Source organism: Myotis daubentonii, chromosome 2 (genome assembly GCF_963259705.1).
Source record: "Myotis daubentonii chromosome 2, mMyoDau2.1, whole genome shotgun sequence".
In the NCBI taxonomy this organism is placed as follows: Eukaryota; Metazoa; Chordata; class Mammalia; order Chiroptera; family Vespertilionidae; genus Myotis; species Myotis daubentonii.
This window is the reverse complement of record NC_081841.1, coordinates 222,295,192-222,366,314: the sequence shown is the minus strand read 5'-3', so window position 1 is coordinate 222,366,314 and position 71,123 is coordinate 222,295,192. Positions and strand designations below refer to the sequence as shown.

At 50.3% G+C, this 71,123-nt stretch overlaps 1 protein-coding gene and 2 long non-coding RNA genes across 3 annotated transcripts in view; 2 read left to right on the top strand and 1 right to left on the bottom strand.

Annotated features, from left to right (window-relative positions):
- LOC132228795 (alpha-defensin 1-like) overlaps positions 1-721 on the top strand; it is an 880-nt gene extending 159 nt beyond the window's left edge. Inside the window, exons 1-2 of the mRNA XM_059685855.1 lie at positions 1-88; positions 468-721. The exon at positions 1-88 is cut by the window's left edge and continues 159 nt beyond it. Coding sequence (XP_059541838.1) covers positions 1-88; positions 468-601 — 222 coding nt within the window. The 3' untranslated portion in view covers positions 602-721. The remainder of the gene's footprint in view (positions 89-467) is intronic.
- A 13,389-nt stretch (positions 722-14,110) lies between these two features.
- On the top strand, positions 14,111-63,954 carry LOC132228791 (uncharacterized). The gene is made up of 3 exons (XR_009451440.1): positions 14,111-14,206; positions 63,022-63,151; positions 63,839-63,954. It is a non-coding gene; the product is annotated as an uncharacterized LOC132228791 (long non-coding RNA).
- LOC132228792 (uncharacterized) lies at positions 17,373-20,157 on the bottom strand. The gene is made up of 2 exons (XR_009451441.1): positions 20,041-20,157; positions 17,373-19,701 (listed from the first exon to the last, which is right to left on the bottom strand). It is a non-coding gene; the product is annotated as an uncharacterized LOC132228792 (long non-coding RNA).
- Positions 63,955-71,123: the final 7,169 nt, after the last annotated feature.

The window sequence follows — 71,123 nt, the reverse complement described above, 5'->3', positions numbered from 1 at the left end:
TGGTCTGAGGACGAGGACCAGGCTGAGGATGGTGAGCAGGACGTGGCCATCTCCTTCACAGGAGCGGAACGCCTCGCTCGAGCTGCAGGTGAGACACCAGCCTGCTGGGGTCTGTGCAATTAGGGTCTGTGGCCCATTAGGGGGGCTTGTTGCAAGGGACCAGGAATCTGGGCTCTAAATTGGGTGTGAGGATGACTGGGGGTGAGGAGTAATTGCCCTGAGTTGGAGACGAAGGTTGTTGGGAAGGGGCAGGACATAAGCATGTACATCATTGACTAGGATCAGAGAAAACTGATGATCCTGCATGATCGCACAGAGCCAGTAAGATTCCTTGTGATTTATGAGAAACATGTGAATCCTTTCAGCCTGACCTGGCAGGTGTTGCCATGGTGACTAGAGAGTTCCTCTCTCAGAAGATCTCCTCCCAGTCTCCTCCCCAGTGCCTGACCCTCCTCCTCCCTCCACAGAACCTGGGAAAATAAAAATAAAACGCTGCCGCTGCAGACGCAACTGCCAAGTTAACATCTTGGGTAAGGTGCTAGAGCGTGTCAGTGGGGTGTGTAAAATCCTTGGCCGTCGACGCAAGCTGTGCTGTCAATGAGCTTTGTGGACCGAGACCTGAAGCACCTCGAGATGCCCCTGAAGACCTGGAAAAGCGTTTAGTTGTTGCACCTGTGCCTTTTCTTCTCTCACCTAAATAAACCTCAAGCATCAAACTCACCGTCTGGCTCTTTTGTGTGTTTGGTTTTATTTTGCGTTTTGCACGGCATATTCTTTCGGGTCCCTTGTGTGGAGAATTGTGTCCTTATGTCCTGGGAGACCTGCACCCTCTCCAGGTTTCACCGGCCCCTCTGCTCCACTGAGTGTGGGGGCAAGGGAGCCCTCAATCTCCTCTGAAGACCCTCAAGGAGCTGCTGTCGCTCCTCATACTTTGTTCCGGTTTCTTGTTCATCCCAAGTGCAGTCTTGGTGGCCAGTTCTCTGTGTTTGTGCTTTTCTGATGGTTGCCATGTCAGGACCCCTCTGATGCAAGTCATGACAACCCACGTCTTACTTCCAAATACAGCCTCCCACGTGTGAGTGGGCACAGGAATCACCCTAAACTCAGCCTCTGTGAGTCCACAGCTGGAAGGAGACTTCCACCTCCTCTCTGTCTGCAGCTCCAGGGTGAGCGCGCCTGTGTCCAGGCCCATCTCTGGTGTGGCCGCGTGCCCCCGGGGCTGGCTGGCGTTTTGGGGCTCGCATCGGTCTAACAGCTTCTCATTGCAGAGAGCAGGCCTTTCTGTGAATTTCATCCGAATCCCGAGGCGGGCCCAGTATGGCCAGGACCTGGGCCCACCCGAGTGCAGGACGTCTGAGTGCAGGCTCGAGGTCCCACTGGGTGGGCACATGGGTGGGCACAGCCCATTTCAAAACTGTGTGGGAAAGCAGGCTCCTCCCCATGTCAGGATGGAAGACGAGGGCCTTCCTCGGCTGCCTACCGCTGCTTCTCCTCCCCACACTCCACACTCCAGCTGCAAAGCACCCCAGACTTCTGTTTGCCACCCAGGCGATGCCTCCGCCCCGGCTCACTCCCTCCCAGAGGTGACATGCCTACTCACGCAGCCTCCTTTGCTCCCCGAGGGGCCTCTTGGGTGATGGATTCAACAAAAGTTCCTCAGTCCCTGCTCTGGGCCAGACTAGGTCCCGGGCCTTGTTCCCCTCACCCTTGAGCTTCAAGAGGAAAGCACTCTGACCTCCAGGGGCCTGGTGCCCACTGTTCAGCTGAAGATCCAGAGGAAGCATCGCTTCATTTTTCTTTTAAGTGTATTTTCACTAATGTCAGCGAGGAAGGGAGAGAAAGAGAGGTAGAAACATCAATGATGAAGACAGTCATGGATCGGCTGCCTCCTGCACACCCCACACTGGAGATCAAACCTGCAACCGGGCATGTGCCCTGACCAGGAATCAAACTGTGACCTCCTGGTTCATAGGTCGATGTTCAACCACTGAGCCACACCAGCTGGGCAGAAGCATCACCTTAAAATCAACCACAATAACAGGCTGTGTGCATTGAACTGTCAGCACACAGAGCCGGGGTCCCACCCCGGCAGGAACTGGTCCTGACCGCATTGCCCAGATTCTGAGCCAAGTAGTGCCAGGTGGGGAAGAGCTGGGGGCAGCGGGGAGGGAACAGGGAGCCTGGGGGCAGGAGGAAGCACCCCCTATCTTGGTGGGGACGCATTTGTCAGAAGTCCTGGGACTGGACACTCAGGACTATGCTTCTCACACCGTCTCACTACATGCGCTTCAATGAGAACTTGCCGAATACCAAGTGTCAGCTTCGTAAAAGCCGAAATCAGGTCTAGAAATTGAACATGAATAAATAACGAGGCCAAATGGGGGAGGAGGAGTTGAGACGACCTCTGTGTGACTTCTCACCTGATGCTTTTGGGAATCGCAAGACGTTCTAGCGGGCCCTGTACATGGGAAGGTCATGGCGCTCTGCTCACAGCCACAGAGCTGCTCAGCTGGGGCTAGGCCCATCCTGGCGTCTCTGCTCAGCCTCTCATCTGGGTCTCGCCTGAGAGGGAGGAGCATCCAGTGAGTGCCACTTCCTGCTCACCTGGGCATGAACTCAGGTCACTGATGGAGACAGGTGTCGACTCCCAAACCCCAGGAACACCCCGAGAACAGGGATGGAGTAGAACACAGCGACATTTGTCTCAACCTGCCTGCCAGAGGTGGCCAGCGTGGAGTTTGCCCCCAGAGGCCAGGACAGAGTGCGTGGAGCAGAGGTCACCTCAAAGCCAGGGCTGCAGTCTGTCCTAGAACTCCCCACCCTCTCGGATGCCGATACCCCTGAACAAACACAGGTGTGCACACAGCGCTTCGCCACTTACAAAGCTCTCTCCTGTGTGGTATCTCATTACCTCCTCCGCACAAGCCCAGAGAGATGCCCCTACTCCTCGTTTCCAAACAGGCTTGGGAGAGGGAAGTGCTGTCCCTAGGTGGCCAAACCTCTGTGTGCCCAGGGCCTGGAGTCTAGGCGTGAGGCCAGGGCCCCAGTGTGAGAGACATTTCCAGTTCAGGGCTTGGAATGGCTGGCAAACCACACTTCAGGGAAAAGAGAGTGTAGCTGTGGGGGTCAGACAAGGAACCTGTAAGCCCAAGGAACATCCTGTGATGATTAATTGTAGGTATCAACATGGCTGGGCTGCATGCGCAGGTATTTCATCAAACGCCACTCCAGATGTTTCTGTGAGGGTATGTTCTGAGAGAGCTGGGCATTTATATCTGTGAACTTTGAGTAAATCAGATCTCCCTGATCCAATCAGTTGAAGGCCCAACCAGAACAAAGATGGACTTCCCAGAGCCAAGAGGGACCTGCCAGCAGTTGGCCTTTGGACTTGAACTACAACATCGACTCTTCCTTAGATCTCCAGCCTACGGCTCTAGCCCCTCGGGGTTTTTTGTTTTGGGGGGTTTCTTACTTGCCAAGCCTTCAGTCACATGAGCCAGTTCCTGACAATGAAGAACTCAGTTTCGTTTCTCTGGAGAATGCTAACTGATACATCCCCAAACCTAAGTGATGGGGAGGAGGCTGACGTCCACCCCATCCCCATGGGGATGGACCCAGAGACATGGAGGACCTCTGCCTGGGCTCCTGAACCACCCAGGGGAGAGTGATTGTTCACATAGGCATATTCAAGGCGGTTCTGACAAACGGAAAAACAACACCTTTCTTTACAAGCTTCAAGCAAAAGACTGGACCAAGCCTGAGCTGGTGTGGCTCGGTTGGCTGGAGTGTCACCCCATGTGCAGGAAGGTCACGGGTTCTGGTCAGGGTACATGAGGAGGTTGCATGTTCGACTCCGGGTCAAGGCACATACAGGAGGCAACTGATCAATCAGTGTTCTCTCTTCTCTCTCTCTCTCTCTCTCTCTCTCTCTCTCTCTCTCTCTCTCTCTCCTCTAAAAAGAAAACACACAATTTTTTTAAAAAGACAAAGAAAATCTACAGCAGATTCAGGCACCCCTAAGAATATCTGGGTAGAAGAGGGGAGGATGTCACTGTGGGATTTCCATGTTCATTAAAGGGACAGGAGGTTTTCACTTCTGGAGAACAATGAGAGCCATTCCAACCACCTGGTGGAGGAGCATGGGCAGCTCTCTGTCCAGCCACCAGAGGGTGACAGTGAGCCCCAGCTGGTGCCCAGGCCCTGTCCAGCAAGGACAACTTTGTTTGCTGTGGAAATGGCCCTTCTATGCACCATGCTAGGAATTCTGAGGTGTTTGGTTTATTTTTTACCACTGTCCCCACTCAAGAGAAAGCAGTTTAGAAGAAAACAGGGGAACGCAAGTCCTTGTTACCGGTGAGACAAGACGATGGTCCTTGTCTTCATGAAGGAAAGACCTCAATCAAGAGCCAATGTGCAGCAAAGCGAGCAAGAATGTACTGGCTGCACCAGAAACATACTTGGGACAAGGCAACAAGGAGGCTTAGAAGGAACAACAAGAGAGCCAGGCTGGGCTGCTCTGGCTCACTGGGAAGTCAGAGAAAAAGGGGCCTTGGGGACAGGGTCAGAGGTGAGCCCAGGATGAGCTGCCACTGCCCGCTGCTCCCTGTTGCATGTCTCACATGGTCCCTTAGAGGAAGGAGGGAGGGAATGGTGTGTGTGGGCTCCCCTGGTCCTTAGTGCTGAGGGTACTTATTTCTTCTGCAGGTGGGATTCTTAGGGGAGGTCTCAGGGGAGGGTCACAATAGGATATTCACCTGCTTCCCAGGGGTGCTCTTTCAGGGTCATTTCTCCACTGACTGGTCGGCGCCAGCATCAGGGACCGTCAGTCAAGGCAGCTGATCTTGAAGCAGCCATGGCATCAATTGTCTGGTTTTGCTGCTTCTCTGGGCCTGGAGCTGACATACAACTGAGGCCCGGGTGTTATTTTCAGGGAGGAAAGGTCAGGGGTTCAAACCCCATGACCCTCGGTGTGCTACGGGAGGAAAGGTCACCCTGGGGTGAGGTTCTTGTCCTAGTTTTGCCCCTTGCTGGACATCAGGCTCCTGCCCAGTGAGCTTCTGTCCCTGGCCCTGGTCCTTGCTCGGCTCACGTCAAATCAGGCCATTTCCCTGCTGCTTACTCTGCTGACTTGTCCTGGAACTTAGCTGACTAGAGGAATTGCTCCAGGCACCACCCCTCTCACCGGATCACTAGAACCTGGACCGCGGGTGGGGGCTGAGGTCTTCAGACACAGTGACAGTGAGTGCTTGGATGTGTGTGTGCACATGTGTGTGTACCCATATGCCGTGTGTGCCTGCAGGTGCCTGTGCATGCTTGTGAGATTGATGACTAGTAATCAGACAGACAGCTCTCTCCCTCCTCCTGCTCTGTCCCTCCAGAGACACACCAGCCCTGACTGGGCCTCTGAACTACCTCCTCTGCCAACTCCTTGTGTTGCTTAATTTTCCTCAGAAGCTGCTTCTTGCCTGCATGTCACACACACACACACACACACACACACACACACACACACACACACGTGTAGAGTTTGTAGGGTTGTTGTCTTCCCTTCCCATGAGGTCAATCTCACCAATGGCACTTAAATTCTGGGAGGCAAGGGACCCTCCGATTTGTCTGAGGTGAATCAGAAAGACACAGACACTAACATCTGTGGAATTCACTGGGACCCAGGTGGTGGGAATAGGGAGGCAGGGAGGCATGTCCCCCACCTGGCTCACCCCAGATGACAGCCAGGTCTCTGATGGTGGGGAGACCTGAAGGCCCAAATGGAGGCAGAGAGGCCTCTCATCTCCCCAGAGATATGGCCTCCACATGACTACCACCTCCCCAACCTCACAAGGGCTCCCCACAGACCCACATGTGAAGGCACAGGCATGTGGTGAGGGGGCCATGGACAGCCACCCCCTCCCCTCCTGCTCACCAGATCCCCACAGGGAGGGTCTCTACACATCCAATGAGCATCTTGGGATGAAGGGGCCAATGAAGGAGGAGCTGGCGATACTCAGACAATCCCAAGGCACTGGCACCTTAAAGAATACGCTTCCCAGCCCTAACCTGTTTGGCTCAGTGGATAGAGCGTTGGCCTCCAGACTGAGGGTCCCAGGTTCGATTCCGGTCAAGGGCTTGTACCTTGGTTGCAGGCACATCCCCAGTAGGGAGTGTGCAGGAGGCAGCTGAATCAATGTTTCTCTCTCATTGATGTTTCTAACTCTCTATACCTCTCCCTTTCTCTCGGTAAAAAAATAAAAAGATATATTAAAAAAAAAAAGAATACGCTTTCCAGCAACTCAAAGGTGTGTCTGGCTATTTAAGAGCAACGTGGGGCATGTTCGTTAGAACAGAGAAGCTCCCCGTGAACACCCTCTGCCCTGTGTCCAGCAGGTCCTCTGTCTCACTCTGTGTCACCAGGTGGGTTGATTGGTGACATCTGGTTGTTGACCTCACTCAGCAGCAGAGGGAACCCTGTGCAGCACCTCCTGGCCCCATCTCTCCTGGGGGCCAGGCCTTGTTACCGCTCAGGCCACCAGCAGGTTTTGGCTCTCAGGGCTGACTGCCCTGCACAGCGCAGCCCAGCCCACACTGGGCTCTGGGACGTGTGCTGAGTGAGACAGAGGAACAAATCCGAGAGCATTAGGCTCCCGGGGAGTCTCTCTGATGAGAGCAAGCCCACAGTACGCCCAGGGCTGCGGACTGTGAGGTGCATGTGGCCCTGATCCCAAGGCATGCACCATGGACAGCAGGTGGTGAGGTGACACAATGGCACAGGGGACAGGTAGAGAAAGTACTGAACAGACAGGCCTGTCTTCTCTCCAAGGACTGCTCAAACTCAGCATCATGGACACTGGGTCCAAGGGAGGATCCTGGTCATGGGACCGGACTGGGCACTGCAGGCCCTGGAGTCTCTGAGTCCTCCTGCCAGCAACATCCCCACAGGTGGTGACAGAAACCTGCCTGGGAACGGCCAAGCATTTGCTGTGCAGAGAGAGTCAGGGAGAAGATTCTCATGCTGCCTCTAACCTACAGGTTCCTGGTCAACTTCTCAATTATTCCATTGAACTGGGTGGGGATTTGTAGAACTAAGGGAAATGGGATCCATAAGTCCCAGGATCCAGCTGGGCTGACAAACAGGCCAAGACCAGCGAGAAGTAACAACATGAAACTGGATGAGCTGAGCAGGTTGATTGCAATGTTAATGACACTCTGGAATATTGCTGGTCCTTTCATTCCTTTTGGAAACCTTTCTCCTTAGCTACCTAAGATGTAGAGCAATCTGGCAAATCGCACTACTGTGAGCAGAATGAAAACATTTACCTTTTTATCCCCACGTGATCCCTCCGGAATTCAGAAAGTCTTCGTGAGTGTGTTTATTTTCATGGCAATATTATGATTTGCATAAGTTCAATAAGAACCTGTTCTCCTGGCAGCACCTGCGTCACCGCCTCCCAAACTGAGAAACGACATCTAACTGGACGGGAGTGAGACTGCATCTGACACGGATACAGAACTATCACGCCTGAGCTGGTCCTGTCCTAAGACTTCTGCCCAGAGGTTTGCACAAATATTGAGCTGGTTCTAGAAACCCTGGATGGAGAGGGTGTCTCTAGCATGTATCTCCCCTCGGAGGGACACATGGGCCCAGGTCAGGTGTTACCACCCCTGCAACCAGAGACATTAAAATGTTCGGCTGGCATGGCTCAGTGGTTGAACGTCAACCTATGAACCAGGAGGTCACGGTTCAATTCCTGGTCAGGGCACATGCCCGGGTTTCGGGCTCAATCCCCAGTTTGGAGCATGCAGGAGGCAACTTATCAATAACTCTCTCTCATCGTTGACATTTCTATCTCTCCCTCTCCCTTCCTCTCTGAGATCAATGTATATATTTTAAGTGTTTTGTTTGACCTATGATTTTTTTGAAAGAAACTTCCTGCTCAAAGGGGGAGATGAGGAAGGAGTGAAGATAGAGAATGTACAAATGGACACAAGAACAAGCTACTAAACTTATGGACGCGATGGAGGTCGTAGCAGGAGGCCATGGTTCTGCGCTTCCTGTAACCAGCCTGGGAGCGTGGAGGCTTGAACTTTCCAGCCCTGAGTCAGTGCCTGATTCTCATCAGTTCCCGCAGCTGCACCTTATCTCCAGATGGCCCCGTGATTGCCCCCGAAGGACTCCCCTCTCCAGACCGCCTGCTGCTCATTATGCAGGTCATCAAGCACGACCAGACCTCCTGGCGCCCACTTTCTAGCCCTGCCCCCCTCACCTGGACTCCTCTCAGGGTCGCTCCACAGTCCCAGATGTGAAAAGTGCTGAGGGTGGAATCTCTGCCTCAGAGCAAATGGTGCTAACTCTCCCATCAGCCCTAGAACCTGCCTCTGGACATGTCAATCCCCTCAACTGAAGAACCTACACAGGTGTGGGCTGGCCTGGAAGGTGGGCTTGGCTTGGCTGGAGGTGGCCAGACCAGGTGTAGGAAGGGGTGACACAGGAAGGGGGTACAACCAGTCTGTCTAGCTTTTTCTGGAAGCACAGACTCTGAGAGCTAAAAGAAAGCCAGAGGGCTGTCTGGAAGAAGGCGCGGCCGACTCTGCTCCCCTTAACCAGGGAAAATGGCCTAGACTGGCTCCTCGTGTGGGTGGGAGTCCCTCCAGCCCCTGCCGATGTGTTTCTTCATTTCGACTGGAGATTGTCTGCAGTAAGAGATTAACTAAAGAACTTACATGGGTACATGCAAAGCCCATGGATATACAATAGGGCAGGGAAGGCTGGGAAGGGGAGATTGGGGGTGGGAGAGCTCAATGGGAACAGAAAGGGATGACCTGCCCCCACCTGGTCCTGATTCCCCATGTAAATTGAGAGTGAACCCCGCCTTCACAGCCAACCTGGCAGGACCTCCAGAAGCCACCTGTCCTATACAAAGGTACCCCTTAAGCTACTGCATCCCATCAGTGGTTGTATCCATGAGCAAGCCAGAACGGGGAGGGAGGAGGATGCATTTCAAATAAACAAGCGGCTACTGGGCTTCCATGATGTCCCAACTATGATCAAGGGCTCGTCTAATCTCAAGGACTAACCGCTCTAATACGAACGAGATAAAAAGATGAGTAACTCTCATTCTAGGCAGAGAGACGGAAGCACTGAGAGGTAAAAACTACAGTAAAGGCCCCCAGGGAGGAAAATGTCACTGGGAGGTCAAGACAGGTTCAGAGGCCTGGGCGAATGCACAGAACTTCACCCTGCGCCACAGTGAGAGGGTCCCGCAGGCCCGGGGAATAGCCCTGAGGTAGAAAGGGCAGGAAAGGCAGGGGAAGAGGGGCAGCGAGTCCCAAAGCCTGGATATAAATGGGAATCTGGGGAGAAACGGGGGAGAAACCAGGAAAATATGACTTCCCCAAGTGTTAGCTGCAGACTTTCCATTTAGTCTCAGGGCAGGAAAGAGTACCCAGGGTTCTCCCAGGCATTGGCCTGCTCAATTACATTTAAATTCATGATCCCTGCCCAACCGGCCTTGCTCTGTGGTTGAGCATCGTCCTATGAACCAGGAGGTCAGGGTTCAATTCCTGGTCAGGGCACAGGCCCAGGTTGTGTGCTGGATCCCCAGTGTGGAGCCTGCAGGAGGCAGCCGATCCATGATCTCTCTCATCATTGATATTTCTATCTTTCTCCCTCTCCCTTTCTCTCTGTAGTCAATAACATTATATTTTTTAAAAAGAAAAGAAAGAAGGGAAGGAAGGAAGGAAGGAAGGAAGGAAGGAAGGAAGGAAGGAAGGAAGGAAGGAAGGAAGGCTGGCGCTGGCCAATGGAGGAGAAAGTTCCCGGCAGAAGCGAGGGTGAGAGAGCAGCCTTCCTGGTGAAACTGCTTCCACGGGTTCCATGAAACAGCTGCTCAGCTGTTCCCGGGAGGAGGGGACTCGGAGGCCAGCTTGCTGGCAGCTGGCTTGCTGGTCGCTGCTGCCCGAGGCCCCTTGTCACGACCCTCTGTGCCATTCCCACCCAGGGGCATGGGCTTGAGCCCCTTCTCCAGAACCCCATTAGAACTCCAAGCCTGGCAGGGATTGGGGGCATACAGCAGCAGAGGCGTCACCTCAGGGCCCCAGGCCAGAGCTCAACCCCCCTCAGCTGGATGGGGAGTGTGTCCACCTGATGCACAGAGGCAGGTGAACCACAGGAGGGGCTGCTTGTGAGAATTTCCCTGATTGCGACACGCCCCGCAGATCAGTCCCTGAGGTTGCGCAACCCTCTCCCCTATAAATAGGGAGGCGCTGTGGCCTCTGGAAGCCTGGGGCTGGGCCTGCAAGCCTCCTCCTCCTCCTCCTGCCCTCGCCCAGCCTGGCAGCCAGCATGAGGCTCTTCCACATCCTGCTGCTGCCTCTCTGCCTGCTCTTCGCCCAGGTGGGCCCAGGTGAGCTGGAGACCCTCGGGCACTGTGCCCAGGGCCGGGGACCAGGTGAAGGGAGCTGTGAGGACAGCTGCAGACACTGTGCCCTGTCCAGGCCCTCATTTTGTTAGACAGATATGACGGCTTTACTCCAGTTATGCCTCAGGGTGCCCATCTGGAAAGTGGGTAGGAAAGTTTCCTCATTCAGAGGTTTTAATGTTTGAGGTTGGAACCTGCTCAGTGTGGATTATTTCTTAAACAGACACGAGTATTTGTGGAACAGAGCACGTGTGTTCTGGTGAGAGTGTGAAGCGGCGGAACCTTATTTGGGGACAAACTGGGTGCTCTGCACAGCTCTCTGGGCACAAGGAAATCCCACTTAAGCCCTGCTGCTCATCCTCAGCTTTGGTTTGTCCTCAGTGGGCACCAACCTCAGGCAGAGGGCACAGACCTCTGGCAGCTGGCATAGACCTAAGACAGAGGGCACAGGCCTTTGCATGAGCAGCCCCAGAGGTCAGTGAGGGTGAAGTTCCTGGAGGCACTGTCTCTGCAGTGCTTTGCTAAGGGCCATTTGTCCTGTGTCACCAAGTCTCCTGCAGTCACATCAGCTGCAAACCAGAACCCTGATGTGTCTTTTGTGCCTCCTCACAGATGCTGGCCTCCTCGCGAATATGGGCCCCAAGATGGTCGACTACAAATGTGGCCTCAATGGGGGGCACTGCTACTACTCCCCATGCCCAGAACCAACTGAGAGCTATGGCCACTGCTACAGAGGGAGGGCCAGGTGCTGCGCCTGACTTGGAGACAAGTGGGAGACAAGCCACAGGATCTACTTGTAAACATTGTTTTCACACACACACACAAAAAAAACCCTTTTTTTAAACCACGGCTCCTTCGGACCCACATGAACCCTGTCTCCTTTCTGAGGAGGTTAGGAAAGCCAGGTTAGAAGCCAGACAGGCCAGGCTGCTCAGCCTGCAAGCTCAGGATGAGGGTGGTGAGCAGGGCTGGGGCCATGTCAGCCGCCCACATTTCATTACCAAAGCAACATGCTTATAAGTAGTTCCTGTGGCTTCAACCCATGAACCAGGAAGTCACTGATTCCTGGTCAGGGCACATGCCTGGTTTGTGGGCTAGATCCCCAGTAGGGGCCCTGCAGGAGGCAGCCAATCAATGATTCTCCCTCATCATTGATGTTTCTATCTCTCCCTCTCCCTTCCTCTCTGAAAGCAATAAAAATATATATTTTTAAAAAGAATTACTTGCAAATTCACATGTAGCTGCGGATAAACAGCCTGCTGGCTTCAAGCAATGATTTTCAACCTGTGTGGCTGCCCAAATTCCTAAAACATGCAATTCTGACTCTTTAGCCAGGGGCACTGAACTCATTTCCCTTTGATTGTCCGGTAAAACAATCACAACAACCAACACAGCAATAGCTGCCTGCTGTGCATGACTCAAAACTATGCCTATTTTTTGTCAGATTGGGCAAATATATATGTCTTGGTGTGCTGCAGAGGTTGAGTGGTGAGTATGTATGCCGTGAGATGGAAAAGGTTGAAAATCACTGGCCTAAAGGACTGCAGGAGCCAACCTCAAAGGAAGCCGACTCCAGCCTGCAGGCATTTCGGCTCCAGGGGATTTGATCACCTTGGAGGAAAGACAGAGCCTCCTAGACCAGGTGCCAGGTGGTTACCAGAGCAGGTGGTGCTGACTGGAACCCAGCACCCTCTGCTTCCCCTGGTTCTGCCTTCCTCTTCCCACTTGTACACCCCTGTTGCCCCCACATATTAGGATGGTCCTTCTGCCCTGACCAGTGGCTCAGCTTCTTGGAGCCTGGTCCTGTTGACCTAAGGTTGTGGTCTGATTTCCAGGCAGGGCACATACCTGGGTGGCAGTTCCCATTTCTGGTTGGGGCAGATATGTGCGGTGGCTGATGGATGTTGCTCTTTTTTTTCTCTAAAATCAATTGAAACATGTCCTGGGGTGAGGATTGAAAAACAAAAATGTAAAGATGATCTCTGGGGTGAGAGTCCCCCATCTCCTCAAGCTGCTGGCTCTTGAATAAACCTGCTTTCCTCCATCACACCCTGTCCCTTGAGTACTGGCTTTCAAGAGGCAGGCAGCTGAACCTGGGATGGGGTCCCCAGGACATTGTTCTGTCAAATGTGAAGCCTCTGTGCCTGGAGGTGTTCACAAGGGACGTCTCCTTCGCATTGGGATGTCTTTCCATGTCATTGGCTCAGTGTCAGTTGCAGTCAGACAGACGTAATGGAATCAGATGATTTACCCATCTTTAATTGTACAGCACAGTGGCATTGAGGGCATTCACATTGTTGCAGCCTTCATCACTGTCCATCTCCAGAATATTCCATCTTCCAAAGAACAACTCTGTGCTTATTAAACACTCACTCCCACTCGCCCGGGCCCGGGCCCATCACCGTTCCACTTTTTGTCTCTGACTTTGATGACTCCAGGAATGTCATCTATGTGGAATTCTACAGCATTTGTGCTTCTGTGCCTGGCTTATTTCACTCTGCATGATTTCTCTTGGTTGATCCGTGTTGTAGCACGGGTCATATCTTCCCTCTTTCTAAGGCTGAATAGTATTTCTAGGCGGATAGGGGAGGCATGGTCACACGGGAGCCTGGAGCTCAGTCCCAGATCACTTAGCTCACAAGACAGCAGGTCGTTTCACGTGTTAACACTCCAATGCACAGCTTCCACAATGGGGTCACTTCTCCTCCAGCACCTGCCCCATCGAGTCACCCTGACAGAATCCCTCCTGCGCCCTGGCTGCTGCCCAGGGCACATTAACCCCTTCTGACTGTCTCAGAAACTGCTGTTGGTAAGGGTCCTTTCCAGCACAGGGTCTGCAGGAGGCTCTCGGGGTTGCATGGTCTCTCTCCTTCTCTGTGACTCGCTCTTTCTGTTCCCTGGTGCTGTGGGACGGCCGGGAGACCAGGTCACCTGTCTAGGAGAATGCCTCCCATTCTAGGGTTGACCGATTGCGTCTCTGAGCTGTAGTTTTACTTGTTCCTCTAATGTCTGTATTTCCTGTAAAGTGTTAGACCTAGAGACTCGATGAGTTTCAAGTTCAGCCAGACTTTGGGACAGACTTTCCTGGGTGGTCCTGGGTGCATCCCACTACATCCCACAGGAATTCACCCTGAGTGGGGACAAGCCTGGGCTCGGAGCTGGACTGGGGCCAGCCTCTACCCTCTATTATCCATTGCCCCTCACCCCTACTGAGGCTCCTCACTTAAGGGAGTTTTGCTTTGTTTTTGTTAATCCTCTCCAGAGGCTATTTTTCCATTGATTTTCTTTATAGAGAGTGGAAAGGTGGGAGGAAGAGAGAGAGAGAGAGAGAGAGAGAGAGAGAGAGAGAGAGAAGAAACAGATGTGAGAGAGACACATCAATTGGTTGCCTCCCCCACCCACCCAGACCTGGGCCAGCTAACCCAGGAACGTACTTGTCCTTGGCTGGGAATCGAACCCGTAACCTTTGGTGTAAGGGTCGATGCTCACCAGGATATTAAAGCAACCACTGAGCACTGTTTGGGGTTCGTGATGTCACTCAGGGGTGTTCTCATCCCCCCTCCCCTGCTTCCTCCATCAGCTGGGAGGTTCTATAAGGAAGGTGTGTCTTTCATGCAGCTATTGTTTACTGGGGTGAGGGCATCTAGAGGTTGATAATGTGCCTGCCGTTTCCTCACAAGACAGAGTGGTCCCAGGATTGCTTAGCTTTTTAAACTTTTTCCAATTAAAAATTATTTTATTAAAATTGTTTTCAATTACAGTTTACATCCAATATTATTCTATATTCGTGTCAGGTGTACAGCATAGTGGTTAGACAACCCTTCCTTTTCCCCATGTCCCCGATATGTGCAGCCCCCGCCTGGCACTGTTCATAGGACACTGGAGCTTTCCCAGGGCAGGGAGAAGCCGTGGAGACCTCATGGGGTAGCTCAGTCACCAAGGCTGCCCGAGGGCAGGTGAGCTGCCAAACCTGAACCGGCATTTCCTCTCTGCCTCCTGCCCCAACAGGGGGTGCTGTGTCTAAACTGACCAGGAGGGCGGGATGAAGGCAAACATTCGTATGAGAGTGGAAGTTCATTTGTGTTTATGACTTAGTGATGCCGAGGGCGTGATGGACTGCGGTGGGCCGTCAGCTGTGGATGTGGATGGGAAGGAGGCTGTCTGCAGGCTGGTTGGTGCAGGAGGCAGGCCATGAGGAGTGGTGCAGCAGGTGTGCTCTGAGGGACGTGGAACAGGCGGTGTGAGTGTGGGAGGGTCCACAGTCTTCCTGCGGGAGCACAGATGTTAGGCCTGGAGAGTGAAATGGAAGAGGAGTGGCTTTATGTATTTACTGGAGGCCAGATGCATGATATTCATGCCCTGGGGGCCGGGGGGGTCCTTCAGCCCAGCCTGCACCCTCTCCAAATCAGGGACCCCTTAGGGGATGTCAGACTGCGGTTAGGCCCAATGCCTGCGATCATGTCTAAACCGGCAGTGGGACATCCCTGTCACAATCTGGGACCACTGACTCCTAGTCACTTGCCTGCCTGTCGGCCTGATCCCTAACGGCCCTCCCCTGCTGTACTGATCCCCCTAACTGCTCTCCCCTGCCATCCTGACCCCCCTAACTGCTCTCCACTGCCGGCCTGATCCCCCTAACTGTTCTCTTCTGCCTGTCTGACCACCCCTAACTGCCTCTGCCTTGGCCCGGCCTTCATGGCTTTGTCCTAAAGGATGTCTGGTCTAATTAGCATATTACCCTTTTATTAGTATAGATGTTATTTTATTATTTTTTAAAAATATATTTTTCAGAGAGGAAGAGAGGGAGAGATAGAAACATCAGTGATGAGAGAGAATCATTGATGGGCTGCCTCCTGCACACCACAAACTGGGGGTCGAGACCACAACCTGGGCATGTGCCCTGAACCAGCAATTGAATAGTGACCTCCTGGTTCATAGGTCGATGCTCAACCACTGTGCCCTGCTGGCCAGGCAGAAGAGGAGTGGTTTTATAGTCCCACCGGAGGCCCTCAAAAGCCAAGCTTGGCCAATCCATTGCCCCCGGCCAGGCATGCTACGCACTCTGAATTTGGGCTGAGATCCTGCTGGGCCCAGGAGGGCGGGTGGTGGTGTCGTTTGCCCCTGGTCAGGTACTCTTGATTGCGAGTGGACCCTCTGCACTTTTCACACGTTGGTTTGGTAATGAAGTAAGGAGGAGGTGACATGGCTGTGGCCCTCATTCTCTCCTCCTCCCCACCTTCCAGAGCTTTCAGCTTGTGTGGCCTGGCCGGTCTTACTTCTTTTTATATTTTTAAAATCTTTTATTGTTGAAAGTATTACATATGTACCCTATTTTCCCCCATTAACCCCATACCCCCACCCCAGGCCCTCACCACCCCATTATCTGTGTCCATGGGCCATGCATATCTGCATACAAGGTCCTTGGTTGATTATCTCCCACCCACCCAGCTTCCCCCACCTTCCCTCCAAGATTCTGCACCCTGCTCCATGTCTCTGGATCCACTCCGTTCATCAGTTTATTTTGTTCACCAGACTCCACCTATGAGTGCGATCATGTGATGCTTGTCTTGCTCTGACTGGCTCAACTCACTTAGCAGGATTGTGTCATTTGTAACCTTGCTTTCCTAACGTCTTCCGAAAGGAGACACAGGGTTCATGTGGGTCCTCAGAGCCATGCTTAAAAAAAGGTTTTCTTTTAGGAAAACAACACTTACAAGTAGTTCCTGTCCTTTGTCGCCCCCAAGGCTCCAGCTCAGATGCAGCACTTGGCCTTCCCTCTGTAGCAGTAGCCCTTGACTTGGGTGTAGAGCGGGCATGGGGAGAAATTGCAGGTCCCTCCCTCTTTGACGCATGTATATTCTGGACTCCTGTGTAACAGACTCGCAAGGAGGCCAGTACCTGTGAGGAGGCAAAGAAGACAACGTGACTGCAGGACACTTGGTGACACAGGACACACAGCCCTTCAGCAGAGCACTGCAGAGATGGTGCCCTCCCAGGAATTCCCCCTCACTGACCTCTGGGCTGCTCATGCAAAGTCCTGTCCCCTGCATCTGAGGTCTGTGCCCTCCATCTGAGGTCTGTGCCCTTCTTCTGAGGTCTGTGCCCTCTGAAGTCTATGCCAGCTGCCTGAGGTCTGTGCCCTCTGTCTGAGGTCTGTGCCCTCCGTCTAAGGTCGGTGCCCACTGCGGCTAAACCAAAGCTGAGGATGAGCAGCAGGGCTGTGAGTGGGGGTTTTTTCTGCCCTGACAGCTGTGCAGAGCACCCAGTTCGTGCCCAAATAAGGTTCCTCTACATCACACTGCTGCCAGAACACACATGCTCTATTCCACAAATACTTGTATCTGTTTAAGAAATGATCTGTACTGAGGATACATTTACTGATTTTTAGAGTGAGAGGAAGGGAGAGACACAGAGAGAGAAAACATATCTGTGAGAGAGAAACATCAATCCATTGCCTCCTGGACACACCTTAAGTGAGGATAGAACTGGAAACCTATACGTGCCCTGACTGGGAATTGAACCCACAACCTTTCCATGGATGGGAGGATGCTCCAACCAATTAGGCCACTCAGCCAGGGCCACTTGTGTCTTAAAAAAAAACCCCACAAAAACAACCTCACAAATTTCAATTCTTATTTTGCGCATTCATGATCCAAATTGCGCCACCTTTGGTCAATGTATTAGTTTATTCACATTAGCTTCCTACATAGTTCAGGACGTATTAATCCACTTGTTTCTAAACCAACATGGTCATTTTCTAGTGGGACTTTTCTGTCCATGCGCACGTTTTGTGTTCATGCTTAAGTGTCTCTCTAACCAGTGAGCACAGCTTAACCTCTCCCACTGTGTGCTACGCGTTCTCGTGATCCTGGCAGCCCCCCCCCACCCCACTGGCCCTGCTGCTGCCGGGATCTGCCCTTCAGTGCCAGGTGGAAATGATGGCTACCCCATGAGCTTCCATTGTTTTCTTTCTTTCTTTCTTTCTTTCTTTCTTTCTTTCTTTCTTTCTTTCTTTCTTTCTTTCTTTCCTCTTTCTTTCTAAATAAATAAAAGCAAAAGGATAAAATATTTATTTATTCATTTTTTCTTTCTTTTCAATGTTTTAAAATGGAATTTATTGGGGTGATATTGACTAATGAAATTGTATAGGTTTCAGGTAGGCATTTCGACAAGACATCATCTGTGTATTGTGTTGTTTTCATTGCTTTCCCTGGTTGGAATTTATTCTGTCTTCCTCCCAGAAGCAGAGACTTTCCTAATCAGAGGCCCTGGACTGGTCGCCAACTGTCTGCAGGAGAGAATGAAGCCGCCCTACGGGGTCCCTGGGGAGTGGCTCTCAGGCTATTGCTTTGCTCTGATTGGTATCCTGGGTTGAATTGTGCCAGCCCTCAAGCCCACATGCTGAAGCCCTACCCAGCCAGGACCCCGCAAGTGGCTGTAATACTGTGTGAAAAGGGTGATTATGGTGGAAGAAGGTCATAGGCGTCGTCCCTAATCCAATGTAACTGTGTTCTTATATGAAGTGGAGATGTGGATGCACAAAGAGACGTGAGGGACGTTGGGCGTGGAGGCCAGGCCCTGGGAGGCCCAGCGAGGGCGGCCCCTGCAAGCCCAGGAGAGCGGTCTCACTCATGGACCTGAGCTCCTGGCCCCAGAACTACACAAAAATCAATGTCTGTGGCGGAAGGGACCCGCGGCGGCATTTCGTTGTGGCAGCCCCCGCTAACTAGCAATAGGCCATGCCACCCTGGCAAGCAGAGCCTTTGAGGACATGGAACTGCTCGTCAGAACGATGGTTTCTTTCCAATTGTGATTGTTCTCCCTCTGAATCCAGGGCCTGATGCTGCTGCCGCATCAGCCTGGACTGTGGACGTCGGGTGTTGGGCCTTTGGCCATGTCTGGGGTCATGGTTGGTTGGCACAACTGTGAGGGTGTGTGGGAGGCGCTCCAGGCACCTGTGGGTCAAGGCAGAGAGGCAGCTGGATGCCGACAGGGCACAGAACAGCCCTGGTACCAGAGCTGCCTGGCCCGCATGGCAGCAGGGAGAGGCTGAGAAATCGTGGTCCCGACGGTGGTTCTTCACGCTGCACAGTCGCACCACCACTGGGACGCACTTAAAAACATGGTACAGAGTGCTGGGGTGGGACCTATGGACTGGGACTTAAAACAGCTCCTCAGGCAAATGGCGTGTGCAGTCAAGAACGAGAACTTCTGGACAACGGGTGGTCAAATTTTAGTCAGAGAATGAACAGGAAAGAGAACTAAAGAGTTACTGGGTCAAAATAGTGGGGTAAAAGCCAGGGGGGAGTGGCTGGGTAGAGGGGGCAAGCAGGGGGAAATGGGGGACAGCTGTAATACGGTCAACAATAAAAAAGTTATCTATTAAAAAAAATTACTGGGTCAAGATTTGGGAGCAGACAGGAATGAAGGGAAGGGCAGCATATTCTATTATTATAAAAACATAAAATTGTTATGAATTTAAAAACTTGAGCAGTTAGTGGAAATAGTGATATTTTTCTATTTATACATTTACATAGAAAATTTGAATATTCACTTGAACAAACCTGAAAATTTAGTTGAGATAGCGAAATTCTTGGGAAAAAAACACAATTTACTAAAATAAAAAAATGAGAATTAGACAATCTTAGTCCCAAAACCACCAAAGCAATGGAGTCCACAGATAAAACTAGGACCAGATGGCTTCATCAGCAAAGTCTACCCAGCAACGAACAAGGACAAGAGTCGACTCTGTACAGACTGTTCTCAGAGCAAGAAAAGGGAGCCTATTCACCACCCGGTTCCCGGTGTGATGCCAACTTGGTCGTAATACCAAATCCTAAGGCGCTTAGGAATGGTGGGTGTGGTGAAGGTCTGGGGTGGGCAGGGTCAATGGGGAAAAGGAGGACATACGCAATAATCCTATCTAATAAAAGACAAAAAGGCTAATTGACCGCACCTTCGCTACACTTCCCACCGACTAATCAGGGTGATATGCAAATTAACCACCAACAAAGATGATGGCTAATTTGCATACTGCAGGCAGGGTGGGACAGGGCCAACTGCCAGCGTGCCACCATCCAGGGCAGGCCGGCCGGCAGGAAGGCACACCCACCCCAGAAGCCCCAGCAGCCGTCTGTGCCCTGCCACCACAGGACCCGAGATCGGTGGGTCCCGCAGCGGCAGGGCATGCAGGGTGGCAGGGGTGCACCTGTTCCCGGGGTCTGCGGGCTCTTCTACCTCTGGGCTCTGCTGCTTCCAGCTTCCTCTCTCCAGAGTTCACGGCCAAAACCTGGGGGCACAGTGGCAAGTGGGGACTGTTAAGGACCTCGCATGACTCCAATCTGCCCAGAAAGCCACAGCCTCAGGACAGGAGAGCTGGGACGGGGGCATATTCAGAGCAGTGATTCCTGTCCCACCCAAAGCCCTGGTGCAGAAAGGACACAGAGGCCCAGCAGGCAAGACCTGCCCAGGTCACACTGTCAGCCACGGGGCCCAGGTGAGCGGAGCCCCGCGCTATGGGCTCGTGGGTCAGGCTCGGGCCCGAGGAAGTGGGGCCGGCGTCCTGGATCCCGGATCCCAGATCCCCAGGTAGAAGATGCGGGAGGGCCAGACAGATGAGCAAGCTCACCAACTCCCCAGGCGGAGTGGCCGCACCGCGGGCTCCCAGCCCCGAAACTGGCCAATGAGAAGCCAGGGCAGGTGAAGCAGGCACTTCCACTCGGGGGAAAGGGGCGGGGTCTGCGGGCCGAAGTGGCAGTGAGTACCCGCTGGAGGCTGGAGCTTCTGCACCCTAGGAGGGTCCTTGACCCTTGGGTTTGGGAGACGTGGACATTAGGGGGGACTGGACCCAGGGCCTCGGGTGATAGGGGTGCTCAGGAGTCCCTGGGACATCTGGCAGCTGGAGTCTGGGGCACCTGCTGGATGATAAGACACTTAACTGTCCAGCGGGGGTGCAAAAGGGCTGGGGGGATCCTCAGTAGGTCTGTGGGTGGCTCTAGGTCCCCCAGGGTGATAGGCCTGGCTGTGACCTTCCCCAGAGCTGCCCTGTCCAGACCATGGACCCCGAGGTGTCTCTGCTGCTGCAGTGCCCCCAGGACAGGCTGCCCGAGGATCAAGTTCAAGTTGAGCTGAGCCCAGCCTATGACCGTCAGTGGGTCCCGCGGTGGCAGGGCACGCCTGCCCCAGAAATCCCCAGCAGCCGGCAGGGTGAATCAAAAACAAAACCCACTTGAAATATAAAGACACATATAGATTAAAAGTAAATGAATTAAGCTGCAGCTTGTTTTGCTCAGTGGATAGAGCATTAGCCTGTGGACTGAAGGGTCCCAGGTTCGATTCCAGTCAAGGGCATGTACCTCAGTTGCTGGCTTGATCCCTAGTCCCTATCAGAGCATGTGCAGGAGGCAACCAATCAATGTGTCTCTCCCTTTCCCTTCAGTCTCTCTAAAATTCAGTGGAAAAATATCCTTGGGTGAAGATTAACAAAAACAAAGAAATGGATTAAGTAACATTAAAGAGGTTATAAGAAAAATATATTCCAAATTTTGTTAGTTGTATAATGGTTATGTTTAAATTATTAACACCTAAGAAATTGGGTGAAGGGTACATATAATATGCTGTAGTATTTTATAGTTTTTTTTATATGTATGAGATTATTTCAAATTAAAAAATTAAAAATTAACAAAATATTAATTGCAATATATATGCATTACATGAAAAATCTCCTAATTGCTTCTAGCACAATTTATTAAATTGTGCTAAAATTTACAAGGGTTCAATTAAAAAATACCTTAATTCTAAATGATATAATAGAAAATATATAATAGTGCAGTTATAAGCACTTATCTGAAAATAAAAATTTAAAGAAGTGAATTTAAAGAAGGAATTTAGCCAAAGAAAATATATGCACAAACCATGGACACAGACAACAGTATGGTGATGGCCAGAGAGAAGTGGGGGGCAAGAGCTGGGTAGAGGGGGCAAAAGGGGGGAAATAGGGACATCCTATATAATAATAATAAAAGGCTAATATGCACATTGACTGAATGGCAGAATGACCGGTTGTTATTTCACAAACTCAGGTTTTATTTAACATTTGAAAATCAGTCAATGCCTATTAAGAATAAAAGGGGAAAGTCATATGATTATCTCCATAGGTGAAGAAAAACGCTGGGGGGAAAATCCGACATTGACCTATGATAAAAACAACAAAAGGACTCAGCCAATAAAGAACTAGAGGGAACAGCCTAATATGAGCCAGAATGTCTACAGGAGCTGCCAGAAACAGCAGCCTTAACGGTCAAACACTGGAACTTCCCATTGGAGATTGGCAGCAAGACCAGCATAGCTGCTATCATTTATTCCATCCAACACTGTACTTGAGGTTCTAGCCAGAGGAGTAAGATAAGAAAACATAAATAAAAGGTGTAAGTGTTGGAAATAAATAAATAAAATAGCCAATTTCTACGTGTAAACCTAAGGAAATACGTGCAATACCCCTATCAGAAATGAAGTATTTTTTGTGAAGTTAAAGAAGACCTAAATAAGGGGAAATGCTGTTTAAGTGTCGGAAGATTATTTTGAAAATGAGAATTTCCCCCAAATTAATCTACAGATTTAGCCCTAATCCCAAGACCTCCTTTCAGTGAAACGTGACAAGCAGATCTTAAATGTGCATGGAACTCTCTTTTCTCGCCCCTAATTCTCTTTTCTCAGGTGGTCACCTATAGTGCGGTTATTATTGTCATGAATACATTCATGCTTTGGTCCCTTCGTGTTGTGTCTTGTCGAGGTGGGTTTTATCCCGTCTGACCAGGTGCTAGAGAGGGAGCCTCATAACCAGACACCTGGAGAGGAAACTCCATCCACGAACGGGTTAATAACACCCCAGACCCAACTACAGAGGCAGGAAGAAGGCGGCAGTGAGGGAGAGAGTGTGAGTGAGGGAGTAAGAGGAGTGTGTGTGTGTGTGTGTGTGTGTGTGTGTGTGTGTGTGTGTGGCACAGTTAGACCCCGCAGGACCTTCAGGGGCAGGCTAACCGGGCTGGCCTAACTAGGCAGCCTATGCTACCATTGCAAACAGGACCAGGAGGCCGGCTCGTCCTCAGAGGCCTCGCCTTTTTAAGGGGAGAGCTGTAGTAACTGGGAGCCCAGTCTCACCTCCACCCGGGGTGCCCTCAGGTAACACCTGGGACTCTACAGCCACCCCTGCCAGAGACCTGCTACCTCGGCTGTGGTCCCACGGTCAACGAGTCTCCAGCCACCCTGGGCGCAGGCTCCTGTGAGTTCTGAAGCGTGCTCCCCTCTGACTGGCCCAACTCCTTAGCCCAGGGCACTGCAACCACGCGAGCAGCAGACACATGAGCAGTCCACTCCTGTCCAAGGAGCAGCAGACCCACAAGCAGCCCGCTCCAGGCCTAAGATCAGAAGCCTCATGTGACCTGCCCTGTCCAGGGAGCAGCAGCTTCGCAGCCCGCACCCTGCCCCTGTCTGAGGAACAGCAGCTGTGTGAGCAGACCACCCCCATATGAGGAACAGTAGCGCCGTGAGCAGCCCGCCCCCATTTGAGTAGCCGTAGCCGCCTGAGCAGCCCACCCCAGTCCGAGTAGCAGACGCCACACAAGCAGACCACCCACATCTGAGGAGCAGCAGCCCTGCGCAGTCCGCACTGGTCCAAGGAGCAGCAGCCACAAGCAGCAGCTGGGTGAGTGGCCTGCTCCTGTCCGAGGAGCAGCAGCCACACGTGCAGACTGCCCACATCTAAGGAGCAGCAGTTCTGTGCAGCCTGCACTGGTCAAGGAGGAGGCAGGGGATCCATGATTCTCTCTCATCATGGATGTTTCTATCTCTCTCCCCCTTCCTCTCTGAAACCATTAACAATATATTTTAAAAACACAGATAGAAAAAAAAAACAAGAATTGCAGGGAAGGACCAATGCCTTCCTCCTGGGAGCTGCTGGGTGCCCAGGAAAAGTGGGGCTGGAGAGGGAGGTCTCTGTTTAAGGGAGCGCTGTCCCCGCTGCCCCCTCCCCACACTCATCTCCTCCGCCTCCACGCTGCAGCCACCGACCTCTGAAGCCATTTCTGGTTTGTCCCTCTCCCAGTTTATAAACCCTCCGGGCTCACTCGAACCCAGATGCCCCCTAAGGCCTCGCTGGACCTGGCCAGGACCCCAACCTGTTCTGGGCTCACTCTGTGCCTGAGAGGCAGGGGGCGCCGCACTGAGTAGATGCCTGGCTCTCAGTCCTCACTCTGCCTGTGACCGACCCGGGCCTCTGGCTGTCATTTACCCACAGAAGGGAGTTCGAGATTGCTCCTTCTCCCTCGAGGGCTGTGAGGCTGAAATGAAAAGTGAGCCCTGGCCAGTGTGGTTCTGTGAATAGAGCATCAGCCCAAGGACTGAAGGGTGTCAGGCTGATTCTGGTCAAGGGCATGTACCTCGTTTGCAGGCTGCATCCCGGGTCAGGTCGGGTGCATGCAGGAGGCAACCAAGTGCTGTGTCTCTCACATCAATGTGTCTCTCCCCCTCCCTTCCACTCTTCCTAAAAATCAATGGAAAAATATCCTTGGGTGAGGATTAACAACAAAAAACAAACAAACAAAAAGTGAGAGCTGTTGTTGTGTGTTTTTTCCTCTCCTCTGTGGCTTCCCCACCAGATGTCTCTGGGTCTGGATTGATCCTGCCCCCGCCCCCTCCCCCCCGGCCCAATCTCACTGTCAATGAGGACTGTAAATTCCGTCGCCCTCAGCAGCTGGCAGATGGTACACATCTGTGCCGTGGGCTGAGGCGAGGCGACAGGGAGTGGTGGGGCCTGTGGCGACCCGGGGAGCCAGCTCGGCTGGACCAGCAGCCCCATTCAGCTGCAGCTCACTGTTGCCACATTGTTTGTCTTTGTACGAGAAGATCAAAAAATCTAAATTGTCTGGGACAAATCCTGATTTTTAAATGCCGAGAGGAATTCAATTTTACTTTTTAAAAAATGCCATGAACACCAAAACCACCCCCACTCTCCTTTGCTTCTCAGCTTCCTCCAGGAAGCCTTCCTGGCCTGCCAGGCCAGGTCGCCTCCGCCCACAGTCACATGCGCCCTCAGCACCCTGCCCTGGCCGGTGTTTCACAACACAATGTCATTAGGTAATTAATTATACAACCTGGCTCCTCCCCAGCCCAGCTTCTACCTTGTAGAGTCACCAGGTCAGGGCTGTGTTCTCCTGTGTGTCCCCTCCCCCCAGGCAGGGCCTGCGCATAGGAGCTGCGAGCTAAAGATTGGCTGAAGCAGAGGGTGGACAGCCGCAGACTGCTTTTTCCTTTCTTTTTTTTTTGTTAATCCTCACCTAAGGATATTTTTTCCATTGCTTTTCAGAGAGAGTGGAAGGGAGAGAGAGAAGCATTGATGTGAGAGAGAAACATCAGCTGGTTGCCTCCCTCACACGCCATTACAGGAGGCAGGGAGCGAACCTGCAACCCAGGTAAGGCCCTTGACCAGGAATCGAACCCACAACCCTGTGGTGTGCTGACTGGTGCTCTAACCACTGAGATACCAGCCAGGGCAGCCTCAAATGGCCTTAATTTCTAGACACCTGGGCTAGGTTCCTGAAGAGCCGATTCAGGGCCCCGGGTCCCTGTGTCATTCTGACATCATTCTGTCCTCACAGAAAGACCACATGAAATAAATGTGGGCAATGCATATATATATATATATATATATATAATTTTTTTTTTTCAGAGAGAGAGGAAAACTACGAACAGGAGTGTTGTGGTCTCCGGTCGTGACTGCAGCTCTCCTTTGCCCCACTCCTGCATGCCTCGGTGTCCCCACCTGGGAGCCCACCAGGTGACTAAATGAACTCTGATGGCCCTTCCAGGAGAGGGATGGGCTGAGCCCACTGGGGGACCCAAGTCAGCCAGGGGTGCAGTGGGGAGCCCGCAGACCCAGAAGCAGCAGGCTCCCTCTCTGCACTGAGCTCGGACCTGGTGATCACGTGGATCCCACAGCTGTCCATGCCCCCGTGGGCAGCGACTGGAATAGGGGCAGCAGCCACCCTAACAACCACACAGCCAGGACCACAGCACCAACACCCACAGGAACACCCAGCTCACGGCCCGGGGAGTCAAGCAGAGACTGTGGGGCTTAGGATCGCAGGCAAAGGCACTGGGGGGGGGGGGTCATTGTCCCCCACACCCCTCCCAACCTCATTCAGACGGCACACACATTCCCGTGAAGATAGTTGTGTAGGTACGGCCTTTCCTGTGGCCCCGTCCCCAGCGGGAACATATCACACAGAGGTCGCAGCGCAGGTGATGTGGTGCCTGCAGGGCCCCAAGGTGACCAGAGCCCCCCAGCCTCAGCCCGGAGCTGGCGGTGGGCACAGCTCTTCTCCTTGCAGAACGGCCGCTACCCCCAAGGCAGGGGCCTTCCTGAGGCGTCCTGTCCCCATTCTGAGGACCACGGACAGGCCGGTTTGTGCAGAAGGATTGACGTGTTGTCGGAGGAGAGAGCAGAGTAGCCTGCCTGGGAGTATCTGAGCTAATCCTGAATTTACTACCTGCTCCACAGTGTCAGCTCCTGCTTTATTGATTGATTTTTTAATCCTCAACCGAGAATATGTTTCTGTTGATTTTTTGAGAGAGAGAGATAGAGAAATCGAGAGATAGAGAGATACAGAGAGATAGTGAGATAGAGAGGGAGAAAAAGAAACATGGATCTGTTGCCTCCCAAATGCACCCAGACCAAGAATCAAACCTGCAACCTAGGTATGTGTCCTGCCCAGGAATCAAACCCACAACCTTTTGGTGCACAGGACGGTGCTCCAACCCATGGGCCACTGGGCAGGGCTCAGCTAGTGCTTCCGTCAGAGGGATATCAGGTCACTGCTCCTGCATCGTGGGGAGCACTGGTGTTTTCGACAACTCAGCATTCGGACTCTCTGAGTCTGAACTGAACTCCCTGAGAGATGCTATACAGCTACTCCATACACACACACACACACACACACACACACACACACACACACACACACGTGCAAACACGCACACACACATGCACACACACACACACGCCCGTGAGCGCGGGAATCCAGGTGTCACAACACATGCACGCCCATACAGGGCCCACCCTGAGAGCAGGAGAGAATGTTCTTTTGAGAAAATACAAGTCTCTAATGGGATTTTCCCACCTCTCCAAGGTTTCCCACCAGCAACAGTAAAACCTCTGCGTTAGGAAACTTTCCTACCCATGTTCCGGATGGGCACACCAAGGCATAACCGGAGTAAAGTGGTCACATCTGTCTGACAAAATGACAGCCTGGCGAAGAGCAGGATTGGATCTTTCAGAGCATTTCAGAGCTGGGGGACCTCAGAGCCCCCGCCCCCTGGTTTCACAGAGGAGACCAACCCCAGAGAGGGCGCCGTGCTCTAGGCCAGAGCGAGTGAGGGGCAGGCCCGGGTGAAACGTGCTCCCAGATTCCTCCCGAAGGTCCCGCCTTGTCTGACTCAGGGCCTGGTTGCTTTGATGAGAGGAGTTGGCATCTCCTGGGGAGGTTTCCCAGCCGGCAGAGCGTGAAGGGCTTTGCAGGGGAGGTCTCAGCCGCCAATGGGCCCTGACTGCCCGCACAGGTGAGTCACGGCCGTGAGCTGCCTGTGGGCAGGGCGGCAGCACCTGCTTACACCTGAGCACCTGGGAGGCCCCACCCGGTGACCCAGGAGACCTGGGGCTGAAGCCTACGCCCCTGGCAGCAGCACAGGAAGCCGGCCTCCCTGGTGAGGGGCCATCTCGCAGGTGGAGTCGGTGGCCCCACGAAGGGTCCTTTCTAGATGCCCAAGACCTGATGGGGCTGGGCTGGGAGGCACTGGCAGCTGCCAAGGCAGAGGGCATGGAGCCCTAGGGTCAGACAGGGAGTCAGGCATGAGCCTTCAGGTCCAGCAGCTGGGCTCAGGACCTGGGGCAATCACCCTGCAGACTCCCATAGGGGGTCAGGGGGCAGCAGGCAGACCCAGGGGCAGCCCACAGCCAGCCATCAGCCCTGGGCCTCTGGGATGCTATCTGAAGCCTCTGCCCTCCGGGCACAGTGTCTGCAGCTGTCCTCACAGCTCCCTTCACCTGGTCCCCGGCCCTGGGCACAGTGCCCGAGGGTCCTAAGCTCACCTGGGCCCACCTGGGCGAAGAGCAGGCAGAGAGGCAGCAGCAGGATGTGGAAGAGCCTCATGCTGGCTGCCAGGCTGGGCGAGGGCAGGAGGAGGAGGCGGCTTGCAGGTCCAGCCACAGATTCCAGAGGCCACAGCGCCTCCCTCTTTATAGGGGAGAGGGTTGCGCAACCTCAGGGACTGATCTGTGGGGTGTGTCACAATCAGGGAAATTCTCACAAGCAGCCCCTCCTGTGGTTCACCTGCATCTGTGTGTCAGGTGGACACACTCATTGTCCAGCTGAGCGGGGGGAGCTCTGGCCTGGAGCCCTGAGCTGGCACCTGAGCTGCTCTATCACCCCCCTCCCCGCCAGGCTGGGAGCTCTGATGAGGTCCTGGAGAAGTTCTGGAGAAGGGGCTTATGCCCAGGCCCCTGGGTGGGAATGGCTCAGAGGGTCCTGACAAGGGGCCTGGGCAACAGCGACCAGCAAGCCAGCTGCCAGAAAGCCGGCCTCCGAGTCCCCTTCTCCCGGGAACAGCCAAGCGGCTGTTTCATGGACCCCGTGGAAGCAGTTTCACCAGGAAGGCTGCTCTCTCACTCTCGCTTTTGCAGGGAACTTTCTCCTCCATTGGCCAGCGCCAGCCTTTCTTTCTTTTCTTGTTTTAAAATATATTGTTACTGCCCTGACCGTATTGGCTCAGTGGATAGAGTGTCGGCCTGTGGACTGAAGGGTCCCAGGTTCGATTCCAGTCAAGGGCATGTACCTTGGTTGTGGGCACATCCCCAGTAGGGGGTGTGCAGGAGGCAGCTGATCGATGTTTCTCTCTCATCAGTGTTTCTAACTCTCTATCCCTCTTCCTTCCTCTCTGTAAAAAAATCAATAAAATATATTAAAAATATATATATTGTTACTGATTTGAGAGAGGAAGGGAGAGGGAGAGAGAGATAGAAACATCCATGATGAGAGAGAATCATTGATTGGCTGCCTCCTGCACGCACCACACTGGGGATCCAGCCCACAACCAGGGCATGTACCCTGACTGGGAATTGAACTGTGACCTCCTGGTTCATAGGTTGACACTCAACCACTGAGCCACGCAGGCCGGGCTCATTGCTGTTTCATTTGCTCTACCCGCTGACCTCTGGTCTGGAGCTTCTTTGTACACAACAGACGTGTGTTTCTAGGAAGTTTCTATGATTTCTATGGTTCCTGGGAGACTAGTCCCCAACCAGGAATCAAAGCAGGCCCTCCTGGCTCTTAGGTTGACGCTCAACCACTGAGCCACACTGGCCAGGCTGACTGCTCTCTTGCTGTCCCATTCCTGTAAGCTATGAGAGGAGGCCCTTTCCTGACCATGACCAGGAAGGCGGCTAGAGGGCATGAGGACAGTGGAGAGGGTCAGGCGTCCTGTGAGAAGTGGGGAGTGGCCGAGGGGGGTGCCTGAACACGTGCTGGGCAGCGTCCAGGCCCAGCTAGCATGTGTCTCCCCCTGGTACCATGTTTCAGGTGGGCACGTTCACACGTGTGGTGCAGAGAAGCAGAGCCTGAAAGCACCTGGTGTGACCAGCCTTCACTCCAGAATGGAGGGGTGAGGGGCAGGCAGCCGAGACCTCTTAGCTCTGTCTACTGGTCCATGGTTAGTCAATGTGATGATTCGACTCCTGTGTTGTTTGGAGGCCGACATGGCCCAGAAAGACTGGGGGCGACTCCCACACGCCTCCCTGTTCTCTCACTTGCACTTGACCTTGGTGACCGCCTGTCTGGGTCACGTCTTCCGAGGCTGGGCTCCAGGTCACACAGGCCGCGTGACCGGGCTGCCTGGAGGCAGGAGCTGTTTGTGTCGGGAGTTTATTGGAGCGTGAGTTCCGGGTGGAGAGGGCTCTGTGGGTAGCACCTGCCTCGGGCCCCACCTGCTCACTCAAGTGACACATTCTTTTCCCTGGATCGGGCCAGTTCCAGGCCCAGGTCAGCACTGTTCCCAGAGCCCATCTTGGGTCTGTGGACGGAAAAAGGGCCACATGCTGACCTGACCAGCTCAGGGGAGGCCTGTGTGGCGACCTTGCAAAGTCAGCGACCTGAAGTGACCACACAGGATGGTCTGAAATAAAAACCTTTAATTAAAAAGCAGTTTATATGGGTAGTCACATCCTAGCCACTATCTTCCCTGACAAAGATCAATTTTTAATCTTTATTGAGCCTGTTGTCTTTTTGCATCTAAGATAACACATCTATGGGATGTGAGGTAAATTGTAACTTTCCTTTTTCCAGATCCATGAGAGTACAAGTGATCTGCCTGGTGCCAGGATGGAGACCACAAATTCCTTCATTGTGATTGTTATCATGTTAACTTTGACGGTTAACTGTCCTGCACTCACCTACTAGTAAGTGTGTGTCTACCTTTTTACTTTTATCCAATCCCAGGGGTTTCCCCAGTTTGCTTCCTCCCACCTCTCTAATCCATCACCAGTGGTGTTCCTGTAACCCACCTACGTCCCCTCCTCTGATTGTAATGTGTAAAGGTGAAAACCCACCATTCTCTGGAGCCTTATCCCAATCCGTTGACATTCTGCTTCCTGGCAATTGTCAACAGTTTGGCTCAAATAAACTCACAAAAAATTCTTCCCAGGTGTGAATGTTTTCTACGTTAACAGCTCCATAGGTTAGGTCTGGCCCCTCTGTGCCAGGACAGAGAGGAAAGATGGGAACAGGTGGAGTGGCACCTGACCAGCCCGGGCATGCATCCAGTCCCCAGATCGGGGAGAGGCCCCCGGGAGGTGAGCCAGCCCCCGAGTCAGACAGAGTAGATTGCACTTCTGTGCCTCCACCTGGAAGGGTCGACCTGGACATGGCATTTAGCTGCCCTCCTGCTACATAGGAAAGATCAGTGGTCACAACCCCAGCGGACTGGAAGGTTTAATACATTCATGTCTAGGATGGAATCAACAGATGCGAGGGGTGTCCAGTGCTGCCCATTCCTACTGCTCTCACTGTCATTCTTTTTCACACCCTGAGGGCCTGGTTATGCTCAGTTTCCTGGGTAACACCTGCATTGGCAGAAAATACCAAATGGGGCAGGAGGGGTAGATCCGTACTGGAACACAGGGCCCTCGGGGCATGGTGACCGCTATGGGGCGCGGTGACCACAGTCCTGCATGACCTCAGCCCAGGAGACACCCCTAGGTAGAAGCCAACTGAGCCAGAGCACCTGCTACACCTTCCCTGCTGTTGGTTTTATTCACAAAAACAATCAGGTGCTGTAAACAACCGAGACGACACTGACCCCGACCCACAGAAAACGAGTCGCCTGGATTGTACTTCCCCACAGTGTGGGGACTGTAACTGTTGGTTTTCTGTCGGCCCCTGGTAACCACCCCTGCATTCCTTACCATTGTTTCCATACAGAGTGACTGGTAGCCCAGCCCGCATGGCTCCTTGGTTGAGCTTCAACCTATGAACCAGGAGGTCAGGGTTCATTTCCCGGTCAGGATACATGACCGGGTTGTGGGCACAATCCCCAGTGGGGGGCGTGCAGGAGGCAGCCGATCAATGATTCTCTCTCATCATTGATGATTTTCTCTCTCTCTCTCCCCCTCTACCTTCTCTCTAATATAAATAAAAATATATTTTTAAAAAGAATGACCTGCAAATTCACATGTAGCTGCGGATAAACAGCCTGCTAGCTTCAAGCAATGATTTTCAACTGGTGTGGCTGCACAAATTCCTAAAACATGCAATGCTGACTCTTTAGCCAGGGGCACTGAACTCATTTCCCTTCGATAGTCCAGTAAAATAATCACAACAACCAACACAGCAATAGCTGCCTGCTGTGCATGAATCAAAACTATGCCTATTTTTTGTCAGATTGGCCAAATATACACTGAGTGGCCAGATTATTATGACCACCTGATGTTTGTAGGCAAATTAGCCATACACTGCATCGTATGGGATATGGAAGCCGAAGGCCTATTTGAACACCTTTTCTGTCTGCAGTTACCAAGATAAAACGTCTCCGATTCACACAGGAACACAAGGATTGGACAGTCGAGCATTGGGAAAAAGTCATGTGGTCCGATGAATCACGTTTCCAGTTGCATCATGCAGATGGCAGAGTGAGAATTTGTCAGAAACAGCATGAAAGCATGCACCCCAGATGCATGAGTACAACCCTTCAAGCTGGTGGGGACAGTGTTATGTTTTGGGGCATGTTTTCCTGGCATTATTTGGGTCCTTTAATTCATGTGGAACAACGTCTGAATAGCACAACATACCTAAGTATCATTGCTGATCAAGTTCATCCTATCATGTTGATGGCGTATCCCAATAGAGATGGCTTCTTCCAACAAGACACTGTGCCATGCCATGGTGCTCATATTGTGCAGGAATGGTTTCAAGAACATGAGGGAGGCTTTACCTTGCTTAGGTGGCCCCCACAATCACCAGGTCTCAATCCAATTGAGCATTTGTGGGACGAAGTTAAAGAGCTATCAGGCAGCTTGTTCCACAACCATCAAATCTCACAGAACTGGACAGTACTATTCATCAGGCATGGTGTCAGATTCCTCGAATCACTTTTCAACATCTGGAGGAGTCAATGCCAAGAAAATTCCCCGCAGTATTGAAGGCAAAAGGTGGCCCAACAAAGTACTGATGGGGTGGTCATAATAATCTGGCCACTCAGTATATATGTTTTGGTGTGCTGCAGAGGTTGAGTGGTGAGTGTGTGTGCCGTGAGATGAAAAAGGTTGAAAATCACTGGCCTAAAGGACTGCAGGAGCCACCCTCAAAGGAAGCCAACTCCAGCCTGCAGGCAGTTCATCTCTAGGGATTTGATCACCTTGGAGGAAAGACAGAGCCTCCTGGACCAGGTGCCAGGTGTTCCCTGAGCAGATGGTGCTGACTAGCACCCAGCACCCTCTGCTTCCCCTGGTTCTGCCTTCCTCTTCCCGCTCGTACACCCTGCTACCCTCAGATGTTAGGATGGTCCTTGTGCCCTGGCCGGTGGCTCAGCTGCTTGGACCCTGACCCTGTAAACCTAAGGTTGTGTTCTGATTCCCAGGCCAGGCACATACCTGGGTGTAGTTCCCATCCCTGGTTGGGGAGCATATGGGAGATGGTTGATGAATGTTTCTCTCTCTCTCTCTCTCTCTCCAATGGAAACATATCCTGGGGTGAGGAATAAAAAACAAAAGTTGTGCTTATTAAACACTCACTCCCCTTCCCCTGGCCCCGGGCCACCACCACTGCACTTTCTGTCTCTGAATTTGATGACTGCAGAACGTCATCTGAGTGGAATCCTACAGTGTTTGTGCTTCAGTGCCTGGCTTATTTCACTCCACGTGGCTCCTCTTCGCTGAAGCTGTTGCACGGGTCAGAGCTTCCCTCTTTCCAAGGCTGAAGAGTATGTCAGTGCCCGTGGCAGAAACAAGGTCGGGAGTAATTCTACATCAGGGCGATCGCTCCTTACTGACCTCCCTCCCTGCTCCCCATTCACATCCTCTTTCTACTCTTGGGCATGTTGTCTCCTGGATGGCGAGGATGAAGATATGAGAGGATGCATATATTTCCACCCCACCTCCCGAGCATGTCACAAGCCTCTGATTGATTTCTTTACCAGACATGATGGTCGGACAGGGCTCCTTCCTGGGAGGTGACTGCTCGGGAAAGGTCAGAGTGAGAGTCATGACCAATTTACTCACCTGAGGCAGCTGTAAGCCGGGCTCTGCCATGAGGGACTCAGGGCAGAGCCAGCTGGGGATTCCGAGCACCTGGCTGAAAAGCAAGGTCTCACAGGTGTGCCCAGAATTGCCACTCAAAATCGGGGCCTGGTGATATTGAGCTGGAGGGGCCTCGGCAATTACCCCAGAGTGTTTCTGCATCTCAGGGAGACTCGGGGCCTCTACCAAGTGCCAACAGGATATTGGCGGGACCCTGGCCCAATCCTGCCCCACCAGCAGCCCAGAGGCGTCCATGGTCTGGTCAGGCCCCGGCAACGAGCTGCTGTGTGACGAAGGCTTCTGGGAGGTAGGAAAGGAGACAAACAGACCAGCCCCACACAGTCACATGTTTGACAGAAACATCAGACGCCGAAATTAAATCAGACAGCAAAGGGATTTATTGGGAGTCACAGGCAAAAGGTGAACTGGCCGTGTTCCCACCTCTCCAGGCACCGGGATCTGGCCCCTCCTGTTGGCTCAGGGGGTGCGGTGCTGCTCAGAGCTTGGCCTTTGTTTCCCAGAACCTCAGAACCAAGCCTCGCGGGGCTCTCTGATGTCCTGGACTCAGGGGCCTGCTTTCTGCCCCAGGAGCAGAGCCACGCCTGCCCAGTAGTGGCCTGTGGGGTGAATTTTAGTGTGAGCCGTGTTGGAAACAGGCCACTGGCAGCGTGCCAGAAACTCAAGGGGGGTGATTCATGGACCTGCTCCTTCTGGGTGTGGAGCCGCAGGTGCCTGACCCTAAAGAAGAAAAACCGGTCCCTGAGGGCCATCCCATCAGCAAGGCCTCAACCACTTCCTGCTAGAACCTCCCCGCTCCTCCCACTGACCTCCCCAAGAGAGGCTGGAGGCCTGGAAGTCACCTGGCTCTGGGAAAGCCAGGACTGGAGCTGGAGGGGTGGAGGGTCTGGCAGCAAGGCCCGGGAAGGGGCGGAGGCCAAGGCTGACTCACGTGCCCTGGCCCTGTGCAACCTCAGACAAGTCACAGGCTACCTGCCACCCCAGTTTCTCTCTCGTACTAGAACAGGGGACATTTTATGATTTTTATTTTTGTTTCTTCTAGGTACACGTTTTATTTAAACATTATCACACAGTAAAATTAACTTGGTGTGCAGCTCTGTTCCGGTGAGCACTTGCCTAGATCTGTGCAACCACCACCAAGATCCACCACAGTCCCTCCCCCCAAAACCGCACTCGTGGCACCTTAGAAATGCAACAGGGATCCGATCACGTCGTGCAGCTCAAGTTCACGTTTTACAAGTTATCCCCCAAAGTCTTCACAACTTTTTAAAATCTCCCAAATCCAGACAGGTCCATGCCTGTCCCCAATCTCTCTCTCGTCCTTACGAGGACTTTCCCCCAAGCCTCTCTGTCTGTCATGACCTTGGTGTTTTTGAAGAGCCTCATGGTTTGCTGTTTTCTTAAGGACCTGTTTCCAATGTGAGCAGCCCATCAGGGTCACCTGGGCACCTAACCTTCTCAGAGAAGCCCTGAGTGGGAGCTGCCAAGGGGGAGGGAGGCTCTGGCGTCTGTCTGCCTAACACATTCCCTGAGTGGCCACAATGCACCCCGTGCCTCGTGCTCCCAGCTCTCACACATCGTACATAGTTCTTAGAGTCACCAGTGCACACTTGATTTGAAGTGGCGGAGAATCTTATTGATCATTAATAATCTACACTAATAAAAGAGAAAAATGGTAATTGGCGTACGACGATACCCTTTTCATTGGCTAATCAGGGCTATATGCAAATTAACTGCCAACTAAGATTGGCAGTTAACTGCCAACAAGATGGCGGTTAATTTGCATATATAGGCACAATGCAGGGAGGCGAAAGGGAAAGCAGGAAGAAGCCCCCTGCCACTGACAGTGATCGGAAACCCAGGGGGGAGCTAAGAGCTGGGGGGCAGGGCAAAGGCGGCCCTGGGGCTGCCTTTGCCCTGCCCCCCAGCCATGATCGGAGAATCAGGCGCCTTTTCCTCCCTGGCCAGTGATAGCAGGAAGTAGGGGTGGAGCCAGCGATGGGAGCTGGGCACGGTCGAAGCTGGCAGTCCCAGGAGCTAGGGGCCCCTTGCCTGGGCCTAAAGCGAAGCCCACGATCGCGGGGCTGCTGCAGCTGCGGGTCCCCGCTGCCCGAGCCGGACGCCTCAGCCAGAGGCATCCTGCAGAGGCAGGGGCGGAGCCCACGCGATCGCAGCACCCCCCGCTGCCACTGCAGGTCCCTGCTGCCCGGGCCGGACGCCTAGGCCAGAGGCATCAGGCCTGGGGCAAGGGGCCGATCCTGAGATTGGAGGGTGATGGGGGTCAACGCCTGAGGGCTCCCAGTATGTGAGAGGGGGCAGGCTGGGCTGAGGGACACCCCCCCCCACACACACACACACACAGTGCACGAATTTCGTGCACCAGGCTCCTAGTAATACTATAAAATACTATGAAAGTGTAAATCATCTCTATATATAAAAGCCCAGTGACCGAATGGCAGAACAACTAGAACGACTGCTTGACCAATCGCTATGATGTGCACTGACCACCAGGGGGCAGACACTCAACCCAGGAAATGTCCCCTAGTGGTCAGTGCACTCCCACAGCTCAGAGTGTGGGTGCACAGCTGCTCAGATGACCGGGATGAGCAGTGCTCCCACAGCAGTCTGATCCCTGCAGGCCACGCCCCCTCAGCATTGCAGAAATCTGTGCACTGGGCCTCTAGTCATATAACAGTGACGGTGATAATTAATGTGATCACCCCAAAACCCTTCCCCCAAAAGTGGATAAACAATCGTGACTCCTACATTAGGTGGTTATCTTTATTTTTTTTATTTTTTAAAAATATATTTTATTGATTTTATACAGAGGAAGGGAGAGGGATAGAGAGCTAGAAACATCAATCAGCTGCCTCCTGCACACCCCCTACTGGGGATGTGCCCACAACCAAGGTACATGCCCTTGACCGGAATCAAACCTGGGACCTTTCAGTCCGCAGGCTGATGCTCTATCCACTGAGCCAAACCAGTTAGGGCATCTTTATTTTTTTAATTTACTTTTTTAACCCTCACCTGAGGTTATTTTTTTCATTGACCTTTTAGCAGCAGTTGCCAACTGGTGGTCCATGAGGTATGAAAGGTTGGCCACCGCTGCATTAGAAAGAGAGTGTGCAAGGGAGGGAGAAGGGAGAGAAAGAGAAAGAGAGAGAGAGAATGAGAGAGGAGAGAGAGAGAAACCTCAATGCGAGAGAGACACATCAACTGGTTCCTCCTGCATGTGCCCCAATTGGGGCTGGCGATCGAACCTGCAACCAAGGTATGTGCCCTTGACGGGGAATTGAATCTGAGACCCTCTGGTCTCTTGGTGACGCTCTAACCACTGAGAAAGCCAGGCCTGGGTGGTATCTTTAACTTAAGGAAACAGCTGCCCTCCTTTCCGGGTCTGTAGCAGCCTTTCGATAACTATTTACCCTCTTCACAGGAGAAGCAGGCTCCAACAGGTGAAACAGGTCCTGCTCTGCTTTATTTATTCAACCAATAATAATAATAAGCATCTTCCCGGTGACACCATTGTAATGAGCTGGTCATTAATAACAGGAAAGGAGCAAAGGGAGGCCAGACATGACAGGTGTGCCTTTTGGGCACCCTCACCAGGAAGCTGCATCTCACTCTCCCTAGGGAGCACTGCCCATCCCCACAGGTCCCTGGGGGCAGGGGCCCAACAGGGAGATAGACATTTGCACAGTGACACTGGGGAGATGTGAGGAAGGGGCCTGTCAGTCAATCTGGAAACAGAGATGATTGGCCAGAGCGGGTAGAGCCACTGCAAGCCCTGGAAAATGTGGGAAAACAAACCCTCAGATGAAGGGGCTGGCTCACTGGTGTGGCTTCATGGCATTCGCCTGTGTTCCCTCCATAGAGAGCCACGTGACCCTGCGGACCCCACATGCTGCAGACTGACGGACTTCTGGGGGAAAACAGGCTACGCCAGTCTGGTGCCGGGTGAGAATGCACAGACATGGAATGGAAAGGCTGGGCAACGCTCTAATCCCAGCTCTGCTGAGAGCAGAACGGGACTTCTTGGTGGGACCTGGGAAACTCAGGGGTCTCACTCCACAGAAATGGAGCTCCTGCAACATCTCATCCCTCATGTGAGTCTCAGAAAATCCCTCTTCTCGTGACATTGCAAGAAGCCCATCCTGCCAGGAACTAGTGGGAATGAGAAGTCCACACTGACAATACCCATGAGAGGTTTGGGGGTGCAAAGCTGTACAAGGGCCTGGCCCCTGTCCTGTGGAGCTCACAGGCTCACGGGGACTGTGAAGCTGTGGTTGGATCCCACAGTGGCCTTTGCAGTGTCGCTGTGGAAAAGAAGATCAGCCTGATGGGGGGTGAAGAGTGGGCCCACCCCCACATTATCTCTACATCCCAACGCCACACACATCTGAGGACTCATCAGAGTAAGTGCTGTAGACAGAAGGGTTCTGACTGTGGAGTATGAACTCTATGTCCTCAAGTTATTCTTCCAACAATGTACTTGGAAGGCTTTCTATCAGTGCTCAGCCTGGCACCAAAAAATAAAACAAACAAACAGTAGACACTAGTCACTTGAGTCGGTGCTCAGCACGGCATGCACATACCAAATCCTCCTGCAGGTGGCAGCTTGGTCCCTTCTCAGGAAAAGGGACACATTCCTGGAGACAAGTTTCCCCAGCTTCATTGCTTAGGATTTTGAGGCTGACATGTAAGAGAAGAGCAGAAGTTGTCCAGCAAAGGAGAGAGAGAGAGAGGGAGAGAGAAAGAAGAAAAGAAGAAGAGGAAGAAGAAGAAGAAGAAGAAGAAGAAGAAGAAGAAGAAGAAGAAGAAGAAGAAGAAGAAGAAGAAGAAGGAGAAGAAGAAAGGAGAGGAGAGGAGAGGAGAGAAGAAGAGGGGAGGGGAGGGGAGGGGAAAGGAGGGGAGAAGAGGAGAGGACAGGGGAGGGGAGGGGAGAGGAGGAGAAGAGAAAGAGAAGGGAAGAGAAGGGAAGAGAAGGGAAGAGAAAGAGAGATCTCAGTGGAGGGACAGTACCAATCCAGTGTTCCATTTACAGCTCAGGATGCAGGATGGGGGTTGCTGGGGAGAGATGAGCATGGCAGGTAAGAAGGGCTTTGTCTCCATGCCCCGGAACCCTGTATAGAATTTGGAACCTTATTCCAGGGACAATGGGGAAGCACTGAAAGTCCTTTTTTTAATTTAATTTTATTTTTTTCTAGAATGGGCCTGAGGTGTTTTTCTTCTTCCATTTTTAGCAAGCGCTTAGGTGATGCTGAGGTTGCTGGTCAGAGGACCATTCTAGCTATTTCAAACAACTCTAAAAGCCTATCAAATAATGTCAAATAATGTCGGAACCTAAAATGAAGTCCTGGGAAGTTATATAGCAGAAAGAAGCAAGCTATTTGATGAATGAATACGCCTAGTGAGCCAACCCAACATTTACATCCCAGTACGCATTTGCTCTTCTTTTCCTCATTACCAGAGTAGGAAGAGGAAGAACAAAAAGAAAAATCCGGCCGGCTCAGCAATGGAGACCGCGCCATCTTGAGTGGCTGTTACCGGCATCCAGAGATCAGCTACAAACCTTGAAACAAGGGATCTCAAGCAGCGTGACAGCGTGACAGCGTGAACTCAGATGAGCACTGCTTCTTCTGATGGAAAGCAGAGAGAGAACTACATAACCAAACACCTGGAGAAGAGAGATCATGGTGAAACAAAGAGCCAATTCACATATGAAAGAAAAACAGGCATCATCAGAAAAGGAAGTAAACGAAATGGAGGCAATGGAGGCAAGCAACCCGTCAGAGAAAGAATTCAGAGCAATGGCCATAAGGTGGATGAAAAGAATGGAAGACCAATTTAACAATATGTGTAGGAACCAAGAGGAAATGAAGAAGAACCAAGAGGAAATGAAGAGAAACCAAGAAGAAATGAAAAATGACATCACTGCTATAAAGAACTCAATAGAAAGCATCAACAGTAGACTAGAAAAAGCAGAGGACCGCATCAGTGGGCTAGAAGACAAGGTAGGAAAAAATACCCAAACAGAACAGCTTCTAGAAAAAAAAAATTCAAAAGCAGGAGGAGAGCCTAAGAGAACCCTGGGACAACACTAAATGAAATAACATCTGAATAATAGGGGTGCCAGAAGGAGAGGAAAGTGAGCAAGGAATAGAAAACCTGTTTGAAAAAATAGTAACAGAAAATTTCCCTGATATAGGGAGGAAAAAACTCACACAAATCCAAGAAGCTCACAGAGTCCCAAACAAAATGAACTCAAAAAGACTGACGCTAAGGCACATAATAATTAAATTGGCAAACACCAACAACAAAGCAAGAATCTTACAAGCAGCCAGAGAGAGACAGAAAGTTACCTACAAAGGATCCCCCATCAGACTAGCGACTGATTTCTCAACAGAAACACATCCGGCAAGAAGGGAATGGAATGAAATATACAAAGTCATGCAAAGGAAGGGTCTGAATCCAAGAATACTATACCCAGTGAGGCTATCAATCAAAATTGAGGGTCAAATCAGGAGCTTCACAGACAAAAACGGTCTACGGGCGTTTATTACAACCAAACCAGCAATGCAAGAAATACTAAAGGGTCTGCTGTAAAAAGAAAAAATAGGAAACAAAGAAGGAACACAGTGGTAAAGAACAAAAATGGCGACTAACAAGTTTCTATCAATAATAACTTTAAATGTAAATGAATTAAATGCCCCAGTCAAAAGGCATAGGGTAAATGAGTGGATAAGAAAACATGACCCTGTCTGCTGTCTACAGGAAACCCACCTCGGAAAAAAAGATGCACACAGACTGATGGTGAAGGGATAGAAAAAGGTTTTTCAGGCCAATGGAAGTGAAAAAAAAAGCCAGGGTAGCAATACTTATATCTGACAAATTAGAACTCAAAGTGAAGGACATAAAAAGAGATAAACTAGGCCACTTCATAATACTAAAGGGAGCAGTCCGACAAGAAGAAATAACTCTGGTAAATATATATGCACCCAATATAGGAACACCCAAATACGTAAGAAATCTTCTGGAGGAGATCAAGGGAGAGATTGACAGCAATACAATCATAGTAGGGGGCCTTAACACCCCATTATCTCCACTGGACAAATCCTCTAAACAGAAACTCAGCAAAGAAACATCAATCCTAAATGACTCACTAGATCAGATGGAATTAATTGACATCTTCAGAACATTTCACCCCAAAGCCACAGAATATACATTCTCCTCAAGTGCACATTTGTCATCTTCAAAGATAGACCATTTATTGGGTCACAGACAAAGTCTTTTCAAATTCAAGAAAATTGAAATCATATCAAGCATCTTCTCAGACCACAAAGGCATAAAACTGGAAATCAACTACAACAAAAACAATCCAAAAAAATCAAACACATGGAGACTAAATAGCATGCTATTAAACAACGACTGAGTTACCAGATAGATCAAAGAAGAACTAAAAAACATCATGGCAACAAACGACAATGAAAACACAACAATCCAAAACCTATGGGACACAGCAAAAGCAGTCTTGAGAGGGAAGTTCATAGCTCTACAATCCTACTGTAAGAAACAAGAAACAATGAGAATAAATGACCTAACTCTAGGTGGGGACCAAGCAGAGCAGGTCTGGGCACAACAAGTGTGGGGGTGGAGGCAGTGCCAGGAACAACAGGGAGGGAAGGAAGAATGGAAGGGTTAGAGGGGTGACCTTTGTGTGGGACACGTGGGTTCTGGAGGTCCTGCCAGGTTGACAGTGAAGGAGGAGTTCACCCTCAAGTCACAGGTGGCTTCTGGGCAGTGAGGCCCTCAGTGCTGGGCACCAGGACCAGGTGGAGGCAGGTCGACCCCTTCTGCCCCCATTGACCCTCTCCCACTCCTCCTCTTCCCAGCACTATTGTGTGTCCATGGGCTATGCACATCTGTACATATAAAACCCTTACATGCAAATAGACCAAGCGGTGGAACAACCGAACAACCAGTTGCTATTTCATGTCCTGATCAACAGAGCATGCAAGAAGAACCTGGCGGGTGTTGGCTATGACAGGATGGTGGAGCAGGTGAGGAGGGTCCCAACCAAGGTGGGGCACCAGTCGCTGTCATCAGGTTGAGCCTCTGGTGGATACTGAAAATTCTCTGCACCTGCTCGCCATAGCCCTGCTCTGCACTCACACCTGCTGCCGGCACAGGCCCTGCTCCCACCTATTGATAGCTGGAGATGCCACTCGCATCTGCTGCCAGTGCCCAGTGCTGACCCTGATCACATCGGCACAGTAAATGGGTGCAAGAGGGGGCAGCCGGCCCCTATTGCCCATTAGGGCTTCTCCACTTCCCCCTGCTCCTGAGGGGCTATCTGGGAAGCAGCCACCATGGCATGCCGATGGCGCCAGCCCCTATCGCTCCCCACCATCAGTGGTTGGGAGTGAGGTCCGGTCATCAGCTTGTGGGAGTGCTGGCAGCAGGAGCTGGGCTGCCAGCAGAGAGGGTACAAGAGGCCCCTGTGAGAGGTGTTGGGCAGGGGCATGAAGAATGGGGTGAGACCTGCCCTTGTACCCACTACAGCCTTGTGGCTCACAGTTCCTTTCAAGGTCATCGAGCATAACCAGACCTACTGGCACCCACCCTCCAGTGATGAATTTCATACATGGGTCCCATAGTATTCACATAAGTTCTTTGGTTAATCTCTTACTGCAGACAATCTCTAGTCTAAATGAAAAAAAAAATGATCATCAGGCCCTGAAGGGACTCCCACACATAGGAGGAGCCAGTCTAGGCCATTGTCCCTGATTAAGGAGAGCTGATTTGGCTGCACCTTCCTCCAAGCAACCCTCCAGCTTTCTTTTAGCTCACAGAGTCTGTGCTTCCAGAAAAAGCTAGACAGACTGCTTGCACCCCCTTCCTTTGTCACCACCTCCTACACCTGGTCTCGCCACCTCCAGCCAAGCCAAGCCCACCATCCTGGCCAGCCCACACCTATGTAGGTTTTTCAGGTGAGGGGATTGACGTGTCCAGCGGTGGGTTTTAGGGCTGATGGGGACAGGTAGCACCGTTTGCTATGAGACAGAGATTCCACCCTCAGCACTTGTCACATCTGGAACTGTGGAGCAACCCTGAGAGAAGTCCAGGTGAGGGGGGCAGGGCTGGAAGCTGGGCGCCAGGAGGTCTGGTCATGCTTGATGACATGCATAATGAGCAGCAGGCAGTCTGGAGAGGGGAGTCATCAGGGGGCCATCTGGAGATAAGGTGCAGCTGCAGGAACTGATGAGAATCAGGCACTGACTCAGGGCTGGAAAGTTCAAGCCTCCACGCTCCCAGGCTGGTTACAGGAAGCGCAAAACCATGGCCTCCTGCCGAGACCTCCATCGCATCCATAATTTTAGCAGCTTGTTACTGTGTCCATTTGTACATTCTCTATCTTCACTCCTTCCTCATCGCCCTCTTTGAGCAGGAAGTTTCTTTCAAAAACTTCACAGAACAAATCAAACATTTTAAAGTCCTTCGTTGGCAGAGTGGCAACACCTTATCTGGGCCCATGATGTTCCTCTGAGGGGAGACATGGGCTAGACTTGGGACATGCTCACTCCCCATGGGTCTTGTAATCAGCTCAACATTTTGGGAGCCTTTTGGCAGAAGTCTTAGGACAGGGCCAGCTGAGGCGTGATTGCTCTGTTTCCATGTCAGGAGTAGCCTCACTCCTGTCCAGTTAGATGTCAGCTTTCACTTCAGGAATTGGTGACGCAGTTGCTGCCAGTTGAGGCCTGGGAGCAAGCAGGCGGGCATTCCGTGAGAGGCATTACTATGGAAACAAAAGCGAATGATGGGTGGAGATTGGAGTACCCTGTAACCCTAGGGTCTAGTGGAGGAGGTTTCTAGATGCTGGCGGGGGCACCCCCAGAGTGGGTGGAGTTAGGCAGTGACCTCAGGTGCTCTCTCCTGGGCTTCAGAGGGCGTCTCTGGTTTCTCTGCCTCCTGAAGAAGGTCCATGAATGGGCTATGGTGACATCTCTAAGGTTGAAACACCTTGCCTCACTTAGCTTTGCCTGGCTTTGGGGAACATGGAAGATTTAGTTCTCAGTGATCCCAGGCCAAAGGAAGGGAGAAAGACTGGAGCACTTGTTTGGAGACTCACAGCCAGATATTGGGGGGATGAGAGGAAGTCAGGGTGCAGTCCAGTCCAGGCAGAAAGCAACTCTCAATAGGCACCTCTCTATCGGCAGGGCCCTGGGTGTGGTGTGGGCTTTCCCTTATCAGAGAGACTCCCCGAGAGCCTAATGCTCTCGGATTTTTTCCTCTGTCTCACTCAACGCACGTTCCAGAGCCCAGTGTGGGCTGGGCTGCGCTGTGACGGGTGGTCAGCCCTGAGAGCCAAAACCTGCAAGTCTCCGGGGAGGTAACAAGGCCTGGCCCCCAGGAGAGATGAGGCCAGGAGGTGCTGCACAGGGTTCCCTTTGCTGCTGAGTGAGGTCAACAACCAGGTGTCACCAATCAACCCACCAGGTCACACAGAGTGAGACAGAGGAGCTGCCGGACACGGGCCAGAGGGTGTTCACTGGGAGCTTCTCTTTTTTTTTTTTAAATTAAATCTTTATTGTTTGGATTATTACATTTGTTCCTCTTTTTTCCCCCCATAACTCCCCTCCTCCAAGTTCCCACCCCACCCTCCGCCCTCACTCCTCACCCACTGTCCTCATCCATAGGTGCATGATTTTTGTCCAGTCTCTACCCGCATCCCCCACATCCCTTTCCCCCCCAAGAATAGTCAGTCCATTCCCTTTCTATGTCCCTAATTCTATTATAATCACCAGTTCATTCTGTTCATCAGATTATTTATTCACTTGATTCTTAGATTCACTTGTTGATAGATACATATTTGTTGTTCATAATTTGTATATTTACCTTTTTCTTCTTCTTCCTCTTCTTAAAGGATACCTTTCAGCATTTCATATAATACTGGTTTGGTGGTGATGAATTCCTTTAGCTTTTTCTTATCTGTGAAGCTCTTTATCTCACCTTCAATTCTGAATGATAGCTTTACTGGATAAAGTAATTTTGGTTGTAGGTTCTTGGTATACATCACTTTGAATATTTCTTGCCACTCCCTTCTGGCCTGCAAAGTTTCTGTTGAGAAATCAGCTGACAGTCGTATGGGTATTCCCTTGTAGGTAACTGAGTTTCTTTCTCTTGCTGCTTTTAAGATTCTCTCTTTGTCTTTTGCTCTTGGCATTTTAATTATGATGTGTCTTGGTGTGGTCCTCTTTGGATTCCTTTTGTTTGGAGTTCTCTGCGCTTCCTGGACTTGTAAGTCTATTTCTTTCACCAGGTAGGGGAAGTTTTCTGTCATTATTTTTTCAAATAGGTTTTTAATATCTTGCTCTCTCTCTTCTTCTGGCACCCCTATAATTCGGATGTTGGTATGCTTGAAGCTGTCCCAGAGGCTCCTTACACTATCTTCATATTTTCAGATTCTTTTTTCATTTTGCTTTTCCGGTTGGGTGTTTTTTGCTTCTTCGCATTTCAAATCTTTGACTTGATTCTTGCACTCCTCTGGTCTGCTGTTGGGAGTCTGTAGAATATTCTTCATTTCAGTCAGTGTATACTTAACTTCTAGTTGGTTCTTCATCACAACATCAAGGGTCTCATTAGATTTCTTGAGGATCTCACTATATTTATCGACAGTCTCACCAGTCTTTTCAAAGGCCTTACTAAGTTTATCGGCGGCTTCTAGACAGTTCTTGAGAGACCTTAAAAGTGTGGTTTTGACACTCCTGTTCAACATAGTACTGGAACTGTTAGCCATTGCAATTAGGCAAGGAGAAGAAATAAAAGGCATCCAAATTGGAAAAGAGGAAGTAAAGCTGTCCTTATTTGCAGATGACATATTATACATACAAAACCCTAGAGACTCCATCAAAAAGCTACTAGACTTAATACATGAATTTGGCAATGTAGCAGGATACAAAATTAACCCCAAGAAATCTGAGGCATTTCTATACACCAATAGTGAACTTTCAGAAAGAGAGATTATAAAAACAATCCCATTTACCATCGCACCAAAAAAATTAAGCTACCTAGGAATAAACTTAACTAAAGAGGTAAAGGACCTCTACTCAGAAAACTACAGGACGTTGAAAAAAGACATAGAGGAAGACATAAACAGATGGAAGAACATACCGTGTTCATGAATTGGTAAAATCAACATCATTAAAATGTCCATACTACCCAAAGCAATCTATAAATTCAATGCACTTCCCATTAAAATACCAACGGCACACTTCACAAATCTAAAACGAACTCTCCAAAAATTCATCTGGAATAAAAAAAGACCCTGAATAGCTACAGCGATCCTGAGAAAGAACAAAGTAGGTGGGATCTCAATAGCAGATATCAAGATGTATTACAAAGCCACTGTTCTCAAAACTCCCTGGTACTGGCACAAGAACAGACATATAGATCAATGGAATAGAATAGAGAGCCCAGAAATAGGCCCGAACCAATATGCTCAATTAATATTTGACAAAGGAGGCAAGAACATACAATGGAGCCAAGATAGTCTCTTCAATAAATGGTGTTGGGAAAATTGGACAGATACATGCAAAAAAAATGAAACTAGACCACCAACTTACACCATACACAAAAATAAACTCTAAATGGATAAAGGACTTAAATGTAAGACAGGAAACCATAAAAAATTCTAGAAGAGTCCAAAGGCAACAAAATCTCAGACATATGCCGAAGCAATTTCTTCACTGATACAGCTCCTAGGGCACTTGAAACGAAAGAGAAAATGAACAAATGGGACTACATCAAAATAAAAAGCTTCTGCACAGCAAAAGAAACCATCAACAAAACAATGAGAAAACCCACTGTGTGGGAAAACATATTTGCCAATGTCATATCTGATAAGGGCTTAATCTCCAAAATTTATAGGGAACTCATACAACTTAACAAAAGGAAGATAAACAATCCAATTAAAAAATGGACAAAGGACCTAAATAGACACCTTTCAAAAGAGGACATTCAGAAAGCCAAGAGACATATGAAAACATGCTCAAAGTCACTACTCATCCGAGAGATGCAAATCAAAACAACAATGAGGTACCATCTCACACCTGTCAGACTGACTATCATCAACAAATCAACAAACGACAACTGCTGGAGAGGATGCGGAGAAAAAGGAACACTCGTGCACTGCTGGTGGGAATGCAGACTGGTCCCGCCACTCTGGAAGACAGTATGGAGTTTCCTCAAAAAACTGAAAATGGAACTCCCATTTGACCCTCTGATCCCATTTCTAGGAATATATCCCAAGAAACCACAAACACCAATCAGAAAGGGTATATGCACCCATATGTTCATAGCAGCACAATTCACCATAGCTAAGATCTGGAAACAGCCTAAGTGCCCATCAGTAGATGAATGGATTAGAAAACTGTGGTACATCTACACGATGGAATACTATGCTGCTGTAAAAAAGAAGGAACTCTTACCATTTGCAACGTCATGGATGGAACTGGAGAGCATTATGCTAAGTGAAATAAGCCAGTCAATGAAGGAAAAATACCACATGATCTCACTCATTAATGGATAATAGAGACCATTATAAACTTTTGAACAATAATAGATACAGAGGCAGAGCTGCCTCAAACAGATTGTCAAACTGCAGCGGGAAGGCAGGGGAGGGTTGGGGGGCAGAGGGAGGCGGGTAAGAGATCAACCGAAGGACTTGTATGCATGCATATAAGCATAACCAATGGACATAAGACACTGGGGGGTAGGGAAGGCCAGGGGACTGTCAAAGGCGGGAGGAAAAAAGGACACATATGTAATACCCTTTGTAATACTTTAAGCAATAAAAAAAAATTAAAAAAGAGTCTAATGTGGGAGCTAAACAAACAAACAATAAATAATTCCAGGTAGCAATAAGTGCTATGAGGAAATATGTGTAATATGTATAATCAAACAAATCAAAAATGTTCTTTGGGTTCTCAAAAAAAAAAAAGTGTGGTTTTGAACTCTACATCCTCCTGTTTCTTTGTCTCCGCATTTTTTATGCTTTCTTGGTGCACCCCCTTGTGGTCTTTGTGCACAGTCTTGTTGTAGTTAAGGCTTGATTGTTGTAGGTAATACTGGGGGGCAGGGGAGGTTGACCTCCAGGCCAACTGGCTGTGAGAATCAGCTGTGTCTACAGTGGGAGAACTTCTGTCCTCTAGGGAGGTGCTAATCTAGCCTTTGCCTAAGGCTATCCTGCAAATGCCTCTGTGCACAGCTTGGGCAGGACGGGTCCCAAGGGATCAACAGGGCAGGTGGAGCATGCAGTTATGGCTGCTCTCAGTCCCGTCCCCAGAGGCTCTGCCTCTCAGAGTCCCAGCAACTGCTGCAAACCTTGGGGAGAAAGCTGCCCTCGAGTTCTGACCAATGCCAGACAGTCCCACTTCTCCCGTATGAGTCTGGGAACCCAGAGACTCGCCCAGAACTGGAGCTCAGAGCCTGAGCCTCCCTCCAGATTGAAACAGACAACCACACCCTCAGCCGCCAGCCTGCTCCGCATGCACCTCCGCACCTTTGTATTTTCCGCACTGCGCCTCCTCTGAGTCTCGGTATGCTTTTCTCTTTCCTTCTAGTTGTAGAATTTCCCCTCAGCCAGCCTTCCTGTGGTTCTGGGTGATGTCTGTTCTGTCTTTTAGTTGTATTTTTGAAGTGGTTGTGCGAGCTAATACCCAGGATCAAGCTGCAATTCAACTCCCTGACCTGTTGGAGATGGAGATGAGGTTGAGTCAGGAAAGAGTCTTCTCAAGATCTCAGGTGGCAGAAGCCATGGAAACCCGTTCCTGACCTGATTTTTCCAGCCACTAGATGGCGCCACAACTGGATCCAGAGGAAGCCACGTTTTGGGGACCCCATTAAGCCTATACCCATGGCACTAGGAATTTGTGTGAGCAATAAAGTGCCATGTGATTTGTAACTGCTTGTATTTGTGGTGTAATTCATCAGGCAGTCTTAATCCTACCTAATAAAGAGGGAATATGCAAATTGACCATCACACTGTCACCAAAGATGGCAGTGCCCAGAGCAGAGGTGGGGTTTCTGTAACACAAGATGGCTACACCCACAGCAGAAGCCAAGTACCTCAGGCCCCACCCCCTGCCTAGAAGGCCTTGACGGGGGACCTCAAGGTGCACCACCCACCTCAGTACTGGACCAGAGAACGTCAGGCTGTGCCTCCTGTCCAGTGGGGCTTAATGGGGGACCTCAGACCACACCCCCTGCCCAGAGGGACTTGATGGGGGACCTCAAAGCATGCTCCTTAGCCAAGGCCAGGGGATCTCAGGCTGTACCCCCCACCACGGCACCAGGCCGGGGACCTGAGGGTGTGCCTCCCACCTGGCTGGGCTTGATGGGGGCCCTAAATCTGTGCCCCCTTCCCACCAGGGCTTGACAGGGGTGGGGCCAGCTGCGTCCTGATCTTGCCCAATGGGGGTGGGGTTGGCCTGGTCTGGGCCTCACGCAATTTCTTTCTTTCTTTTTTTAAAAATATATATCTTTATTGATTTCAGAGAGGAAGGGAGAGGGGAAAAGAGATACAAACACCAATGATAAGACAGAATCATTGATTGGCTGCCTTTTGCATGTCTCCTACTAGAGATCAAGCCTGCAACCCAGGCATATTCCCTTGATCAGAATTGAACCTGGGACCCTTCAGTCTTCAGGCTGATGCTCTTTCCACTGAGCTAAACCAGCTAGGGCCTCGCACAATTTCAGGCTCACGAAGGTGGGCAGGGACTTGACTCTGGGTCCCAGGGTGCACCCCAGACTCTGACAGGGGGAAGATTTTCATATACACTTTACTAATTTTCTTTTATCTCTAACATTTCTATTATAGAGAAAGGGCAAATAGCAATATTAAAATATTTCCTCTAATTAATTCCCTTTTAATGTGCACAAATTTCATGCCCTGGGCTACTAGATATATTAATATAAGGTCAGATGATGTTATCTAGCTTGCCTACAGTAGTCTCTTCACTAACAACTACTTAATGTCTGAACACCTGCTAGGTTAAGTTTATATGAAGGGACACCTTGGATAACACCCCATATACTTTATTCAGACACCAAGCAACCTCACAGGCCTCATACAGACACTGTGATGAAAAGGCTCCTTACAAAGAGCAGTTTCTGAGCCAGTCAGAAAGGGTTTATGTGCCCTGGGCAGCAGCTAGGGAGCAGGAGGGATTCTGTCAGGGTGACTTGCTGGGACAGGTGCTGGAGGAGAAGTGACCCCATTGTGGAATCTGTGCATTGGAGTGTTGACACAAGAAACGACCTGCTGTCTTGTCAGCTAAGTGATCTGGGACTGAGCTCCAGGGTCCCGTGTGACCATGCCTCCCCTATCTGCCTAGAAATACTATTCAGCCTTGGAAAGAGGGGAGTTCTGACCCGTGTTGCAACATGGATCAACCAAGAGAAATCATGCAGAGTGAAATAAGCCAGGCACAGAAGCAAAAATGCCATAGGATTCCACATAGATGACGTTCCTGGAGTAATCAAAGTCAGAGGCAGAAAGTAGAATGGTGGTGGCCACGGCACAGGCAAGGGAGAGTGAGTATTTAAATAAGCACAAAGTTGCTCTTTGGAATATGGAAAGTTCTGGAGATGGACAGTGATGAAGGCTGCAACAATGTGAATGCCCTCAATGCCACAATTAAAGACGGTTAAATCATCGGATTCCATTACATCTATCTGATCGCAACTGACATTGAGCCAATGACATGGAAAGACATCCCAATGTGAAGACGACGTCCCTTGTGAACGCACCTCCAGGCACAAAGGCTTCACATTTGACAGAACAATGTCCTGGGGACACCAACCCAGGTTCAGCTGCCTGCCTCTTGAAAGCCAGTACTCAAGGGACAGGGTGTGATGGAGGAAAGCAGGTTTATTCAAGAGCCAGCAGCTTGAGGAGATGGGGGACTCTCACCACAAAGATCATCTTTACTTTTTTGTTTTTCAATCTTCAACCCAGGACATGTTTGCATTGATTCTAGAGGGGAAAAAAGAGAGAAACATCAATCAGCCACCGCCCATATGCGCCCCAACCGGGGATGGGAACTGCCACCCAGGTATGTACCTGGCCTGGGAATCAGACCACAACCTTAAATGCACAGGATCAGGCTCCAAGCAGCTGAGCCACCAAAACATGTACATTTGCACAATTTGACAAAAAGTAGGCATAGTTTTGAGTCATGCACAGCAGCAGCTATTGCTGTGTTTGTTGTTGTGATTGTTTTACTGGACAATCAAAGGGAAATGAGGTCAGTGCCCCTGGCTGAAAAATCAGCATTGAATGTGTTAGGAATTTTTGCAGCCACACCAGTTGAAAATCATTGCTTGAAGCCAGCATGCTGTTAATCCACAGCTACATGTGAATTTGCAGGTCATTCTTTTTAAAAAATATATTTTTATTTATATCAGAGAGGAAGGTAGAGGGAGAGATAGAAACATCAATGATGAGAGAGAATCATGGATCGGCTGCCTCCTGCAAGGCCCCTCTTGGGGATCTAGCCCACAAACCGGGCATGTGCCCTGACCGGGAAACACAAACAGTGACTTCCTGGTTTATGGGTCGAAGCCACAGGAACTACTTCTTAGCATGTTAGTTTGGCAATGAAATGGGGTTTGGGGTGGCGGGTGAAATGGCCCCATTCCTGCTCACCACCTTCTTCCTGAGCTTGCAGACTGAGCAGCCTGGCCTCTCTGGCTCCAAACCTAACTTTTCTAACCTCCTCAGAAAAAGTCAGAGGGTTCATGTGGGTTCGAAGGAGCCATGCTTTAAAAAAGGTTTTCTTCTAGGAAAACAATGCTTACAAGTAGTTCCCATGGCTTTGTATCCCCCTTGGCCTCACCTCAGAGGCAGCACCTGGCCCTCCCTTGGTAGCAGTAGCCAACGTTCTGAGAGGGTTGTGAGCATCGGGTGAAGCGGCAGATGCCTCCCAAAAGGACGCATTTGTTGTCGTTGTTCTCCTCCACCTTCTTGCCCAGATTCATGAGGAGGCCAACACCTGTGAGAAAACAAAAGGACAGGTCTAGTTTGCAGCTGATGTGACTGCAGGAGACTTGGTGACACAAGACAGATGGCCCTTTGCAAAGCACTGCAGAGACGGTGCCTCCCAGGAACGTCACCCCCACTGACCTCTGGGGCTGCTCATGCAAAGGCCTGTGCCCTTTGTCTTAGGTCTATGCCAGCTGCCAGAGGTGTGTGTCCTCTATCTGAGGTCTATGCCCTCTGTATGAGGTCTGTGCCCTCTGTCTGAGGTTGTTGTCCACTGAGGACAAACTAAAGCTGAGGATGAGCAGCAGGGCTGTGAGTGGGGTTTCCTTGTGCCCAGAGAGCTGTGCAGAGCACCCATTTTCCCCCAAATAAGGTTCTTCCACTTCTCATTGTCACCAGAACACACGTGCTCTGTTCCACAAATACTAGCATCTGTTTAAGAAATAATCCACACTGAGCTCTGCCCTGGAGCCCTGAGCTGGTGCCTCCACTGCTCTATCCCCCGTAACTCCCAACGCCCAGGTTGGAAGATGGTAAGTTCTGGAGATGGACAGTGATGAAGGCTGCAACAATGTGAATGCCCTCAATGCCACTGTGCTGCACATTTAAAGACGGTTAAATCATCGGATTATATTATGTCTATCTGACTGCTACTGACTCTGAGTCAATGACATGGAAAGACATCCCAATGCGAAGAAGACATCCCTTGTGAACACACCTCTAGACATAGACTCTTAAACATTCAACAGAACAATGTCCAAGGGACAACCCAGGTTCAGCTGCCTGCTGCTCAAAAGCCAGTATTCAAAGGACAGGGTGTGATTGAAGAAAGCAGGTTTATTCAAGAGCCAGCAGCTTGAGAAGATGGGGGACTCTCACCCCAAAGATCATCTTTACTTTTTGATTTTCAATCCTCACCCCAGGACATGTTTCCATTGATAAGAGAGAGAGAGAGAGAGAGAGAGAGAGAGAGAGAGAGAGAGAGAGAGAGAGAGAAATGAGCCACCACCCATATGTGCCCCAGCCAGGGATGGAAACTGCCACCCATGTATGTGCCCTGCCTGGGAATCACACCACAACCTTAGGTACACAGGGCCACGACACAAGGACCATCATAACAGGTGAGGGCAGCAGGGGTGTGCAAGCAGGAAGAGGAAGGCAGACCAGGGAAAGCATAGGGTGCTGGGTGCTAGTCAGCACCATCTGCTTTGGTAACCACCTGGGACCCGGTCCGGGAGGCTCTGGCTTTCCTCTCCCTGCCATGAGAAAGCTACGCACTCCTATGGACAGTGCCATATATATTTGCCCAATTTGACAACAAATAGGCATTGTTTTGATTCATGCACAGCAGGCAGCTATTGCTGTCTTTGTTGTTGTGATGGTTTTACTGGACAATCGAAGGGAAATGAGGTCAGTTCCTCTGTCTAAAGAGTCAGCATGGCATGTTTTAGGAATTAGTGCAGCCACACCAGTTGAAAATCATTGCTTGAAGCCAACAGGCTGTTTATCTACAGCTACATGTGAATTTGCAGGTCATACTTTTTAAAAATTATATTTTTATTTATATTAGAGAGGAAGGGAGAGGGAGAGATGGAAACGTCAATGATGAGAGAGAATCATTGATTGGCTGCCTCCTGCAGGGCCCTACTGGGGATCTAGCCCAGAAACCGGGCATGTGCCCTGACCGGAAATCAAACAGTGACTTCCTGGTTCATGGGTTGAAGCCACAGGAACTACTTATAAGCATGTTGCTTTGGTAATGAAATGAGGAGGTGGTGATGTGTCCCAAGCCCTGCTCACCACCCTCGTCCTGAGCTTGCAGGCTGAGCAGTCTGGCCTGTGTCCCTTCTAACCTGGCTTTCCTTACCTCCTCAGAAAGGAGACACAGGGTTCATGTGGGTCCAAAGGAGCCGTGCTTTAAAAAAAGGTTTTCTTGTGGGAAAACAAGGCTTCCAAGAGGTTCTTATGGCTTTGTCTCCTCCTAGGCTCCAGGTCAAATTCAGCACCAGACACTCACTCTATAACATCTTACAATCTCCTGAGTGCGTTAGGGGCACCAGCAGTGGTAGCAGGACTCCCCTCCATCCCCCATCCCCGTCGGCGCACCAGCAGAGATCTAAGTGGGGTTTCCTTCTGACCAGAGAGCTGTACAGAGCACCCAGTTTGTCCCCAGATGAGGTTAATCCGCTATACACTGTCATCAGAACACATGTGCTCTGTTCCACAAATACTTATCCGCACTCAGCAGGTTCCATCCACAAATATTAAAACCTCTGAATGAGGAAACTTTCCTACCCACTTTCCAGATGGGCACCCTGAGGCATAACTGGAGTAAAGCCGTCATATCTGTCTGACAAAATGAGGGCCTGGACAGGGCACAGTGTCTGCAGCTGTCCTCACAGCTCCCTTCACCTGGTCCCCGGCCCTGGGCACAGTGCCCGAGGGTCCCCAGCTCACCTGGGCCCACCTGGGCGAAGAGCAGGCAGAGAGGCAGCAGCAGGATGTGGAAGAGCCTCATGCTGGCTGCCAGGCTGGGCGAGGGCAGGAGGAGGAGGAGGAGGCTTGCAGGCCCAGCCACAGGCTTCCAGAGGCCTCAGCGCCTCCCTATTTATAGGGGAGAGAGTTGCACAACCTCAGGGACTGATCTGCAGGGCGTGTCGAAATCAGGGAAATTCTCACAAGCAGCCCCTCCTGTGGTTCACCTGGGTCTGCCAGTCAGGTGGACGCACTCATCGTCCAGCTAAGGGGCAGCTCTGGCCTGGAGCCCTGAGGTGGCACCTCCTCTATGCCCACAATCCCTGCCAGGCTGGGAGTTCTGATGAGGTCCTGGAGAAGTTCTGGAGAAGGGGCTCATGCCCAGGCCCCTGGGTGGGAATGGCTCAGAGGGTCATGACAAGGGGCCTGGGCAACAGCGACCAGCAAGTCAGGTGTCAGCAAGCCAGCCTCGGAGTCCCCTCCTCCCGGGAACAGCCAAGCGGCTGTTTCATGGAACCCGTGGAAGTAGTTTCACCAGGAAGGCTGCTCTCTCACCTTCGCTTCTGCCGGGAACTTGCTCCTTCATTGGCCAACAGCAGCCTTTCTTTCTTTCTTCCTTTCTTTTTAAAAAATATGTTCTTGTTGATTTCAGAGAGGAAGGAAGAGGAAAAGAGATAGAAACATCCATGATGAAAGTGAATCCATGATGAGCTGCCTCCTTTACACTAGACACAGGGTATTGAACCTGCAACCCAGGCATGTGCACTGCCCGGGAATTAAACCTCAACCTCCTGGTTCATGGGTCGATGCTCAACCACTGAGCCACACCGGCTGCTTGTTGCCTGCATGTCACACAGACACCTGTAGAGTAGGTGGGATTGTTGTCTGTCTCTCCTACGAGGTCAATCTCGCCAATGGCACTTACATTCTAGGAGGCAAGGGGCCCTCCAATTTGTCTGAGGTGAATCAGAAAGACACAGACACTAACATCTGTGGAATGCACTGGGTCCCAGGTGGTGGCAATATGGAGGCAGGGAGGCATGTCCCCCGCCTGGCTCAGCCCAGACGACAGCCAGGTCCCATCAGGGGAAACCTTGAGGTTCACATGGAGGCAGAGAGGCCTCTCATCTCCCCTGAGATATGGCCTCCACATGACTACCACCTCCCCAACCACACATGGGCTCCCCACAGACCCACACGTGAAGGCACAGGCATGTGGTGAGGGGGCCATGGACAGCCACCACCTCTTGCTCATGGTTTCTCCACAGGGAGGGTCTCTACACAATCAATGAGCATCTTGGAATGAGGGGGCCAACAAAGGAGGAGCCAGTGATACTCAGAGGATCCAAAGGCACTAGCACCTTAAAAAATACGCTGTCCAGCAACTCAAAGGTGTGTCTGGCTGTTTAAGAGCAACATGGGGCATGTTCGTTACAACAGAGAAGCTGCCCCGTGTCCAGCAACTCCTCTGTCTCACTCTGTGTGACCTGGTGGGTTGATTGATGACACCTGGTTGTTGACCTCACTCAGCAGCAAAGGGAACCCTGTGCAGCACCTCCTGGCCTCATCTCTCCTGGGGGCCAGGCCTTGTTACCTCCCAGGCCACCTGCAGGTTTTGGCTCTCAGGGCTGACCACCCGTCACAGTGCAGCCCAGCCCACACTGGGCATTGGGACGTGGCTGAGTGAGTCAGAGGAACAAATCCGAGAGCACTAGGCTCCCGGGGAGTCTCTCTGATAAGGGAAAGCCCACACCACACCCAGGGACCCGCCAATAGAGAGGTGCCTATTGAGGGTTGGTTTCTGCCTGGACTGGACTGCACCCTGACTTCCTCTCATCCCCCCAATATCTGGCTGTGAGTCTCCAAACCAGTGCTCCAGTCTTTCTCCCTGCCTTGGGACTGGGGTCAATGAGAACTGATCTGCCCTGGTCCCCAAAGCCAGGCAAAGGGAAGTCAGACAAGTTGATTCCACTTCAGAGATGTCACCATAGCCCATTCATGGACCTTCTTCAGGGGGCAGAGAAACCAGAGACGCCCCCTGAAGCGCAGGAGAGCACCTGAGGTCACTGCCTAACTCCACCTGGTCTGGGGGTGCCCCCGCCAGCATCCAGAAACCTCCTCCACTAGACCCTGGGGTTACAGGGTCCTCCAATCTCCACCCATCATTCTCTTTTGTTTCCATAGCAACGCCTCTCACTGAATGCCCGCCTGCTTGCTCCCAGGCCTCACCTGGCAGCACCTGCGTCACCAACTCCCGAACTCAGAGCTGACATCTAACTGGACAGGAGTGAGGCTGCTCCTGACATGGAAACAGAGCAACCACGCCTCAGCTGGCCCCGTCCTAAGACTTCTGCCCAAAGGCTCCCAAAATGTTGAGCTGCTTACAGGACCCATGGAGAGATAGCATGTCTCTACCAGCGATGGCAAACCTTTTGAGCTCGGCATGTTACCATTTTTAAAAACCCTAACTTCACTCTGGTGCCGTGTCACATATAGAAATTTTTTGATATTTGCAACCACAGTAAAACAAAGATTTATATTTTGGATATTGATGTTATATATTTAAATGCCATTTAACAAAGAAAAATCAACCCAAAAAATGAGTTCACGTGTCACCTCTGACACGCGTGTCAAAGGTTCCCCATCACTGTTCTAGCCCATGTCTCCCCTCAGAGGAACATCATGGGCCCAGATAAGGCGTTGCCACTCCGCCAACCTGGGACTTTAAAATGTTTGATTTGTTCTGTGAAGTTTTTGAAAGAAACTTCCTGGTCAAAGGGGGAGATGAGGAAGGAGTGAAGATAGAGAATGTACAAATGGAGAGAGGAACAAGCTACTAAACTTATGGACGCGATGGAGGTCGCGGGAGGAGGCCATGGTTCTGCGCTTCCTGTATCCAGCCTGGGAGCGTGGAGGCTTGAACTTTCCAGCCCTGAGTCAGTGCCTGATTCTCATCAGTTCCTGCAGCTGCACCTTATCTCCAGATGGCCCCCTGATGACTCCCCTCTCCAGACTGCCTGCTGCTCATTATGCATGTCATCAAGCATGACCAGACCTCCTGGCGCCCAGCTTCCAGCCCTGCCCCCCTCACCTGGACTTCTCTCAGGGTTGCTCCACAGTTCCAGATGTGACAAGTGCTGAGGGTGGAATCTCTGTCTCATAGCAAACGGTGCTACCTGTCCCCATCAGCCCTAAAACCCACCGCTGGACACGTCAATCCCCTCACCTGAAAAACCTACATAGGTGTGGGCTGGCCAGGATGGTGGGCTTGGCTTGGCTGGAGGTGGCGAGACCAGGTGTAGGAGGTGGTGACAAAGGAAGGGGGTGCAAGCAGTCTGTCTAGCTTTTTCTGGAAGCACAGACTCTGTGAGCTAAAAGAAAGCTGGAGGGTTGCTTGGAGGAAGGTGCAGCCAAATCAGCTGGTACCGGTTTACTCATGGAGCTGAAGGGTCGGTCTGTGCCAGGGCTCCTGCTGGGTTTAGGGTTACTAAAATGAATAAGTTGTTCTGACTCTGGCTGGAAGGAAGACATCCCATTATGTCTCCGCCCATTACTTCTGGACGCTCCCTAACATTCCTCAGCCATTCCTTCTCTCATTGACCATCCCCTGAGCCTGTGGAGTGGGGCTGGTAGCCCCATCATCCCCAGGACCACACTTTCCAGATGAGGATGCTGAGGTGCAACAATGGGAGGCTGCCTGTGTGTGGGCCGGGCTGGATGGGGCTGAGGCCTCTGTGTCCTGGTCCAGCGACTGTCCCCTAATGCAGGAGGCAGATGGAGGACAGGTGGGGATGAAACAGAGCAGGTCTGGGCACAACAAGTGGGGAGGAGGTGCAGGGACAACAGGGAGGGTAGGAAGAATGAAAGGGTTAGAGGGGTGACCTTTGTGTGGGACACGTGGGTTCTGGAGGTCCCACCAGGTTGACAGTGAAGGAGGAGTTCACCCTGAAGTCACAGGTGGCTTCTGGGTAGTGAGTCCCTCAGTGCTGGGCCCCAGGACCAGGTGGGGTCAGGTCGACACTTCTGTCCCCATTGACCCTCTCCCACTCCTCCCCTTCCCAACCTTCCCTGCACTATTGTGTGTCCATGGGCTATGCACATCTGTAAATATAAAACCCTTACATGCAAATAGACCAAGCGGTAGAACAACAGAACAACCAGTTGCTATTTCATGTTCTGATCAACAGACCGTGTGAGAAGAACCTGGTGGGTGTTGGCTGTGACAGGATGGTGGAGCAGGTGACTGGGGCCCCAACCAAGGTGGAGCACCGGTCGCTGTCATCAGGTTGAGCCTCTGGTGGATACAGAAAATTATCTGCTCCCGCTTGCCATGGTCCTGCCCTGCACTCACACCTGCTGTGAGCACCTTCCCTGCTCTCACCTGCTGATAGCTGGAGCTGCCACTCGCACCTGCTGCCAGCGCCCAGTGTTGGCCCTGATCACATCGGCCATCAATGGGGGCAAGAGGTGGCAACCGGCCCCTATTGCCCATCAGGGCTTCTCCACCTCCCCCTGCTCCTGAGGGGCTATCTGTTCAGCAGCCACCAGTGGCACCCACTGACTGCACCAGCCTCACTCCCACGGAATGCAGGCACCAGGACCTATCGTTCCCGCCACCAGCAGGCATGAGTGGGGTCCAGTCATCAGCTTGGGGGAGTGGTGGTGGCGAGGTTGAATCAACTTGTCTGACTCCCATTTGCATGGCTTTGGGGAACAGGGCATATTCAGTTCTCAGTGACCCTGGGCCCAAGGAAGGGAGAAGACTGGAGCACTGGTTTGGAGACTCACAGCCAGATTAAGAGAATTGGGGGAATGAGAGGATGTCAGGGTGCAGTCCAGTCAAAGCAGAAACCAACCCTCAATCGGCACCTCACAGTCTGCGGGGTCCTGGTTGTGCTATGGGCTTGCCCTTATCAGAGAGACTCCACGGGACCCTAATGCTCTCGGATTTGCTCCTCTGACTCACTCAGCACATGTCCCAGAGCCCAGTGTGGGCCAGGCTACACTGTGCTGGGTGGTCTGCCCTGAGAGCCAAAACCTGCAGGTGGCCTGGGAGGTAACAAGCCCTGGCCCACAGGGGAGATGGGGCCAGGAGGTGCTGCATAGGGTTCCCTCTGCTGCTGAGTGAGGTCAACAACCAGGTGTCACCAATCAACCCACCAGGTCACACAGAGTGAAACAGAGGAGCTGCCAGACACAGGGCATAGGATGTTCACGGGGAGCTTCTCTGTTCTAATGAACATGCCCCACGTTGCTCTTAAAAAGCCAGACACACCTTTGAGTTGCTGGAAAGCGTATTTTTAAGGTGCCAGTGCCTTCGGATCCTCTGAGTATCGCCGGCTCCTCCTTCATTGGCCATTTCATCCCAAGATGCCCATTGATTTTGTAGAGACCCTTCCTGTGGGGATCAGGTGAGCAGGAGGGTAGGGGTTGGCTGTCCATCTCCCCCTCACCACAGGCCTGTGCCTTCACGTGTGGGTCTGTGGGGAGCCCATGTGGGGTTGGGGAAGTGGTAGTCATGTGGAGGCCATATCTCTGGGTAGATGAGAGGCCTCTCTTCCTCCATGTGGCCTCCAGGTCTCCCACCATCAGGGACCTGGCTGTCGTCTGGGCTGAGCCAGGTGGGGGACATGCCTCCCTGCCTCCCTATTGCCACCACCTGGGACCCAGTGCATTCCACAGATGTTAGTGTCTGTGTCTTTCTGATTCACCTCAGACAAATTGGAGGGCCCCTTGCCTCCTAGAATGTAAATGCCATTGGCGAGATTGACCTCGTAGGAGAGACAGACAACAATCCCACCTACTCTACAGGTGTCTGTGTGACATGCAGGCAAGAAGGAGCATGTGGGCCAGCCGGTGTGGCTCAGTGGTTGAGCGTCGACCCAAGAACCAGAAGGTTGAGATTTAATTCCCAGGCAGTGCACATGCCTGGGTTGCAGGCTCAATACCCCATGTGGAATGTACAGGAGGCAGCTCATCAATGATTCTCTCTCATCATGGATGTTTCTATCTCTGTCCCCCTCTCCCTTCCTCTGTCTTAAATCAATAAAAAATATTTTGAAAACAAGAAAAAAAAGAAAGAAAGGCTGGTGTTGGCCAATGGAGAGAAAGTTCCTTGCAGAAGCAATGGTGGGAGAGCAGCCTTCCTGGTGAAACTGCTTCCCCAGATTCCATGAAACAGCCGCTCGGCTGTTCCTGGGAGGAGGGGACTCAGAGCCCGGCTTTCTGGCAGCTGGCTTGCTGGTCACTGTTGCCCAAGGCCCCTTGTCACGACCCTCTGTGCCATTCCCACCCAGGGGCCTGGGCATGAGCCCCTTCTCCAGAACTTCTCCAGAACCCCATCAGAACTCCCAGCCTGGCAGGGATTGGGGGCATAGAGCAGCTCAGGTGCCACCTCAGGGTCTCAGACCAGAGCTCACCACCCTCAGCTGAACCATGAGTATGTCCACCTGACTTACAGACACAGGTGAACCACGGGAGGGGGCTGTTTGTGAGAATTTCCCTGATTGCGACACGCCCCGCAGATCAGTCCCTGAGGTTGTATAACCCTCTCCACTATAAATAGGGAGGCCCTGCGGCCTCTGGAATCTGTGGCTGTGCCTGCAAGCCTCCTCCTCCTCCTGCCCTCGCCCAGCCTGGCAGCCAGCATGAGGCTCTTCCACATCCTGCTGCTGCCTCTCTGCCTGCTCTTCGCCCAGGTGGGCCCAGGTGAGCTGGGGACCCTCGGGCACTGTGCCCAGGGCCGGGGACCAGGTGAAGGGAGCTGTGAGGACAGCTGCAGACACTGTGCCCTGTCCAGGCCCTCATTTTGTCAGACAGATATGATGGCTTTACTCTAGTTATGCCTCAGGGTGCCCATCTGGAAAGTGGGTAGGAAAGTTTCCTCATTCAGAGGTTTTAATATTTGTGGATGGAACCTGCTCAGTTTGGATTATTTCTTAAACAGACAAGAGCACGTATGTTCTGGTGACTGTGTGAAGCAGAGGAACCTTATTTGGGGACACATTGGATGCTCTGCACAGCTCTCTGGGCAGAAGGAAACCCCACTTAGAGCCCTGCTGCTCATCGTCACCTTTGGTTTGGCCTCTGTAGGCACCAACCTCAGATGAAGGGCACAGACCTCAGATGGAGGGCACAGACCTTTGCATGAGCAGCCCCAGAGGCCAATGGGGGTGAAATTCCTGGGAGGGCACCGTCTCTGCAGTGCCCTGGGAAGGGCTTTGTGTCCTGCAGTTACATTAGCTGTGAGCCAGGAGGCTGACATGTTTTCATTGCATCCTCACAGGTGCTGCCCTCCTCGCGAATCTGATCCCTAGGAGTCCCAAGTGCTCCCACGAGGGGGGAATCTGCTATCTCTACCCTTGCCCAGATGGCACTGAGGAGATTGCAATGTGCTACAGAGCAAATGCCAGGTGCTGCATTTGAGCTGGAGCCTCGGGGGAGACAACGCCACAGGAAGCTCTTGTAACACTTGTTTTCCTAGAAGAAAACCTTTTTTTAAAGCACGGCATTTCAGGTCCAGGGGATTTGACCACCTTGGAGGAAAGCCACAGCCTCCTGGACCAGGTCCTAAGTGGTTACCAGAGCAGATGGTGCTGACTGGAACCCAGCACCCTCTGCTTCCCCTGGTCTGCCTTCCTCTTCCCGCTATTACACCCCTGCTGTCCTCATATGTTAGGATGGTCCTTGGGCCCTGGCCAGTGGCTCAGCTGCTTGGAGCCTGGTCCTGTTGACCTAGGATTGTGGTTGATTCCCAGGCAGGGCACATACCTGGGTGGCAGTTCCCATCCCTGGTTGGGTGCATATGGAAGGTGGCTGATTGATGCTTCTCTCTTTTTCTCTCTAAAATCAATGCAAACATGTCCTGGATGAGGATTGAAAAACAAAGAAGTAAAGATGATCTTTGTGGTGAGAGTCCCCCATCTCCTCAAGCTGCTGGCTCTTGAATAAACCTGCTTTCCTCCATCACACCCTGTCCCTTGAGTACTAGCTTTCGAATGGCAGGCAGCTGAACCTGGGTTGGTGTCCCCAGGACATTATTCTGTCGAATGTTAAGTATCTGTGCCTGGAGGTGTGTTCACAGAGGGACGTCGTCTTCACATTGGGATGTCTTTCCATGTCTTTGGCTCAATGTCAGTTGCCGTCAGATAGAGGTAATGGAATCTACTGGTTTAAGCGTCTTTAAATGTGCAGCACAGTGGCATTGAGGGCATTCACATTATTGCAGCCTTCACCACTGTCCCTCTGCAGAACATTACATCTTCCAAAGAGCAGCTCTGTTCTTATTAAACACTCACTCCCCCATTAACCCTGGGCCCTGGCCACCATCGTTCCACTTTCTGTCTCTGACTTTGATGACTCCAGGAACGTCATCTATGTGGAATCGTACGGCATTTGTGCTTCTGTGCCTGGCTTATTTCACTCTTCATGACTTCTCTTTGTTGATCCGTGTTGCAGCATGGGTCAGAACTTCCCTCTTTCCAAGGCTGAATAGTATTTCTAGGTGGATAGGGGAGGCATGGACACATGAGACCCTGGAGCTCAGTCACAGATCACTTAGCTGACACGACAGCAGGTCCTTTCACGTGTCCACACTCCAATTCACAGCTTCCACAATGGGGTCACTTCTCCTCCAGCACCTGTCCCATCCAGTCACCCTGACAGAATCCCTCCTGCTCCTTAGCTGCTGCCCAGGGCACATTAACCCCTTCTGACTGGCTCAGAAACTGCTGTTGGTAAGGGGACTTTTCAGCCCAGGGTCCGTGCACCAGGCCCGCGGGGTTGCATGGTCTCTCTCCTTCTCTGTGACTTGCTCTTTTTGTTCCCTGGTGCTGTGAGATGGCCGGGAGACCAGGTCACCTATCCCGAAGGATGCCTACTGTTCTGGTGATGACTGATTGCATCCCTGAGCTGTAGTTTTACTTGTTTTTCTAACTTCTGTATTTCCTGTAAGGTGTTAGACCTAGAGACTCGATGAGTTTCAGGTTCAGCCAGACTTTGGGCCAGACTCTTTCCTGGGTGGTCCTTGTTGCATCGCACTACATCCCACAGGGATTCACCCCGAGTGGGGACAAGCCTTTTCTCGGAGCTGGACTGGAACCAGCAACTACGCTCAATTTTCCATTCCCCCTCACCCCTCCTGGGGCTCTTCACCTAACGAGTTTTGTTTTGTTTTTGTTAATCCTCACCAGAGGCTATTAACATCTAATATTATTCTGTATTCGTGTCAGGTGTACAGGATAGTGATTAGACAACCCTTCCTTTACCCCATGTCCCCGATATTTGCAGCCCCCGCCTGGCACTGTCCATAGCACTCCGGAGCTTTCCCAGGGCAGGGAGAGGCCATGAAGACCTCATGGGGTAGCTCAGTCACTGAGACTGCCTAATGATTTTCTTTAGAAAGAGTGAAAAGGAGGGAGAGAGAGAGAGAGAGAGAGAGAGAGAGAGAGAGAGAGAGAGAGAGAGAGAAGGAGGAGTGACCGATGTGAGAGAGACGCATCAATTGGTTGCCTCCCCTACCCACCCAGACCTGGGCCAGCTAACCCAGGAACATACTTGTGCTTGGCTGGTAATCAAACCCATGAGCCTTTGATGTGAGGGTCGGTGCTCACCAAGGGCTTTAAAGCAACCACTGAGCACTGTTTGGGGTCCGTGATGTCACTCAGGGGTGTTCTCATCCCACCTCCCTTGCTTCCTCCATCAGCTGGGAGGTTCTATAAGGAAGGTGTGTCCTTCATGCAGCTATTGTTTACTGGGGTGAGGCATCTAGAGGTTGATAGCATGCCTGCCGTTTCCTCACAAGACAGAGTGGCCCCAGGATTGCTTACCTTTTTAAAATTTTTCCCAATTAAAAATTATTTTATTAAAATTGTTTTCAATTACAGTTTACATCCAATATTATTCTGTATTTGTGTCAGGTGTACAGCATAGGGGTTAGACAACCCCTCCTTTACCCCATGTCCCCGATATCTGCAGCCCCTGCCTGGCACTGTCTATAGGATTCTGGGGCTTTCTCAGGGCAAGGAGAAGCCGTGGAGACCTCATGAGGTAGCTCAGTCACCAAGGCTGCCCGAGGGCAGGTGAGCTGCCAACACCTGAACTGACATTACCTCTCTGTCTCCTGCCCCAACAGGGGGTGGTGTGTCTAAACTGACCCGGAGGGCTGGGTGAGAGAAAACATCTGTACGACATGGAAGTTCATTCATGCTTACAACCTAGCGATGCAGAGGGGGTGACAGGGGCCTGTGATGGGCCGTCAGCAGTGCCCCCTCTATTTGATGCACATGTATTCTGGGCTCCTGGGGACCTGAACCAAGAGGAGGCCAGCACCTGTGAGGAGGCAAAGAAGAAACATGAGGCTTCTGGCTGGCAGCCAACGTGACTTCAAGACACTTGATGACACAGCCCTTCTCAGAGCATTGCATAGATGGTGCCTCCCAGGACCTTCGCCCCACTGACCTCTGGGCTGCTCATGCAAAGGCCTATCCCCTCCATCTGAGCTCTGTGACCTCTGCCTCAGGTCTGTGCCCTCCATCTGAGCTCTGTGACCTCTGCCTCAGGTCTGTGCCCTCCATCTGAGGTCTGTGCCCTCTACCTGAGGTCTGTCTCCTCCGTATGAGGTCTGTGCTCTCTGCCTAAGGCTGGTGCCCACTGAGGCCATACCAGAGCTGAGGATGAGCAGCAGGGCTGTGAGTGAGGTTTCCTTGTGCCCAGAGAGCTGTGCAGAACATCCAGTTTGTCCCCAAATAAGGTTCCTCTGCTTCACACTGTCACCAGAACACACCTGCTCTGTTTCACAAATACTCATGTCTGTTTAAGAAATAATCTGCACCCATCAGGTTTCAAACCATAAACATTAAAACCTCTGCATTAGAAACTTTCTTACCCACTTTCCAGATGGGCACCTTGAGGTGTAACTGGAAGTTGTCATATCTGTCTGACAGAATGAGGGTGTGGACAGGGCACAGTGTCTCTGGCTGCCATCAGCCCCTCACCCAGTCTGGCCAGGCAAGCCAGGGGGAACCCCCACCCTGAAGGGGGTGTGGCCAGCCTAAAAATGGCCTTCAGTCCCTCACCCAGGCTGCCCAGGCACCCCATCGGGACCCCCATATTGATCCGGGACACCCTTCAGGGCAAACCAGCCGGGCCCCACCCATGCATCAGGCCTCCATCCTATATAATAAAAGGGTAACATGCAAATTGACCCTAACAGCAGAACGATTGGGAATGACTGGTCACTCTCATACACACTGACCACCATGGGGCAGATGCTCAATGCAGAAGTTACCCGCTGGTGGTCAGTGCGGTTCCACAGGGGGAGCTCTGCTCAGCCACAAGCCAGGCTGATGGCCGCCAGCACAGCAGTGGTGGTGGGAGCCTCTCCTGCCTCCTCAGCAGCACTAAGGATGTCTGACTGCAGCTTAGGCCTGCTCCCCACTGGCAAGTGGACATCCCCTGAGGGCTTCTTGGCTGCCAGAGGAATTTCTGAATGCCAGCTTAGGCCCTATCCAAACGGGGAGCAAGCCTAAGCCAGCAGGTGGACATTTCCTAAGGGGTCCCATACTGCGAGAGGGCACCGGCCGGGCTGAGATACCCCCCACCCCCCGAGTGCACAAATATTTGTGTCCTGGGCCTCTAGTCTATCTATATAAAATCCCATTGACCAGGCCTCTAGTCTATATATATATAAAAGCCAGCAGAAAGACCTGAACGACTGGTCGACCAATAGCTATGACATGAACTGACCACCAGGGGGCAGACACTCAATGCAGGAAATGCTCCCTAGTGGTCAGTGCACTCCCACAGCAGGAGCAGCCACTCAGAGGGTGGGTCCACAGCTGCTCAGATGACTGGGATCAGCAGTGCTCCCACAGCAGTCTGATCCCTGCAGGCCACACCCCCTCAGCACTTCAGGAATCTGTGCACTGGGCATCTAGTCATATAACAGTGACGGTGATAATTAGAGTGGTCACCCCACCCCTTTTCCCCCAAAAGTGGATAAAGAATGGTGACTCTTGCATTGGGTGGTATCTTAATTTTTTTAATTTACTTTTTATTCCCAATCTACTAGATGCTTTATTATTATTGTTGTTTAAAGTATTACATATGTCTCCTTTCCCCCCAATCCCCTCTTCCCTGGCCACTCCCACCCCTGAGGGTCACCTCCCACCACCCCAGTATCTGTATCCATTGGTTGTGCTAATATGCATGCATACAAGTTTTTTGATTGTCTCTAACCTTCCTGCCCAAACCCCCTCCCACCCCTTCGTTCTCCTGCCATTTGTCTCTGGATCTATTTTTGTTCATCATTTTATAGTGATCATTATATCCAACATATGAGTGAGATCATGTGATATTTATCTTTCTCCTACTGACTTATTTCGCTTAGCATAATGTTCTCCAGTTCCATCCATGCTATTGCAAATGGCAAAAGTCCTTTTTTTATATATGTATATAGCACCATTGTATTCCATTGTGTAGATATACCACAGTTTTCTAATCCACCCATCTGCTGATGGGCACTTAGGCTGTTTCCAAATCTCAGCTATTGATAATTGTGCTGCTATGAACATAGGGGTGCATATATCCTTTCTGATTGGTGTTTCTGATTTCTTGGGATATAGTCCTAGAAGTGGGATCACAGGGTCAAATGGGAGTTCCATTTTCAGTTTTTTGAGGAAACTCCATACTGTCTTCCATAGTGGCTGCACCAGTCTGCATTCCCACCAGCAGTGCACAAGTGTTCCTTTTTCTCCACATCCTCAAAAGCACTTGCCGTTTGTGGATTTGTTGATGATAGCGATCTCACAGGTGTGAGATGGTCTCATTGTTGTTTTGATTTGCATCTGTCTGGTGATTAGTGACTTTCATATGTCTCTCAGCTTTCTGTATGTTCTCTTTCAAAAAGTGTCTACTTAGGTCCTTTGCCTATTTTTTTGATGGATTGTTTATTTTCCTTTTGTTAAGTTGTATGAGTTCCTTGTAAATTTTGGAGATTAAACCATTATCTGACATAGCATTGGCAAATGTGTTCTCCCATGCAGTGGGTTTTCTTGTTGCGCTGTTGATAGATTTTTTTTGCTGTGAAGAAGCTTTTTATTCATTTGTTTATTTTCTCTTTAGTTTCCATTTCCCTAGGAGCTGGTAAAGATATTGTTATGACATATGTCTGATATTTTGCTACCTATGGAGTCTTCTAAGATTGTTATGGTTTTCCATCTTACATTAAAGACCTTTAGCCATTTTGAGTTTATATTTGTGTATGGTATAAGTTGGTGATCTAGTTTCATTTGTTTTCCATGTATCTGACCAAATATCCCAGCACCATTTATTGAAGAGACTGTCTTGACTCCTTGTATGTTCTTGTCTCCTTTCTCAAATATGAATAGAGCATAATGGCTTGTGTTAATTTCTGAGTTCTCTGTTCTGTTCCATTGGTGTATATGTCTGTTCTTGTGCCAGTGCCAGGCAGTTTTGAGAATCATGGCTTTGTAATATAGCTTGATATCTGGTATTGTGATCCCTCCAACTTTCTTCTTCTTTCTCAGGATTGCTGTGGCTATTCAGCATCTTTTTTTGTTCCAGATAAATTTTCGGAGAGTTTATTCTAGGTCTTTGAAATATGCCATTGTTATTTTAACGGGGATTTCATTGAATCTGTAGATTGCTTTGGTAGTATGAACATTTTAACGATGTTGATGCCACCAATCCATGAACATGGTATGTTCTTCCATTTGTTTATGTCTTCCTCTATCTCTTTTTTCAATGCCCTGTAGATTTCTGAGTACAGGTCTTTGACCTCCTTAGTTAAGTTTATTGCTAGGTATTTTAATTATTTTGGTGCAATGGTAAATGGGATTGTTTTTTTAGTTTATCTTTCTGTGAGTTCATTATTGTTGTGTAAAAAGGCCATAGCTTTCTGGGTGTTAATTTGTATCCTCCTACATTGCCAAATTCATTTATTAAGTCTAGTAGTTTTTTTATGGTGTCTTGGGGTTTTCTATGTACAGTATCATAGCATCTGTGAATAAGGACAGTTTTACTTCTTCTTTTCCAATTTGGATGCCTTTTATTTCTTCTTGTCTGATCGCTATGGCTAGAACTTTCACTACTATGTTGAACAGAGTGGTGAAAGTGGGCACCCTTGTCTTGTTCCTGTTCTTAGGGGAAATGGATGTCATTTTTTCCCATTGAGTAGGATATTGGCTGTAGGTTTGTCATATAAGTCTTTTATTATGTTGAGGTATGATCCTTCTATCCCACTTTGCTGAGAGTTTTTATTAAGAAAGGGTGTTGGATTATGTCAATTGCTTTTTCTGCATCGATTGATTATGTGATTTTTGTCTCTCTGTTTGTTTATGTGTTGTATCACATTTATTGATCTACGGATATTGTAGCATCCTTGCATTTCAGGGATATATCCTCTTCGGTCATGGTGTATGATCATTCTAATATAATGCTGGATCTTACTTGCTAGAATTTTGTTGCAGATTTTAGCATCTATGTTCATTGAGGACATTGGGCTGTAGTTCTCTTTTTTTGTGGTGTCTTTACCTGGGTTTGGAATTAGGGTGATGGTGGCTTCATAGAAAGAGCTTAGAAGTGTGTCTTCCTCTTGAACGTTTTTGGAATAGTCTGAGGAGGGTAGGTTTTAGTTCTTCTTTGAATGCTTGGTAGAACTCCCCTCTAAAACCATCCGGACCAGAGCTTTTGTTTGCTGCAAGATTTTTGATTACTGCTTTAATTTCTTCTGTAGTTATTGGCATATGCAGGTTTTCTTATTCTTCCTGATTGAGTTTGGAGAGCTTGTATTTTTCTAAGAATATGTCCATGTCATCATAATTATCCAGTTTGCTGGAATAAAGTTGTTTGAAGTATTTTTTCATAATCACTTGTATTCCTGTGGGATCAGGTGATTCTTCACCACTATCATCTCTGATTTTGTTTATTTGGGGCCTCTCTCTTTGATCTTGGTGAGTCTGTCTAGAGGTTCATCAATCTTGTTTAACATTTCAAAGAACCAGCTCTTGGTTTTGTTGACCTTTTGTATACTTATTATTTTTTGGTCTCTATTTCGTTTATAGGGTTGGAACAATTATTACCATTTTTTTCTTTTTTTTGAGGTACGCCTGTAGAGCTAGTTGGGTGCTCCTATATTGGGTGCATATATGCTTACCAGAGTTATATCTTCTTGTTGAATTGCTCCCTTTAGTATTATGAAGTGGCCTTCCTTATCTCTTGTTGTGGCCTTCACTTTGAGGTCTAATTATTCAAATATAAGTATTGATACCCTAGCTCTCTTTTCATTTCCATTTGCCTAAAAAAAAATTTTCTATCCCTTCACTATCAGTCTGAGTGAGTCCTTTGTTCTGAGGTGTGTCTCCTCTAGACAGCAGATATGTGGGTCATGTTTTCTTATCCATTCAGCTACCCTATGTCTTTTGATTGGGGCATTTAATCCATGTACCTTTAAAGTTATTATTTATAGGTACTTGTTTGTCGCCATTTTATTCTTCATGCCTGTTTTCCTTCTTCCCATCCTATTTCTTCTTTTTATAGCAGTTCTTTAGCATTTCTTGCAGTGCTGGTTTGGTAGTAATAAACTCCCTTAGTCCTTTTTTGTGCATGAAGCTCCTGATTTCACCTTCAATTTGGAATGATAGCCTTGCTGGGTAAAGCATTCTTGGTTTCAGACCCTTCCTTTGCAGGACTTTGTATATTTCATTCCATTCCCTTCTGGCCTGATGTGTTTCTGTTGAGAAATCAGTCGATCAGTTGATAATCTGATGGGAGATCCTATGTAGGTAACTTTCTGTCTCTCTCTGGCAGCCTTTAAGATTCCTGCTTTGTCATTGGTGTTTGACAATTTAATTATAATGTGCCTTGGCGTCGGTCTTTTGGGATTCATCTTATTTGGGACTCTGTGAGCTTCTTGGACTTGTGTGAGTTTTTTCCTCCCAATATCAGAGAAGTTTTCTGTCATTATTTCTTCAAACAGGTTTTCTATTCCTTGCTCAGTTTCCTCTCCTTCTGGGACCCCTATTATGCGTATGTTCTTTTGTTTCCTGTTGTCCCAAAGTTCCTTTAGCCTCTCCTCTTGCATTTTAAGTTTTTTTTTCTAGATGCTGCTCTGCTTGGGTATTTTTTTCTACCTTATCTTCTAGCTCACTGATGAGGACCTCAGCTTCTTCTAGTCTACAGTTGATGCTTTCTATTGTGTTCTTTATTGCAGCAATGCCATTTGTCATTTTTCTTGGATCGTCTTCATTTCCTCTTGGCTCTTACACATGTTGTTGAATTTGTCTATCATCCTTTTCAGCGTCCTTATGACCATTGCTCTGAATTCTTTCTCAGACAAATTGCTTGCCTCCATGTCTTTTAATTTCTTTTCCAGTGATTCCTCCTTTTCTTTCATATGGGGGCTGTTCTTTTGTCTCCCCATTTTCACTGCTCTCAAAGTGTCTGGTTATGTGGCTCACTCTCTACCATGTTGACTTAAAGGCACAAAATACAATACAACAAGACTCAACACAGACGGTACCAAACACAAATGTATTCACAATCCTAATAACCCCAAATAAAGGTGACCACCAGAGAAAAGAGAACTAGGGGAGAGAAACCGCAAAATGATATTGAGATAAGAAAAAAAGGTAAGAGAGAAAAGAAAAAAAAGAAGAAAGAAAGGGAAAATATACGCATATGGGGAGAAAATTCCCCAAAAAAATCAGCTACTGATACCAAAAAATGCAAACAACAAACAGAAAAAAAAAAAAAAAAAAGGAGGGAAGCTGAATCTGAAGAGGCCGAGCTTATTTCCAGAAGGTAAGGTCAAGAAATTGAATGAATGGGGGAATGGCCCTGATTCAGTATAGAGGAGGTAGAAAGAGAAGGAGTGTATAAGAACACAAGTAAAAAACAAAATACTGAAAAAATAGTAGAAAATAATAATTGAGAAAATAGTAATTGAAAAAAAATAATGAAACAATATATATATATTAAAAATACATATGTAAAAGAAAATTTCTCTATATATAAATTTTCTCTTTCTTTGATCTATCTATGTATTCATCTACTTTTGGACATGGTGACTGGAGAGCAGTTAGGCATGACTTGGTGATTGAAACTAATTAAGCTATTAGTGGAAGAAGAGAACAAGTGAGGAGAGGAAAAACAAATGTATAAAATTAAAAAAAAAAGCAAATTAGCAAGCACTCAAACAAACAACACAAGAAGAAAGGAAAAAATAATTTGGCTAGCAAGAAAGAGAAAAGAGAAGTGTGCATGGACTTGGAGTAGGGGAGCAGAAATTAGATATAAGATTATGCCAACAGAG